Source organism: Silene latifolia, chromosome 11, assembly GCF_048544455.1.
Source record: "Silene latifolia isolate original U9 population chromosome 11, ASM4854445v1, whole genome shotgun sequence".
NCBI classification, from domain to species: domain Eukaryota; kingdom Viridiplantae; phylum Streptophyta; class Magnoliopsida; order Caryophyllales; family Caryophyllaceae; genus Silene; species Silene latifolia.
This window is the reverse complement of record NC_133536.1, coordinates 14944059-15016147: the sequence shown is the minus strand read 5'-3', so window position 1 is coordinate 15016147 and position 72089 is coordinate 14944059. Positions and strand designations below refer to the sequence as shown.

General features: G+C 41.0%; 3 protein-coding genes and 1 pseudogene across 5 annotated transcripts in view; 1 reads left to right on the top strand and 3 right to left on the bottom strand.

Annotated features, from left to right (window-relative positions):
- LOC141611161 (inositol oxygenase 1-like) overlaps positions 1-2963 on the top strand; it is a 4416-nt gene extending 1453 nt beyond the window's left edge. The window contains exons 2-8 of the mRNA XM_074429615.1: positions 1-122; positions 611-692; positions 915-1119; positions 1630-1742; positions 1872-2064; positions 2281-2441; positions 2655-2963. The exon at positions 1-122 is cut by the window's left edge and continues 44 nt beyond it. Coding sequence (XP_074285716.1) covers positions 1-122; positions 611-692; positions 915-1119; positions 1630-1742; positions 1872-2064; positions 2281-2441; positions 2655-2681 — 903 coding nt within the window. The 3' untranslated portion in view covers positions 2682-2963. The remainder of the gene's footprint in view (positions 123-610; positions 693-914; positions 1120-1629; positions 1743-1871; positions 2065-2280; positions 2442-2654) is intronic.
- A 13470-nt stretch (positions 2964-16433) lies between these two features.
- LOC141611159 (pentatricopeptide repeat-containing protein At3g49710-like) lies at positions 16434-19685 on the bottom strand. Of its 2 annotated transcripts, none has more exons than XM_074429613.1 (2): positions 17306-19685; positions 16434-17030 (listed from the first exon to the last, which is right to left on the bottom strand). In XM_074429613.1, exon 1 carries the CDS (start codon positions 19502-19504, stop codon positions 17348-17350), a length of 2157 nt encoding a protein of 718 aa, XP_074285714.1. In that variant the 5' UTR covers positions 19505-19685; the 3' UTR covers positions 16434-17030; positions 17306-17347. The 2 variants fall into 2 exon arrangements, with proteins under 2 accessions (XP_074285714.1, XP_074285712.1); XM_074429611.1 differs by having other exon boundaries at positions 16434-16941.
- Positions 19686-23563: 3878 nt separating this feature from the next.
- Positions 23564-54708, bottom strand: LOC141611160 (pentatricopeptide repeat-containing protein At3g49710-like). 2 transcript variants are annotated; one of them, XR_012528535.1, is made up of 3 exons: positions 52274-54708; positions 51505-51624; positions 23564-24017 (listed from the first exon to the last, which is right to left on the bottom strand). XR_012528535.1 is itself a non-coding variant. In XM_074429614.1 (2 exons), exon 1 carries the CDS (start codon positions 54461-54463, stop codon positions 52307-52309), a length of 2157 nt encoding a protein of 718 aa, XP_074285715.1. In that variant the 5' UTR covers positions 54464-54708; the 3' UTR covers positions 51031-51624; positions 52274-52306. The 2 variants fall into 2 exon arrangements, 1 of the variants encoding a protein (XP_074285715.1); XM_074429614.1 differs by lacking the exon at positions 23564-24017 and having other exon boundaries at positions 51031-51624.
- Positions 54709-58821: 4113 nt separating this feature from the next.
- LOC141611158 (pentatricopeptide repeat-containing protein At3g49710-like) lies at positions 58822-61908 on the bottom strand (annotated as a pseudogene).
- Between the last annotated feature and the right edge of the window lie 10181 nt (positions 61909-72089).

The window sequence follows — 72089 nt, the reverse complement described above, 5'->3', positions numbered from 1 at the left end:
AATGGGCTGGAAAAGGGAGTGGCTGTGGATGAGAAAAAATTGACACTGGGTGTTGGGCTTATGGTCCATCAGCCCAACTTCTTTATGGTACCCCAAATCAACTCTTTTGGCCTAACCTTTAGGTTGTTTTTCTTTCCCTTCCTTTGCCAATTTTGGTTGCACCACTAACCACTTCGATTTTAATTAAATTTTTAATGCTTATAAAATAACATTAACGTGGCCAATTGTTAAAAGCCGTCTTCTATATAACCGACAATAAAAAATGTCCCTAAAACTACGGTCCAAATTTAATATTATCTTTTAAAAAGTAGTCTCTCTAAATGACTTTGAACTAGGGATGTTAACAGGTCGATCTAATCGAATCGGGATCCATGGAAAGATATGACACGAGTGCACGACCAATCTTTTAAAAAGAGTTTGCATTACTATAAGTTAATATTTTATTTTATTTTGGTACGAATTACTATAAGTTAATGATATGTCTAATATGTGATACTCATGGCTTGAATTTAAATCTAATTGCACTTTATGAAAAAATTGATGATCAAAATGAACATGTACAATTAACTTTTTAGGTATGCTATGGTTTAACTTACATTTCACTAAACAGGGATTATGAAGCTAAAGGTGATAGGCAGCCAGGTGTGGAAAATGTGTACAAAATGAGTCATATTTACCAGTGTGTTGACTTTGTAAGTTCTTACATTTAATTCTTCTCATCCCCAATTTCTTCTTTTAATACGACAATATCTGTCTTAAGCTTAAAACAGGTTAAATATGGTAGATAAGACAAAATGAGCATGTTTGATCCGTTTTTTATCTTAAGATGGATCTTGCGGTCTTCTTAAGAGAAACTTACTGTTGATTAATCGAGATATTTTAATACTTAATTTGACTAATTGGTTGTATTATAGGTGAGAAAAATGAGAGAAGAGTACTCAAAATTGAACAGGGTAGAAATGAGCATATGGGAATGTTGTGAGTTACTAAATGAGGTGGTAGATGAAAGTGATCCTGACTTAGATGAGCCACAAATTCAGCATTTGTTGCAAACTGCTGAAGCCATTAGGAAGGACTATCCTAACGAAGATTGGCTTCATTTGACTGGCCTCATTCATGGTACGTATCGACTCCATCTTATACATTCTCGTGTACGGCGTACTCGTGGTGGATCTAAGGAGGTCGAGTTAGAAATACCGAGTAAATTAGTTAAAATGAGAGAATGTTTATGATTTGTTGGTTTAAAGTTCGATTCTTATCCCCTAATTATTTTTTTCCAGATCTGTCTTTACATAGTAGTTAGCACGCGCTATTTTATTTTGGACATGTTATTTTATTTCATTCATGGTATGTATCGACTCCATGTTATACATTTTTGTGGTGGATCTAAAGAGGACAGGTTAGAAATACCGAGTAAATTAATTAAAATTCGAGAATTCTTATCATTTGTTGGTTTAAAGTTCGATTCTTATTCCGTAATTATTTTTTATCGACATCTGTTTTTATATAACACGCGCTATTTTATGTTAGACATGTTAGTTTGGACCTTTTTGTAGGGACGCGAGTGCCACTATCTTACTTTGTACTATTATTTATGATTATTGCTTATTATTTGTGTGATTGTGTTAGATCTTGGGAAGGTCCTTCTACTTCCTAGCTTCGGTGAGCTTCCTCAATGGGCAGTTGTTGGCGATGTTAACCCCGTTGGTTGTGCTTTTGACGAGTCAATCGTTCACCACAAGGTATCGACCTCTAGAAGCTTGATGCCGATTTCAACTCAATATCTTAAATAGAAAATGAAGAAATGTTCTAAAGACCGACGATCATTCTAGATTACATATTGATCGAATTTGCTTGGTGAATTGTTACAGTATTTTGCACTAAACCAAGATTACAACAACCCGGCATACAACACAAAGTACGGCATGTACTCTGAAGGATGTGGACTCGAGAATGTGTTGATGTCATTCGGCCATGATGACTACATGTACATTGTTGCTAAGGAAAATAAGACCACCCTGCCTTCCGCTGCCCTTTTCATTATTCGCTACCATTCCTTCTACGGTAACCACTGTTCTCTGCCCCATATGTTTTTTTACGCCTACCCTTTTATCAGACGGTCCTAGAGCAACTGACCTGAGCAAATTGACAGAACTGCTCTATACAATGATTGCAGTTTTACATTCTCGGTTTTGTACTCCATGGCATTCAGTTTCTAATCCTAATTAGTAAATCACGGTGTTACTAAGTGATTATGTTTTTCTTTGTTGGTTGGTTCAGCAATGCACAGAGCAGGGGCATACAAGCACTTGATGAATGATGAGGATAAAGAAAATTTGAAGTGGCTACATATCTTCAACAAGTATGACTTGTACAGCAAGAGTAAGGTCAGAGTCGATGTTGAGAAAGTCAAACCTTACTATCTTTCCCTCATCAATAAGGTAATGTACCATTCTCGTACTTGTATAAGGTCGCCCTACATGGGTTTGTGTTGAAACTTTGAACGAATATTTTTAAAGTCGCTCCCATGTCAGAGTAAAGAGAGCTCTGTCGATATTGAACACACCTGTAGTCGTGCTAAATGCTTCTTTTCGCCCTTTAGTTATTACGAGTACTTAATTTTAGCTAACACGATCATAATTGTGTTGATGCAGTACTTCCCAGAGAAGCTTAAGTGGTGAAGCAAGTAATGCAACAGAAATGGATGGATGAATTCATGAATAAAGGAGCTAATTTCCTTTAAAGTTCTGTTATAGTCGTAATATCTTTCCTGTAATTTCGACATAGTAATAAGTTCGTAAAGGCCGGTGAAGCATTATCTTAAGACTACTACATAAAGGTGCTGTGGAGGTCTGTCAAGTATTATATGTTGTTGGGTGTAATTGTACCACTACTCTTTTGCTTGTACCAACTTTTATTTGCTGGGTTGTCAATTGTCTAAGAAAGTCAAGTTCCAGGTGCAACATCTTTTTGATAATAATGCTACCTATCTATTGTAGATAGGTTGGGTTGTCAATTGTCATAGCGCAGTTGTACTCGCAAAACTATTCAGGGTCGTAAAATTATCAAATGGAACACGGTCATACGATAAAACCATGAAACCATCTAACTAAAAGAAACAAAACAAGGGGGAAACGGAGAAAAATTAAAACAAATGAGGTTATTAACCTCCAACGATAAAGCTAAAATACGACATGACTACGACTGGGATTGGGACTGGGACGTCGATAGCTAATTGACAAATAACCTAGCTCATCTATATACCAATAACTTGACAAAATGATAAATTTATTTCACAAACAATAAAAACCTTAAAAAACATGACCTCAGACTCGGACTCGATTGCCCCGTCTACAGCATTAGACGGATAGTGTCAAGAAACCATCTCAACCAAAAGCTTAAGCTAATGGTTGAAGTTCCTTGATTCGTTTTATATTCTAACACTCCCCCTCACACGAAGGCCCTTTTTTTCTTTTTGGGCTTGAAGTGTGGGTGCAGGCGGGATTCCCTGGCCTGTGAGATTCGAGCCCGTGACCTTTTGGTCACCAGGCTCTGATACCATGTCAAGAAACCATCTCAACCAAAAGCTTAAGCTAATGGTTGAAGTTCCTTGATTCGTTTTATATTCTAACAGATAGTGTCCGTCTACAATGAGACAGATTGAATTCTATAAATACCGCACAGAAATTGTTGGAAATGATGGCTGTAAAAGCCAAGTTGCTTTCTCCAACTTTCCATTTGGTATCCCACATCGGTGGATTAGTTTGGTCTCCATGTGTTTATATTGGCTTTTGTCTATCACTATCCAATTGTGTGGACCAAGGAGGCTTTTGTTGGGAGTATTGGGCCTGTGGGTTTGGGTCCAAACACACGCGCGCGCGCCGGCCCGGCCCGGCTCGTGTTTGGGTTTGGGTAGAGCACCTGCGGTGCGGGCCAAAGGCCCCCTTTTAATCTTTTTTGGGCTTGTGTGTCGGGGTTGTCCACATTCGATTATCTTGGAATTTGTAATGATCGTCAATTAAGGTCATTAGTGGAGCGATTAAAGAGCTATTAATGCTCCACTAATCACGTTTGACTGCTGCGTTTGTGGAGCAGTTTTTGGCTCCACTGTTGATCTATTTTCGCTATAAATAGATCAACACGCTTCTCCAGAATACACACAACAATACTCTCCTCTCTTCTTTCTCCTCTTCTCTACTTATAATTTCTGGGTAATGATTATTATTTCCGTTCCAAGTCTCACGATTCCGAGTGGGCGTTCGAGTGGAGCGTAGTGTTATCCTTGGGGAACTACGGCACTAGCCGATCGCCACCACCACATCGGGAATATAGTTTTCAAGGCGGTGGCTCCATTACCACGGCACTACGATTCGGGTTATATCTCTTCTGTTTTTTCGCTTTTCATTCATTGTTCTTTGCGTTTTTCTCCAACAATTTGAAAACTATATATTTGTTGTTGTTAATTCTTTGTAACAATGTCGTCTGCATTTTTAGCAAAAACCCTTCCGATTTGACTAAACTTGAGAAATTAGACGGTCATAACTATAAGCGTTGGTCACAGAATCGTTGATGTTCTTGAACAACGGAAATTGATTATGTGTTGTTTAGTGACCCGCCTTTGCTCCGTTAAAGAGGAGGTCATTCATCGAGACCGTAGAGAAACCCCCCCTCCGCTAAATCGTTGTTAAGTCAAACGAAGAGGATATTAAGAAATTTGATAAGGACAATAAACTTGTTAGATGCCAGCTTCTAAACAACATGACCGACACCCTCTTTGACCTATTTATGGTTCATAAGTCCTCCAAACTGATATGGGAGTCCTTAGAGGCCAAGTATGGGGCTGATGATGCGGGGAAAAAGAAATATGTTGTGGGTAAGTGGCTGGAATTTCAGATGGCTGACGGGAAACCCATCATGGAACAAGTTCATGTCTACGAGAACCTTTGTGCTGATGTTGTTAATGAGGGTATGAAATTAGATGACTTTTTCGTGGCTAATGTTCTGTTAGAAAAGTTCCCTCCCTCCTGGTCTGACTATAGGAACCACCTTAAGCATAAGAAAAAGGACATGTCTCTCCAAGAACTAGTAGGACACATGAGGACCGAAGAGGCAAATCGCCTTAAAGACAAACCTGCTAGTCAACCTGCTAAAACTTCTGTTACTGCTGTTAATGCTAATCTGGTTGAGTCTGGTGGTCCGTCTTATACTAAGAAGTTCAAGGGTAAGGGTAAGGCCAAGGTTGGTCAGGGTAAGAACCAAGGTCAGGCTAAGAAGAATGGTCCAGGGAAGCATACCAAACCAGTTGCTAAGATTCAGAAACCAAAGGGTCCCATTGTTTGCTACGTCTCGTGGAAAAGCGGTCACAAAGCCTACAAAGGTAATGAAAAGAAAAAAGCTCGAAGCTAATGTTGCTTGTCATCCTTGCGACGATGTCATTGCTGCTTTGTGGTTGTGGAAGCTAATCGGTGGGCAATGTTCTTTGAATGGGTCTTGATACTTTGGTGCTTCTAGACACCTCTGGCGATAAGGGGTTATTTTCTTGAGTTCGAGGAAGTAGGCGATGGGGAATGTGTCTACATGGGTAATTCTTCATCTGCAATCATCAAAGGCAAAGGCAAGATCTTTCTCAAACTCACCTCGGGGAAAACACTTGCTCTCACCAATGTTTTATTTGTACCCTCATTGCGTCGAAACCTCGTGTCTGGTGCCTTATTGAACAAAGCTGGTTTGAAACTTGTTTTTGAGGCTGACAAGGTTGTAATGTCGCGTAATGGGGAATTTGTGGGCAAGGGTTATCTTTCTGGGGGTCTTTTTGTATTGAACACTGATTCAGTTTTTAATAATAATGCATCTACTTCTGCTTATATTGCTGAGTCTATTGATGTTTGGCATGGTAGATTAGGTCATGTGAATGTTGACTATATTAAAAAACTTAGAACTATGAGTTTAATTCCAAGTCTGACGAGTCAAGAATTCTCTAAATGTGCTAGCTGTGTTGAGGCTAAATTCACAAAGAAACCTAGTAAACCTGTCACAACTAGGAATACGAGTCTTCTTGAGTTAATTCACACCGACCTAGCTGACTTCAAAAATGTGGCAAGTAGAGGTGGAAAGAATTATTATGTCACATTTATAGACGACTGTTCAAGGTACACCGTGTCTATCTGCTTAAGACTAAAGATGAAGCAGAACAATCGTTTATAAACTTTAAAAATGAAGTCGAAAATCAACTCGACAGAAAAATTAAAAGGGTAAGGTCTGATAGGGGTGGTGAGTATAAATCCAGTTATCTAGCTGACTTTTGTGCCGCTAACGGTTTAATACATGAGACTACTCCACCTTACTTACCTCAGTCTAACGGTGTAGCTGAACGAAAAAATAGAACTTTAAAAGAGATGATGAATGCTATGCTTTTAAGTTCTGGCCTATCTGACGATATGTGGGGGGAAGCAATTCTATCGGCTTGTCACATTCTTAACCGTGTACCTCATAAGAAACTTGACAAGACACCCTATGAAATTTGGAAGGGCTATCCTCCTAACCTGAGTTACCTTAAGGTATGGGGGTGTTTGGCTAAAGTGGGTTTACCAGATTTTAGGAGACCTACCGTTGGACCAAAGACCTATGATTGTGTTTTTATAGGTTATGCTCAAAATAGTTCTGCTTGTAGATTCATGTCCTTAAGTGACCGTTCTATATCTGAAGCTAGAGATGCTGTGTTTTTTGAGCATGTTTTTCCATTACAGAAGAATGTTGATTCACCTCCTAGTTTACCTGTTACATCTGTTGATATCTCTTCACATGCTAGTAGTAGCTCTTCTATTGATCATGTTGTTGAACCTAGAAGGAGTAAGAGACCTAGATGTCCAAAGAACTTTGGAGCTGATTTTGTTTCAACTTTGCTGTCTGAACATGGATACACTGTTTGTGCTAGTGATGAATTTGTTTCAGCTTTTTTAATAGAAGATGACCCAAAAACGTATAGTGAGGCAATGAAATCAATTGATGCTAATTTTTGGAAAGATGCTATTAAAAGTGAACTTGACTCTATTGTGTCAAATCAGACTTGGGAGTTGACTGATTTACCTAAAGGTAGTAAACCCATTACAAGTAAATGGATCTTTAAAAAGAAAATGAGACCTGGCGGTACAATAGAGAGGTTCAAAGCTAGACTTGTAGTTAGAGGCTTTACACAAAAGAAGGGTATTGATTATTTTGATACTTACTCTCCTGTGACCAAAATTTCGACTATTAGGACTCTTGTCGCCTTAGCTGCTATTCATAACCTTGTTATACATCAGATGGATGTTAAAACTGCCTTTTTGAATGGTGAACTAAGGGAAGAGATCTATATGTCTCAACCTGAAGGTTTTGTGATTGAGGGTCAAGAGAGTAAAGTGTGTAAACTGAACAAGTCTCTTTATGGACTGAAACAAGCACCTAAACAGTGGTATGAGAAATTTAACAACACTTTGATAAGTAATGGCTATGTGGTTAACAATTCGATTCTGTGTTTATTCAAAAGTAATAGAATCTGATTGTGTGCTTATATGCCTTTATGTTGATGACATGTTAATACTTGGTAATAATTTAGAGGTGATAATTAGAACCAAAGAATTCCTGTCATCACAATTTGAGATGAAGGACTTAGGAGAAGCTGATGTTATCCTAGGAGTTAAGGTCATCCGAAACCCCAATGGAATCTGTCTAAGTCAATCTCATTATGTTGAAAAAGTGTTGAGAAATTTTAATCGCTTTGATGATGTGCTGCTAGAACACCCTATGATCCTAGTGTAGCATTGTGTAAAAACTTGGGCAAGAGTGTTTCCCAAGAAGAGTATGCTAAAATCCTAGGTAGTGTGATGTTTTTAATGAACTGTACTCGACCGGATATTGCTTATGCGAGTTAGTAGATCGAGTCGTTATACACATAACCCTACAATGAACACTGGAATGCTCTTCGTCGTTTACTAAAATACCTAAAAGGAACAGTTGACTTATGTTTGCATTATAGTAAATTTCCTCTTTGTGTTAGAGGGATATTGTGATGCGAACTCGGGTTGCAGGGTAACGATGAGATCTGTTCTACTAGTGGTTATGTATTTACCATGGGTGGAGGTGCTATATCGTGGAAGTCTTCTAAACAGACTTGTATTGCACGCTCTACCATGGAATCGGAGTTCATAGCTCTTGAGTTGGCGGGGACAAGAGGTGAATGGTTGAAAAACCTTTTAGCTGATATACCAGTGTGGGGCGGACGGCTAACACCGGTCTCCTTGCACTGTGACTCGCAGGCTGCTATTGGTGTTGCAAAGAATAGTGTCTACAATTCGAAAAAGAGACATATTCGAATAAGGCACGCTGCAGTTAGACAACTCCAAGACAATGGAGTGATTGCTTTGGACTATGTGAAGTCCGAAAACAATCTTGCTGATCCCTTTACTAAAGAGCTGGCTAGGAGACTAGTCGTTGATACGTCGAGGGGAATGGGGCTTAAGTCCTTAGGTCAAGAGTGAGACTTGACTAGGTCTAAAGCTTCTATTCCTATGGCGTTGTATGATTCATAGCCTTTATGGTGGTGCTTTTGAGACGCACTTGATGGATCATACACCAGGTTGGTCTTGGGACCTTAATGACTCATGTGAGAAGTGCTATTGAGAAGCACTTGAGTCACCTACGTAGGTGTAACGATCATTAGACTATGAGAAGTCTTCTGAACACATCTATTAGTACCGAGGTAAACGCATAACTCTAAAAGAGCGCGTTGCACTTTCGCGGAACGATCTTAATTCTGAAGGTATGATATGTGTTGTGGGGGTATCGAGGAAGCTCGGCTAGGAATTCAAATCGCAAGATATTCTCTCGCTGTAAGTAAGTTGTTTCCTCATTTCACTAAAGTGTCAATTCAAATCGTAAGATATTGATACCTAAGTATCCAATCCTTCCTTTACCCAGGAATTTCTTCTCTTTGCTTTTCCTCGCCATCTGTGGGGGATTGTTGGAAATGATGGCTGTAAAAGCCAAGTTGCTTTCTCCAACTTTCCATTTGGTATCCCACATCGGTGGATTAGTTTGGTCTCCATGTGTTTATATTGGTTTTTGTCTATCACTATCCAATTGTGTGGACCAAGGAGGCTTTTGTTGGGAGTATTGGGCCTGTGGGTTTGGGTCCAAACACACGCGCGCGCGCCGGCCCGGCCCGGCTCGTGTTTGGGTTTGGGTAGAGCACCTGCGGTGCGGGCCAAAGGCCCCCTTTTAATCTTTTTTTGGGCTTGTGTGTCGTGGGCTGTCCACATTCAGTGTACTGGAATTTGTAACAGTCAGTCAATTAAGGCTGTTAGTGGAGCGATTAAAGAGCTGTTAATGCTCCACTAATCACGTTTGACTGCTGCGTTTGTGGAGCAGTTTTTGGCTCCACTGTTGATCTATTTTCGCTATAAATAGATCAACACGCTTCTCCAGAATACACACAACAATACTCTCCTCTCTTCTTTCTCCTCTTCTCTACTTATAATTTCTGGGTAATGATTATTATTTCCGTTCCAAGTCTCACAGTTCCGAGTGGGCGTTACTGAGTGGAGACTGTAGTGTTATCCTTGGGGAACTACCGGCACTAGCTGATCGCCACCACGGTCGTACCGGAATATAGTTTTCAAGGCAGTGGCTCCATTACCACGGCACTACGATTCGGGTTATATCTCTTCTGTTTTTTCGCTTTTTCATTGTTGCTGCGTTTTTTCTCCAACAGAAATACCCATGGACCAGAATAACTCGTCTCAAAGTGCGCCATATCGGAAATTATCCAAGTCGAATGATGTAAGAAGTAATCAATCCGAGTGATCGGTGATCCAGTAATAAGACGAACTTCTACAAGTCAAAGGTATTACAAGTTACAACACACTAACACAGAAGTAAATTGCGGAATAGGATAACGATAACATGCTATTCAAGTCGACGACTGTGAAGTATGCTTGACTTTGTTATTAATAAACAAAAGAATTGAAAGTTGAACATACGAACATAGTTGAATACTCGTATAAAGTATATGACGAAGTATTTTTATGGTGAATTGACCCGATAATAATAATAATAATAATAATAATTCGATGTTGATCTGTGTGTGAACGTATTATAGTACTGTCCTTAGGGTACAGTCGCACTTAAAAGAAATTTCGGCTACGCAACTTTGATTCCGTACCTTCCTCTTCCTAATTACAGTAGTAGTGATAAAAGTTTTGACTAAGGACAATCTTATGACACGGTCATCTCGCTATTAGAGATTATTTTAGTTGTCGATAAGATATTTCATTACTTTTAATAAACACAAAAACAAACAATAAAAATCCTTTGACAAACGATAAGCTTTTGCTATACTAGACTACTACGAGTAGTTCATTATTGTTGTTCATTTTTTCCTGTATTTTATTTATTATTTTGTACGGAATATAATTTATTTTTACTATGTATTCTAATGAAGATTACTGATTTCATTTAATTCAAATAGTTGTCTCAGCTTAGATCTGAGTTTAATAATGTTTATAAACAAATGAAATAATAAGGAAATTGCGTTTGGTTGATGGAAGTACAAATTTTGGTAATGTCAACCAAACATTATCGGAATTATTCCGTCTAAGTTAGAAGTAATCAATCCAAATGCGGAGTGATCGGTGATCCAGTACAATTAGTCTTGCTGAAAACGGGTCGGAGCAAGTGACGAATAGTGCCACTCACAAAACGAATAGGGGGACAAGGTGGGGGCACCCCCATGTGCTTCCCTCTCTCCTCTATTTGGTTCATTTGTGAAGGAAAATGGTATCCGTCACTCCAAAGTGGACAAATGGAATACACTCTGGAGCTCGGTATGTTCTCGTATTAAGTTTTGTGTCAGACGGTTTTTGTATAAGTCATGTTTTTTTAAGATTGTCTTATAATTGTATATATAAAGGTCATAAAATGATCGGTATGATATATAAGGAGGCCTTAATTTTCCGAATATTGAGAATTTATAATAAATTACTCCGTATAAGACAATTTCATATAAGAATTTGCTTTACTCTACGTAATTTTCTCAGAAAGTTAAGATAATTACGTTTGTTTAATGTTAATGACATTATATATATATATAGGATACTAGTTCCGGCTACATCGGTCTTCTTTGCCTCTGCTCTGCCCGCCATTGCCTTCGGCGAGCTACTAAACAAAAAAACAGGTTTTGCTCCCATCCTAATTACTAATGACACATAACATGATTAATTATTAAGTCTTCTGAAATACCGTCTCGCATTAATAACTAACATAATATTTGAACGAATTGACGAAATAGGTGGAAATTTAAGTTCAGTGCAAACATTAGCATCAACAGCAATATGTGGGATGATACATTCAGTAATAGGTGGACAGCCACTTTTAATACAAGGTGTTGCAGAACCAACTGTTCTTATGTATACTTTCTTCTACAAGTTTGCTTTACAAAGACATGATTTAGGCCATCCTCTTTTCTTGGCTTGGACATCCTGGTACGTACTTGACCCGTTTTATTACTATTGTCGCGTTTGATATGATGACTCAATTTTTCATTATGAGTCATTCGATAGCAATTATGTTACATGTGTTTTTCATTACACACGCGCAATGTTGTATCTTTCCGACCCCATATGGCTAGACCTGTACTCGGGCAGGGCTGGCCAGGGGCGGGGCGGGCTCTTCTGGTCAGACTCGGGCCAACCAGAGGAGGGCGGGCTTGGCCGGGCCGGGACATGCTTGACCCGGGCCTGGGCTAGAAGCCGGCCGGATTGGCGAGCCTAAAATAAATTTTATTTTTTTTCCTGAAATAGACGGGCCAGGGCGGGCGGGCTGTGAAAATGGGAGTCGGGCCAGACGGGCCGAGCGGGCCGTGTAGGGTGGCGGGCTGGGGTGGGTTGGGCCGGGCTGGCCCGTGCTGTTGGCCAGCTCTGCATATGGCCATATACGTTTTGGACTTTTGGTTGAGATGGTCTCATGACATAAAGGTCACGAGTTCAAATCTTTGGAACCTCCAAAAAATCTCGTCTGTTTTTACTTCTCATGGAGTTAAAAATTGGCAGGGTATGCGTATGGACAGCGCTTTTACTAATGGTATCGGCCATTTTCAATGCTTGTGCGATCATTGACCGGTTTACAAGGATGGCAGAGGAGCTTATTGAAATCTTAATTGCACTTCTTTTCATCCAAGAATCCATCAAGGTACTCGTCTACTCGACTTTGCTAGTTAAATAATGTCGACTGTTAAAACTGTGTATCGATTCTAAGACAAAAAATTTATCATTTAAGGGAATTGTGAGCGAGTTTCAAGTTCCGAAAGGCAAGGATTCAAACTACAAGGAGTATCAATTCGAATGGCTTTACTCAAATGGACTACTCGCGATCATATTTTCTTCGGTCTTTCTCTACACCGCCTTTCAGACTAGAAAGGCTCGGTCCTGGTGGTGCGGCACAGGTTAGCTACCATTGATCAACATCATTTCTTCTTCCATTTATAGGCTGAAGTTGTAATCATAGAGATTTACGTAATTAATTTAATTTCGTGCAGGTCGTATTAGAAATTTCATAGCAGAATTCGGAGTTCCTTTAATGGTAATTGTATGGACTGCAATATCATATGCTGTTCCTGGTAGAGTTCCTTCTGGAGTTCCTAGAAGATTATTTAGTCCACAACCTTGGGATTCCGATTCGCTACACCCTTGGACTATTACTAAGGTATCTACATTCTTCTCCCAACTACTGAATTTTTTGACATGCTCAAGAATTTGCCAAATTTTGATGCTGACGGTGTTTGAACCCAAGTCATGAGTATCACCGCTCATGACTTTACCAACTAAGCTAGTTGACTTCTGCTGACAACCTGGTTTGTTGCTATAATGATATTTCAGAAAATGGCGGATGTGCCTCCGTTATACATACTAGGAGCCTTCATTCCAGGTCTAATGTTAGCAGGACTCTTCTTTTTCGAGCATAATGTTGCTTCGAAAATGGCTCAACAGAAGGACTTTAATCTTATGACACGGTCATCTCGCTATTAGAGATTATTTTAGTTGTCGATAAGATATTTCATTACTTTTAATAAACACAAAAACAAACAATAAAAATCCTTTGACAAACGATAAGCTTTTGCTATACTAGACTACTACGAGTAGTTCATTATTGTTGTTCATTTTTTCCTGTATTTTATTTATTATTTTGTACGGAATATAATTTATTTTTACTATGTATTCTAATGAAGATTACTGATTTCATTTAATTCAAATAGTTGTCTCAGCTTAGATCTGAGTTTAATAATGTTTATAAACAAATGAAATAATAAGGAAATTGCGTTTGGTTGATGGAAGTACAAATTTTGGTAATGTCAACCAAACATTATCGGAATTATTCCGTCTAAGTTAGAAGTAATCAATCTAAATGCGGAGTGATCGGTGATCCAGTACAATTAGTCTTGCTGAAAACGGGTCGGAGCAAGTGACGGATAATGCCACTCACAAAACGAATAGGGGGACAAGGTGGGGGCACCCCCATGTGCTTCCCTCTCTCCTCTATTTGGTTCATTTGTGAAGGAAAATGGTATCCGTCACTCCAAAGTGACGGATACGTGCCGTCACAAATGAGATTTTGTGGATCCAGTAATAAGGCAGACTTGTTCTATCAAAGGTATTAGAACACAGAAGAGGATAACGATAACATGTTAGTCAAGTCAACGAGATCGTAATTTACATGTATCATCTGTCAAGTATGCTTGACTTGTTAATAAACAACTGAAACATGGTTGAATATGAGGTATATGACGCCAGTGACGGAGTACTCCGTATATTTTATGGTGCATCTCATTGACCCGATAATAATTCGATGTTGAATTGTTGATCAGTATGTGAACGTATTATAGATTTATAGTACTGTCCTTACAGAGTTACAGTACAGTCGTCGCACATAAAAGAAATTTCGTCTACGCAACTTTGATTCCGTACCCTCCTCTTCATCATACTTCTATTTTGTACTGATACAGGTTTCGACTAAGGACAATATTATGGTGTTATAGGGTGGTATGTGGTCTCATCCCAACATCTTATTAGTGGCGCCACTGATGGAGCCAAGATTTGAACTTAGGGGTGAAAAATTTTAAGGGGGACGAACGACTAATTTTCATAAGGTACACTTGAATTTTTTTTGAGAAATTTAACTAAAAACTTCAAAAATAACATCTGGCAGGGGGTCGACCGCCCATGCTAGCCCCCTAGCTCCACCACTGAATTTGGCGCTATCTCATTTTCCTTTAATAAATGGATGAACACGGTATATATCAGACTGCCTAACTGTTGGTAGGGAATAATACTTCTATTATTATGAAGATGATTTATCTCATTTAATTCAAATAGTTATCTTAATTAGCCAAGAGATTAATAATATATTTATAAACAAATAAAATAAGGAAATTGAGTTAATTTCATGGAAGTAAAAATTTTGTAATGTCAACCAGAATTATTCCATGTATGTAAGAATCAAATTCGTGTAAAAGTTGACTAAACAATAAGTAAGAGAAATTAAATGTAAAAATAAACATCTTATAATATAAAATAATCAATTTTTATTTTAAAAAAACCATATATAAATCAATAATACTTTAAATATAAAAACTGTGGTAATGAAGTCAAGGTAGTACACCTGTAGTATAGAACATTTTCCCTTATAAAAGCATCACTCAAGCATGGGAAAGAGTAAACCATTAACAACCTAGCAAATACAAACACTAGCAATATTAAGTTCAAAAATGGCAACCAAGTCCATGAAAGCTACCATAATGGTGATGCTTATGATCACCATTGCTATAGCGATTTTCGACATCGTGCCCTGTGAAGCCGGTCGATATAAACGAAATAAGCCTCCACCACCTCCTCGTAGTACACTCTTATTCAAGCTTGCTTAATCTTACGTATTCTATAACTTTTGGCTATGTTAATATGGTATGCAATGTAAAAATCAAATTTAAAAGTAACCAATTAATTTTGTGTTGTATATATGTTTGTTTACAGGACCTAATGTTTGTCCAGCTTGTGTGTGCTGCAACCCGGCCCCACCGGGTGTTTGTTGCGGTTGTTGTGCTGTTCCTGTGCCGGAACCGCCTCTAAGTGAGTATGTGTTGAAACCTCAAGACCACCATGCCCCATAATAAAAAAGTACCGATGTAATGTAATAAATGTGTGCTCGCTAAGATTATGCAATGTACTATGGAACCGGAAGTAATGGAACGATATTTTTATTTTGCACATTGTTTCTTTCCCTTAATTATTTTTTAAGAACAAGAGTTTAGCTCAAGTGTTAAGCTAAAATAATTAAATTTAAATTAACTATATTTAACTTAACTCGACATACTTGTACAGTTGTACTTAATTAAACTTAACTTAAAAGCACCTAAAGGAGAATTTTATGTCTTTCTGGTAATGAAATAAATCGTCCTTATCATCGTAAACTAGTAATGGCACTTGCCGCCCATTCACAAGGACTCGATTCCGTTTCAAACATTAATTTAATAACAACTTTAACTTGATTTAACTAAACTCAACTTAATGAATTTGACCCGGCCTTGCCTGAATTGAACTAATGTAAAAGTAAATTTAAAAGAACATAGCCTAACTGCCTAAGTCCTTGCAAAATAAAGACACTAAGAATTCGAGTTCATAAATGATCATAGTTACCATTCGAGTTCATAAGTGATCATAGTTACCATTGGATAACACTTATAGTATATGATTTTCGATACACAATACTTATATAATGAAACCATATCGTATTTTTTTACTCGATCATATCACTAGGAAGTATCATGTCACATTTTCACTATTGTTTTTGTTTAGTCAAAGACTCAAACTCATGACAAGGGGTGCGTCACTTAATTTGCTAGATTAAACGTAGTTTTCATGCATATAATTAAAAAGAAAGTCTTCCTTATCGTTTAGAAATGATAACTTGACCATGATGTAAAGTCAACAATCCTCTCGTTCAACAATTGCTACTTGCATAAGAGTACAATTGATCGTATGTTCGAATACAATATACCGTACATCTTACGTGCTAATACAATATACATACGACGACTTTAGCATATAACTTCGACTATAAAAGTAAGAGATTATAGTTGTGTTTTTATCATCCATAACATTAATAATATACCCCATCATATAGTTTACACTTTGAAAAAAATAAAACTAAACAACCTGATTTCTTCGGGAAAAATGGCCATTAAACATGTTAGAGTTTCCTTAATGATCTCACTAATGATCATTTGTGTGGTTATATCATCTTCGTCTTTATGCGAAGCGAGGCCCCCTGGTATGTGTATTACTCTGTAAACGTTTTTGTTATATTGCGCGGTTGCGCCCCTCTAATTTTGATGATCGATCAATAACAACTTTAACAAACATTTTTGCATGATTTATACTATGGAGTATACAACTTTTTAAAAATATATTCGGTGTACTAAACAAACTTTATCGTCCATCAATATTATATCCTGATTTAAATATTGTCTCCAAAAGTTAATCTCACAACAAAATTGAGACTTTGGTGAACCATTATCAACTTTAATCCCAATTTTTCCAAACATATGTAAAAACACAAAAAAATCGGATAATAAAAATATAAAATGGGATGGAGGCTCTTTGTTGATATTGTCCAACCCATATAATTATATTGTCAATGGACTTGTAATATGGACTAACCCTCTTTCAAGTGGATGCGATTTGACCCGTTTTAATGGATTTAACATTTACTTGTCTGTCTATGAACATAATGCAGCACCAGTACCTGATTGTCCACAGTGTGAGTGTTGCACTCCTGCACCCCCAGATTCCTGCTGCAGTTGCTGTTCTGGTTCCAGCGCTCAACTTGTCAAACCTCAAGATCAGCATACTCCATAGCCTATAGGATTATAGGAAGAGTGGAAGACTGATGAAATTCACTATCATATTAATATGATCAATCTGAAGTGATCTGAGCTTGAAAATAAACTGCAAGAAAAAAAATGTAATTTCATTCCTGAATAAGCTATGTAAAACAGTTGGATTTTATGCCAATTTATTGTCCTGTAATAATTGGTTATCTCTACGAATTGCTATATACTCCGTATTAGTCTTCAATAATATTGCCAGATTTGCCACATCAAATATTGTATGATTGCAATGAAAACAGCCATTCAAGTGTCGAACTGGACGAGATTATATAATGAATTATCATGGTTCTTGGCTTAAAATGAAATATCCAAGTATTGCTGTAGATACGGTACCTGACAGGCTGACATCAATATGAAGAGTCCGAGTAACATAGGCTACCAATAATCCCCACATGAACATGTTCCATCCTTGAAGCAATGAAATCTACGGGTGTCTCTGACAGTGATTTCTCTGTTTGTGACAGCAGAAATAAGTTTAATGGCATTGTGACAATCTCCACATATCCTTAGATTCTTCCCAACAAGTATAGGTTCCCCCTTTTTCGTCGATAATAACCCAAATGCAACTGCAAGTTTCTCACTATGATGAACAACACTCCTTTCCTTGTCTCTTTCTCCTCCAACATCTTTCATTGTAGACCATCGCACATCAGGCACATAACCAACATCTTTTATCTTCACTAATACCTCATCTAAGTACTCATATACTTCCTTAATCATAGGGTGTGAAGCATCTTCAGCAACGAAGGTATGAACCCTTTTGTTTATCTCAATCCAACTACACCCTGGTTTCTTTCTAAGCTTTCTATCGTGCATCAGCTTCCTAACCTGTGCAACCTCCTCCCATCTTCCGGCATCAGAATAAATATTTGCAAGCATGACGTAAGGAGCAGGATTTGTAGGCTCAATCTGAAGAAATTGATTAGCAGCCTTGACAGCTAAATCAATATTACTATGTTTTCTACACGCGCCAAGCAAAGAGGCCCAACCAATTTTACCGGGGTTAAATGGCATAGACTCAATAAGCTGCTCTGCTTCACGCAGTTTACCAGCTCGACTCAGCATGTCAATCATGCAAGCATAGTGTTCAGGTTCAGGATCAATACCGAAATCACGTTTCATTGAGTCAAAATACTTTTGGCCTTCCTCAACTTTTCCTGTGTGAGCACAAGCTGAAAGAACAGAAATCAAGGTTATATTACTAGGCGTTAGACCTTTTGCGAGCATGCAGTTAAAAAGATGCAATGCTTCATTTCCGGCACCATGCTGAGAATAACCGTCGATCAAGGCATTCAGAGAGACTACATTATGCTCAGGCATCCTATCAAATAACCTTCTAGCATCATGAAGATTTCCGCTTTTAGCATACATTGATACGAGGGCATTGTTGACCGCAATCCTATTTGATGGGATATCAGACTTTAGAGACAAACAGTGAACTTGCTTTCCATGTGAAGGAGAGGGGGAGTTTGAACACGCGCTAATCACACAGACAAAGGTGCAATCATCTGGCTGATGCCCAATTCGCAGCATAGCTCGAAAGCAAGTAAGCGTCTCCTCAGATAATTCCTGAAACTGAGAATACCCAGAGATCATTGTGTTCCAAAGAACCAAATCAGGCTCTGGAATTTCCTGAAATATTTTCCTACAATCAAACATGTCACTACCACATTTCGAATACAAATCTATCAACCCACTCCCGACATGAGGATTTGCGTTAAACCCAATCTTGATTAGCTGACCATGAAACTGGAGGCCGCCAACTCGATCTTCCAAGCTCGTAAATGCTGTCAAGACACTAGCCAACGTATACATGTCAACATACAAACCCCGCTTAACCATTTCCTTAAACAATTCAACCGCTTTCAATCCTTCCCTATGTTGCCCATGCGCAACAATCATAGCATTCCAAGAAACCTCGTCTTCCCTCCCATTCATCTCACGAAACACCCTCTTCGCCTCCTCCAAGAACCCATTTTTACTATAATAACTCACAAGCGAATTATTCACCGACGTATAACAATCATACCCGCCTCTAACACCCAAACAATGCAACTGCCTAATCAACAAAACATCATCATTCGACCCCGTAATCATGGAAGACATACTAAACCCATCCATCCCAATACCCACCTCCCTCATCCTCCCAAACAACCTAAATGCAGGCCGTGTCTCGCCTCGCTCCGCATAAGCAGCAATGAGGGTATTATAAGACACCAAGTCCGGTTCAGGCATTTCATCAAACAGTTGGTGGGCAATCATAATTCGACCGTGTTTCACATACGCTGCAATAATGGCATTGTAGGAGAACACATTTGGGTAAAGGGTCGCTTCGAAAGCGTGTCGAGCGGCAGTTAGATTGCGGCATTTGGAGTAGAGGATGATGAAGTGATTGGAAATGTAAGTTAATTGAGGAATTATGGATTTTACGTAGAGTGCATGGAGACGTTTTCCTGTAATTAGGTTTTTTTGGGTAATGCATGATTTTAGAAGGTGGGTGAAATGGTGTAGATTCCATGATGTTTGGTTCATTTAGATTATGGAACGATTAACCATAATCTAAGAGCAACGAAAAATAACGGTATAAACAATGGCCAAATATCTTTGATAGAGTAAGAGCAACGGCTTTGTATACCGGCCTACCGGGAGTCCGTGACGATTCTAGGAATTTGAGGTAGGGGCGGGGAAAATGAACTATCACGCATATGACATACACTATGACATTAGGTTAGTGCCTTAGTGGAGTATCCAGGATTTGACCTCCGAACGCGAACTCAAATTAAAAAAAATAAACTTTTCTAGCCTAAAAACTTAGGAGTAATTAATTATGGGACGTGCTAAATCCCGCATATCATTTTACTCAATCCCGCACTTAATTCCGCCTTATTCCAAGATTACCTCTCACACCTGTTTGCTAAATCCCGCAAACCCGTTTGCTAAATCCCGCACACCTGTTTACTAAATCATGTACACCTGTTTGCTAAATCCTACACATTTTACCCTAATTTTCCATATTTGCCCTTTGAAAAAAAATGAATAACAAAGGCTCTGTTTGGTAAAACTAATCGAAAAGGAAGTAAAACCGAAAAGGTAGTGAATGAAAACCTGAAAAGCCTAATCAAACCTGAAAAGGTAACTGATTAGGTAGCTGAAAATTAGGAGCTGATAAGGTAGCTGATTATATAAAAAAAGTGTTTGGCAAACTGACTGAAAAGGTAACTGGTTTTGATGAAATGACGTAAAAAATATGATAATTATTTAAGGGTTTTTTTGTCAGAAATTACCTTTTATTTAGGGTCATTTGTGAACAACTACCTTTCATTTTATTTTTGGCTTTCAACTACCTTTCATTTTTTCATTTTGCGAAAGACTACCAAAAATCCACTTCCGGCGAAAAAAAGTCAACTTTCCGGCGTTGACTTACCATTTCATGTTGAATCTTACTCTTTATTTCATAACCCTAATAATTGATGATAAAGATTTGATTAAACCCAACATTAATCACCCCAATTTGTCTATCTCTTACCCGAATCAAAGTCCTAATCGCCGAAACAAAAGCATCATTGATATTAATCTTAACATGGTAAGTAATTCTTCAACAATAAATAATGATCTATTATGGCCTTGTTCGCAAAATTAACTCCTAGTGTTAACTATTCGAAAATAATTATGGATTCACTCTTAGGATCACTTGTGTGCTACTATCTCATTAGTTTTCATATATCCATCATCTTATCATAAAGAGAGAAAGAAGGTACTTTAATATGACTTAGATGAACAATAGGTTGATTAATCATGAGTAGTCAAGGTTGTTAAAATGTAAGGGTGAAGGTGAAAGTGGTAGTAAAGGTGACGATGGAGATGGTGATTGAGCTGGTTGAATAATGGTTATGCGTTGATATTGCTTTGAACAAACTTTTGATAAGGTGTTGGGCAGGAGAGGAGCTTTTTCGGATTTTGTTGGGTGAACAAAGGGAGAAATATGGGTTATATGTGTGAAAAAGGGAGAAAAGAGCAAGTCAACGCCGGAAAGTTGACTTTTTTTTTCGCCGGAATTGGATTTTTGGTAGTCTTTCGCAAAATGAAGAAATGAAAGGTAGTTGAAAGCCAAAAATAAAATGAAAGGTAGTTGTTCACAAATGACCCTAAATAAAAGGTAGTTTCTGACAAAAAACCCTTATTTAAGAGTATAAATTTAAGGGGTAAAAACGGAAAATTAAATCAAAACAGGTACCTGAAATCTCAAATGCTACCCTAGGTAGCATTTCATTTCAGGTAGCTTATTTGGTTAAATAAGATACTTGCCAAACGCGTATAAAAAAATAAAGTACCTGAAATTTTGGTCAAATAAGCTATTTTGACCAAATCAGGTACCTGAAATGTCTTGCCAAACGGAGCCAAAGACTACTAAAGAATAAAAAGGACTTCTCTCTCTTAACCTAATTGTTCCGGGTGTTATTTCCAGAGCAGATTTGTGTACCACGTAAGCTTGATGAAGTGATGTCTTTCCTTGCCTTGACTCTTCCTTTCGGTCTCTCCTGAAACGATGAACAAACTGAGGGCTCGGCTTTGTACCGAGCGTACTCACTCCGACGCTCAAGTCAGTGAACTTAAAGGGATTAAGTTGTGTGTTACTTGACAAAGTATATTGTAGAGAGATAAGAGAGTTTATACCAGATGAATAGTGAGTTTTAGGTTAGATTGTGGATCATTTTCTCAATGAGAGAAGTGGAGTATTTATAGACTTTCACCTTTTGTCACGTAGTGGCCAAGTGGCAAAGCAGGTGGAAAGACTGTCTTACCCTCGGCCGAGGGACCCATGGTAGGCCGGCGGGCCCTGTTGACTCCATGCCGAGGGGTCTTGGATATGAGTACGCGGTTTTGTGTCCCGGCTGGCTAGTTTGCCTGGCCGAGACCCAAGTGACAGGCCGACAGGCTGAGTCGGTTAGGCCGTCTAAGCCGTTGACTTGCTGTGGATATCTTTGACCTTGCTCAATATGTTGACTCGGTCAGCGGGTGCAGAATATGCCCCATCACTAATCAATCCCTTCATCGTTCGACTTTTATGGATTGTAATTTGCACATATCAAATGTAATTTCGTCGTTTTATCAATAATTATTAAGACCCCGTCTTTTAGTCGATTTAGTTGATGTTTACGTTATTAAAAAATAGGGTTTTTCTAGCAATTAGGGTTTGGGACGGGCTGGTTGTTGAAGGGTGGTTGGGGCGACGTCGGGCGGAAGTAGGGTGGTTAGAGAAGTCGGTGTCGAGTGATGGTCGAAAGGCGGTGGCTGTAGGTTGTAACGTCGGCGTCGAGTGATGGTTGAAGGTTGGCTTTGGCGAGGGGGTTGTCGAACTAGTGGGTAAGGGGATGTCTTATATTGTACCATGTTATTGCTGTTTTTTTTTATAAGAATGAATGTGCATTTAGGCAACAGTGATGTAGTTTTAGATTGTACATGATTTTTCAGAACAGAATGAAGTTTGGATAAAAATTTAAGATCAGGTCATGGCCAACCAATGCATAATTATACAGACAGCTTTAAACTTGTCCGTCACAATTTACTCCGTATCCTATCTTCAAACAAACAGCACAATTGGAACCTTAAGGCTTGAGGGGTTTGGCAACACCATAGATATATGACCCTTACATTTCACTCTTAGTTTCATCACGGTTACTTTGATGTTTCAAAAGAGACTGCCTATGAAGGGAAAGCATGATCGGATATACATTTGACTATCTATCAGTAAGGTATACATTTAATTACCAGTTTCCAACACCAAATCCTCCATTACTGACTGTGACTGGATCACTCATTATACTAATTACTCATGTCCTCGACATCAACCCGTGATAAGAGATGGTCATCATTGTGATTACTACTACACAATGACAAAATTTGATGTTGAGAGTAAATAAGTTGAATCGTATTAGAGTATAGACCCTACAAACTTGATTGCACCCAAAAATGTTGGACATATCTAATAATACATCCATTTCATATAGCATTTGACCTATGCATGCATTTCTTATTGTTTTTTCTCCCTGTTATCGAACTTCTGTTTTGTTTGCCTGTTTAGACGGTCTTGGGTTCGTTTTCTTGTGAACCAGTTACTCCATTTCATCCATATTGATCGAACTCAGATTGTTTGTACTCAATTGAAACCGTTGATACATTGGATAAAAAAGTGTTGCACGAGGTCGTCGCGTGGATGGTCGGCTCCGGGATGGTCGACTGCGCTGGCGAATCGGTATGGTCGGCTGCGGTGAGAGTGATGTCGGCGCGACGACATGGGTGTGAAGGGATGGTACCGGTGAATAATATTTGGTGGCAAACATGGATTGATACATGGAAACATGGGGTGGTCGGCGGCGCAGGGACGGGCGGTGAGGAAGGAGGGTGCCGGTGATTGGTGAATACTTTTTGAGGTTTTTTAATTTATGTTGTTTCTCTCTCTTGTTTCTCCTTTGATGGGGGAGAAATGAGAGGGGTAGTCTTGGAATAAGGCGGAATTAAGTGCGGGATTGAGTAAAATGATGTGCGGGATTTAGCACGTCCCAAAATATATGGCTTTAAGTTTAACACGATGTGAATTAATACAACATAGAATTAAAAATTAAGTTTTAGCAAATATTACATGCTGACATGCATCACTCTTCGTTTGAGCCTAATGTAAAACATAGATATAAGATGATTAACGAATGTTGCCAAGGGTGTCATTAGTGTAAACCAGGTGATTGTTCGTACCAATCACTCCCATTCTTGTTAGTTGTTATGTTCTCATCAGCTCGTCGAATTCGACCATCCATTAGTTTTCGGCGTGTATTTCTTAGTGGTGGCTCTTGAGCAGTTGGATCAACTGGTAATGTAGAATTGACATCTCTAAGTGTTTGTACGTTTGGGTCATTAACGTACATCATGTTATTGTCCTTACCAATAACTGCTCCCGGCCTTGTTATGCTCTCCTCCACTTGTCGAATTTGATCATCGATTAGTTGACGATACATGTTTCCTAATTGTTGTTCTTCAAATTCAAGACCAGCTGACCATAGAAAGTCAACAATATTAGTTTTTTTTTAGTAATATGTAACTAAAGATATGAATAAATGAAAATTAAACAAGCATTGATATACATGTATAAAGTAAACGTAAAGAATTTAATAGAAGTATGTAACGCAGGAAATAGATACTATTGACCTGGACAGAGGGAGTGTAAATTATTTTTTGTAAAAGTATGTTAATCAAAGGTAAACAAATGATGACGAAAGAAATATAAATTGTACCTTTACCTAAAACTCAACTTGTAAATTTAGCTTTACAAAACAATAGTAAAAAAAAATGTTACCCATATTGACGGGCCTGGATTCACCTCGAGTCTCTTGTTGAACATTCTCGATGTTGTTTGTCGAGTAATTATATTGGTAATCATAATTATATTTATAATTATATGTATAAGTATAATCATAAGTATAATCATAAGTATAATCATAAGTATAATCATAGCTATAATCAAAATTAATTTCATAATCATCATTAGACTCTGAGGTATGATGAATAGAGCTACTTGATGACCCTTGTTGACGTTGAGAATTGGCCTCTTTCATGGTGATTGAAGGAGGATTATATAGAATGTGATGAGAAAATTGTGCTAGTTCTTAAACTCAAAAGCTTGGTCATTATATAAGAATATGAGATGTGATGAGAAAATGTGCATGGCCGCAACTTCTCAAATTGGCTTTTCTTTAATACTTGAGGTTCCAAGTCTACGCTTTTTAGAGTGGCCTCCATGAGTCCATGTTATGTTCACGGCAACAAGACCAGTATAATATACCGAGGAAAAAGTCCAATCGTATACAATCAAATGAAACAGTAGGTAGTAGATATCGAGTAATATTTTTATAAATGTGGTCTAAAGTCTAAACCAATGATCGATCATTACAGGCAAGACCAGGTGATACGATTCTGATGGCACAACTAATTAATTTTTAATTAGTGCAATGATAGAGATCGAATACGGGTTCGAATTACTGGTAGCTGATGTAATTTATTATTTTCTACTCCCTCCATACCACACCAATGGTAACATTGAGACTTTTCACACTTGTCGAGACACGTTTTACAATGTGAATATCTTTCGTTATACATTAGTAAAAATTATAAAAATTTGATATTTTTATAGCTGTTCCGGGTGTAATTCCAGAGCAGATATTTGATACCACTCGTAGCTAGTAGAATGATGTCCTTGCTTGAGTTCTCCTTGCGGTCTCCTGAAACGATGAACAAACTGAGGGCTCGGCTTTGGCCGAGCGTACTCACTCCGACGCTCAAGTCAGTAAACTTAGAGAGAAGTTGTCGTAACTTGGCTAAGAGTGTATTGTAGAGAGATAAGGAAGATATTACCAGATGAATAGTGGTTATTAGGTTCATTTGTGGATCCTTTCCTCAATGAAGGTTGAGGAGTATTTATAGGCATTCACCTTTTGTCACGTAGTGGCCAAGTGGCCAAGTGGCTATCAGGTGGAAAGACCGTTGTACCCTCGGCCGATGGACCTGTGGCAGGCTCGCCGAGGGTCTTGGATATGAGTACGCGGATATGTGCCCCGGCTGGCAGGTTGTCAGGCCGAGACCTAGGTGACAGGCCGATGGATTGCATCGGCTAAACTGCCTAAGTCGTTGACTTTGCTGTGGATACCCTTGACCTTGCTCAATATGTTGACTTGGTCAGCGGTGCAGAATATGCCCCATCAATTTGCCCCCAGCGTAGTCTATGCCGTGGTATGGGCTCCGATGTATGTTGAGCGTATATTCTGCGTAAGTATTTTTGCAAAATTTTTGGTGTCGGCTTCTTCTGAAGCATCGGCGTGGTTCTTGTTAGGCCGTACCATATCCCCCCTCCACATGGATGCGTAAAGGGTATCCGATGTGGGAAATAATGTGACACTGGCCGAGACCATGGCTGAGAGTGCCGGTTATTTTTGATTGCCCCGGCCGTGCTTCCCGGCTTGGTCGATCATGTGGCCGCGGAGAGCGAGTACCTAGGAATTTCTTTGAGGGAGATGAACAGGCGAAGAGATGTGAACGGGTGTGTTGAATACGCTTGGTCACTGTAGCATTGATTGACATTTAACTGTTGCAACGATTGACATTCCGTGGTTGCATGTCCGACACGTGTCTGTTCGCTGATTGGTTGACGCTTCATGGGCTGTGCCCTGATTGGTCCTTCTTTATGGGCTTTTCCCTATAAATAGGGCAGTTATTTCGTGATTTTGGCCATTACTTTCATTTCCTCAAATTTTCTAAAATTTTCTCCCGAAATCTTCATCTCTTTAAACTTTCAAGGGCTCTTTTCTTCCAATCTTCGGTTTTCGATCCGGCGAGCGTTTTTCTTCGAGGTAAACAAACAAATTTTCTTTTATCTTGCTAGTAATTTGTTGTGAACATGTCTTCTGCTGATGCTGGACCTAGTAAACCTGCGTCGGGGGGCCCTAGGTCCCCTTCTCCTGAAGTTGATCCTCAAATTCTGGAGGAATGGGAGGATTCTGATTCTTTTGGTGATCTTGGTGATGATGCGGAAAGGTCTCGTCCTAGCGAGGGGAGGCAGTACGTCATGGACCACGGCTATGTCTGTAAGGTCCGCCTTGACCGTGCTTGGTCCCACAAGCTTGCTAGTTGTTCTGGTGAGAAACTTTTCGAGGGCCATTTTTTCTTTGGTAGGGGATACAAAATTGTCATCCCTAAGGAGGGTCAGGCCGTCTGTTGTCCTCCACCGGGCTGCACCGGTGTGTATATGCGGCATTTGGAGTACGGGCTCCGGTTCCCTCTGAATGGGTACGTTATGGCCATAATAAGAGCCATGAACGTTGTCGTTGCCCAATTGCATCCGTTGGCTATGAGAACCATAATCGGTTTTGTCTGGCTCTGCCTCTTCAAGGGAGAGGCTCCAACGGTGAATTTATTCCGCCGGCTTCATTATCTCAAACCATCAATCTCTGGCCGCGTCGGATGGTATAGTGTGCAGATGGAGCAGGGTTATGTCTCTGTCGACAAACTTTCCTCTTGCAAGGACTGGCAAGGTCGGTGGGTGTACGTTAAGGTGCCGGATGACTATCCGCTGCCCCGCTCCTTCCAGCACCGAGTTAATTTGCGGTGTGAGACTAAGGCGGAGCATGACAGATGGGTCTCCCGGAAGCATCTTAAGATGGATGCCAGCAAGGTCCTTCTTACGGAGGATGAGAAGCTGGCGATGAGGCTTTTTGAGGTGGACAAGAGTGGGGTGTCAAAAAGATGGATTCCCCCGACGCAGATCATTCTTCAGGATGAGCCGCTCTGTTATGTCGGTCTCATACCGGCCCTGGCACAGAGTGAGTGGGGTCGGTGTGAGGCCTATCACCGTTCTCAATGTTCTTGTTTCTCGAACTGCGATTTACTTCCTCTACTTAACTCTTGCTTTGTTTCTTTCGCAGACCACTTTGGACCGGACCTGTCTGAGGATATCCTCCGGAGAATGGGGCTGCACAAAGACAAAACCGTTGCTAACTTGCATCCCAAGGCTCTAGCCAATGACCGCAGGACGTCGCCGAATGATCTTATGGAGCAGCGGCTGAAGAGCTTGAGCAGGGAGGAGGCCCAGGCGAAGGTTGTTAGCGGTGTAGTGCGTCGAACGCGGAAAACAGTACCTTCGGCGGCGACCGCGTCGACACCGGCTCCAACTCCTATCCCTCCTCCTAAGAAGGAGACGGTGGAGATTGTTGATATTCTTGATGGGGACTCCGATGAGGAGGAATCTTCCCTCATCCGTAAGAGGAAAGGGACGACCTCTCTCTTTGGCAAGGAAAAGTCTCCTCTCCGGCCAAGAAGGCCAAGCATGGTACCTATCTAGCTTGTGGCTTAAATTTAGCCGTGCCATTAGGTGCTTCGATGACGGGGTTTTTGATAAGTCCATACACGTTGATACGATGTCTTTATTAAATTTTTGCGAGACCAACGGCGATCGGCTTTTGCTCTCGTTGGGCGGCGGTGGGGGTCCTCTGCGCGGGTTGGTGACCAAGGCGTCACCGTCAACCCTTCATCCCGAAGGCTTCCCCCTCCCGGCCCCGCAGGCCGGTGGTCAAATTGTTACCACCGTCCCTTCATCCCGAAGGCTTAGTCTCCCGACTTATAAAGGAAGGCACGAAGCTAATTAGGGAGGCGGCAAGGTGGAACGTGGTTACCGGTGCTCGTCTCATGGAGCGAGGGAGAAGGCCGTGGCTCGAGCATTTCTGAGCGTAATGCCACTAAGCGGTGGTGCGTCGGCGAAGCTGGATCTCCTCAAAGAGCGGAAGCTTAGGGGAGATCGAGAAGGCGCTCTTGGGCCGAGAGAGAACTCGGGGAGGGCCGAAAAGGAGGTCCTTCTTTGAGAGAGCCAAGGCGAGGCTGCGGCACCGAGAAGGCTGCGAAGGCTTGGAGAAGTGTAACCTTGTTCGGGGGCGTGCCGGCCTCTATCTCCAGCAGAGGAACGAGTCCAAGGGCTGTTTAAGGCCCAAAGGCGGAGGTGATTCGGGGCAAAGAGGCCATCATCAAGCAGAAGGAGGCGGACATTGAGATGCTCCAAACCGTCATGCTCCCAATCGTGCTTATTTCGAATTAGGGACTGGCCGAAGGAAGGATTTGCTAGGGAAGTGATCGGGGAGCTTTTCCTCTTGATGGTTCCTTTCCGTGGGACAGATATGACGAGCTGTTTGATGATAAGCTTGCGGCTAAGGAGAAAGCCATGGCGGAGAAGGCCCAGGAGGCGGTGAGGGCGAAGATTGAGAAGGAGGCGACCGCGGAGAGAGCGCTCTTCGAGAAGGCTAAAGGCGGCCAAGGAGGAAGCGATAGAATGAGGGGGCGGCGATGACGCCGAGGCCAAAGCCGAGGTCGCTAGGAAAGCTATTTGGGTTGCCCATTGAAGAGGATGCGGCTACCAGCTGCGATGGTGAGCGGCGACTTGGGCATAGGGAGGCGGGCGGTCGTCACCAGGCTCACCCGGCGTCTCAGATAGCTTCGGCTCCTCACTAATACCGTGGGCTGCTTGATGAGAACAAGTTTATAGCAGATCTGCTTCAGCTGTTCGGGAGCCAATTGTTAAGCCCTTCCTCTCTGCCATCTTTTGGTGCTTTCAAATGATACTTGTAATTTTTGCTTTTCTTTCCTTGTATTTTGTACAACTTTGATAGGTTGTGTTTTGGTTTATCCCAATGGGGACGGCCGTTATCTCCATTCTTTTCGCCTGTAAACTGTTATTATTAATAAGAGTTCGTTTCTTTTGCCTTCGGCATGGCCGAGGTCTTTACCTTGTGTCTTTTGAGCGTCTCAACGGTATTTAGTGTTTCCACTTTGCCTCTGGCTTGGCCGAGGTCTTTTTTCGTTTTTTGTCTGAGTTGCCCTCTTACGTTATTAATTGAGCGTCTCTTTTTGTTTCCGCTTTGGCTTGGCCGAGGCAGTTTAGAGTGTGTATCTCAACTGTTTTTAACGTTTTTAAGGCATTTTGATTTGTTTATCAAGCCGGCGCGCGATCGTCGCGGTATACGTTTCGATGGAGGCGCCGCTCTCGTCGATCGACGAGAAGAGTCGGTGTCGGATAGCGTGTTACGCGGCGTCTACCACTTTAAGTGATCGCCAAGCGTCTACTATTTGGGGTGATCGCCACAAAGACTACATTTCTTCATGGAGACTACCGCTCTTGTCTATGACGGTGTGAGCCGGTGTGCGGATAGCGTGTTACGCGGCGTCTACCACTTTAAGTGATCGCTAGAAGCGTCTACTATTTGGGGTCGCACAACACTACATTTCTTCATGGAGACCACCGCTCTTGTCTATGATGCAGTGTGAGTGGTGTCCGGATAGCGTGTTCTGTGGCGTCTACCACTTTAAGTGGCTAAGCGTCTACTATTTGGGGTGGCGCCACAAAGACTACATTTTTTCATTGAGGTGCCGCTCTTGTCGAATCGCGGTATGAGTCGCGTCGGCTTCTTTCTTCATGACGACGCCGCTCTTGTCGAATCGCTTGAGTATGAGTCGGCGTCGGCTTCTTTCTTCATAACGACTGCCGCTCTTGTCGAATCGACAGTATGAGTCGGCGTCGGCTTCTTTCCTCATGACGACTACCGCTCTTGTCGAATCGACAGTATGAGTCGGCGTCGGCCTCTTTCTTCATAACGACTGCCGCTCTTGTCGAATCGACAGTATGAGTCGGCGTCGGCCTCTTTCTTCATAACGACTGCCGCTCTTGTCGAATCGACAGTATGAGTCGGCGTCGGCTTCTTTCTTCATAACGACTGCCGCTCTTGTCGAATCGACAGTATGAGTCGGCGTCGGCCTCTTTCTTCATAACGACTGCCGCTCTTGTCGAATCGACAGTATGAGTTGTGAAGAGTTAAGAACGATTAACACCTAAGAGGGGGAGGGGGTGAATTAGGTGTACCTTTTTTAAAATTTTATTCTTAACTTAGTTAATTAACTATTTTAAGCTAAGAATAAAGAAGTACAAGACTTGAGAAACTTAATTGAAGGTAAGTTCACAAGAAGATCTGCAGATTCTATGTCACGGTATAGGTGATGTGACCGAGAACTTGATTAGGTACATGCGAGAAATAGCAAAGTGGAAGAACGTAAAAGTAAATGAACAAACAAACGACATTTTAAAAAATTGGTTCAGCCTCTACTCCGAGGCCTACGTCCAACCGTTATTTTATTGCTTGTTTAGAAATTTACTCAAACTTACTAAACCCCTTACAATGAAAATAACTCGCCAACCTACTCCGGTTGCACTCAAACTTAAAGCTACTCCGCTTCAAGAGTTTATGGGTTCTATCTCAAGGTGTTACAGAATCTTGAATCTCAAGAGTTCACTTAAATGAACATGGAGATTACAATGAAGATCTAACACGAGAATCATGGAACAAACTCATCATGTCACAAAGATCAAATAACCGATACTTGGAGGTTTTGACTTTTTTCGAAAACAATTTTGAAGACTTAAAACCGGAAAAACGTTTTGCAAATGCTTGAAGAATAAAGCTTTTAATGCACAAATGATTTGCAAGGTTTTTACAATAAATGCTTTGGAAGTCTTAAGAAATAAATGTGACTAAGACACTCTATTTATAGTGGATTTAAGTCTTAGGTAAGTACACTTTGAAAGATTAAATCCAATATTAAAATGATAGCTTTGAGTGATGGTAAGTGTTAGACTTGTAGGTTTGGGGCTTAAGAAATCAGAAACTTAAGCTTCTACACTCAACATGTGACAATTTTCGAAATGGCAAAAGCCTTTCTTACTTTAGAAGTTTGACAAGTCTTCTTTGCCATTTTGGTAAAAGGTGTTTGCACAAATCTAGAGGCTTAGTCAAGTGGGCTTGTAACTCCAAAATTTCAGATTGTTTTCAAGTTTCTGAAAATTCAAATGTTTAAGATTTAAAGTTTGCAAAGTTTTGACACTTAAAAACATTTGGACGAAAACTCCTCCGTATGATAGTACAGAAACCACGATGCAGACAAACCGTTGCATGGTTTTGCTATTACTTGACTAAAATGAGAATGTTACACTTACTCTTACATATATCGACTATGGCTTTGGAAAGTATCATTGTCTTGACTTCCTTGATTGGCTTGATCATCTTGAATCATTGTTGAAAGTCCATTTGATTGCTTCATTCACTAATTGTTTCAACTAAGAGCAAATAATCAAATAACAAGGGGACTTGGCATCATCAATCTAATGTGTTCTAACAAATTCCCCCTTTGATGATGACAAGTCCAAACATGTGTGATATTCCCCCTTAGCCCATGGTTAGTCGGTCTTTGGTCAATTTCAACATAAACATAATTAATAAACATGATCAAGGTATTCGAAAGGTGCAACATGCTTGACCAAAGTAAAACATCTAATCATGGAAGCTAAGACATAATTAAGGTGAACGTTAGCCTAAGAGTTAGAAGATCACACATAGCATAATTTAAACTACTTCCCCCTCTTGACATCGTCAAAGGAGGAGAAAACATGTCCAAAAGGCAAGCAACACGATTAAAACACACGCAAATAGTTCAAGCAAGATAAAAACAAACAACCGAAGGTGCAAGAGAGTGTCTGAAAACGAAACAAAGAGCCAAAGTTCAAAAGGAGAGACGGGTTAAAGAGGCATGAGTTTAGGAGGCATTCTGAAAACGTTCAAGGAGATCTTCATTCATGGTGCGAAGATCACCAACTTCATCCCTCAACTTGCCCTGTTCTTTGACCAACCGGTTCACAATCCCAAGGAGCTCATCCAACTTGGCAAGGACCACACTCATTTCAACGGTAGAACCCACTGTAGAACCCGACTGATTTTTTCTTTCCAATTTGCCATTCTTGATCTCCAAATTCATCCGAGAAAGAAGGCCCGGTGTCATCTCATCACTTAATTTCTCAATAGCAGGGCTTCCCTTCATCACCAACCCTTCCCTCATAAAAATTATCGAGAGCCACATACCATAAGGAACTACGGCATTTTTGTCAAAGTTGCCGCTTTGGAACTCAGTGGACATCTCAAGTATTCGGTGAAACATAAGGCGAGGAAGGTTAATGGGTTTGTGCTTAACAATGTGATGAATGAGGAGCATGTCAAGAAGAGAGCATCTCCCACGGCTATTGTTGGAAGGGACAAGGTTACGAAAAACCAGGTTAAAGATGAACCGAATGGGTGCGGTTAGTTCAAAGGCATATATGTTGGTAGGGCCATCATCATCATGAGGTCGAAGAACCTTCATGACCTGGGTAGATGTAACCTCATCAATTTCACCCCAATCACGTTTTGGGAAAGAAGTAAGCCCGACATTACTGGATATCAAGATGAGTAGCAAGTTGGTCAATGGTTAGGACAAAGGGTTTACGATTGATAAAGGCCGAGAGAGTTCAGATTCAACATCCACTTTGACTGTTGCATAGAATTGGATGACTTCGGACAAATACATGGGACTATATTTGTCCAACAGATTCACCCAACCCTGTGCATACATGGCCTCTTTGAAGTATTTGAAAGCAAGAGATGTGTCATACCAGGATTTCTTATAGCGCCTTCCACTGTGGAAGCAACAAATCGAAAGATACCGTGAAATATCTTGAAGATCTCCTCAGGGAGATCAAGAGAATTAAGATGGTTGAAGATGTCATTCTTGAATGATTCGGCAAAGGGAGCAATGACAAGATCCATGCAAGTGTTGAGAGGAACTTTCTCCTCAATGATCTCATTTTCATCTATGCTCGGCAAATCCCGATGATAACGAGCCCTTTTGGTTGCTTTGGTTCTTGACCCGGATCCCCTTTTTCTTTGAGTAACCTTGGGTTTTGGAGGGGATGCCTCCGGGGTCACATCCTCGTCATCATCACCAAATATTTCAAGCATCTTTCTCTTGGACCGGGTTCGTGATGCAGGTTTTGAGAACAATGGGTCAAGCCCATCATCAAACACCATTGTGGTATCATCACGATCTTCAACATCAACAACTTCATAATCGATTTTTTCAGCATTGGAACCGATTTCCCTTTCAACAGTGGAGGCCTCCGTTGCATCACTCTCACTCCTCTTATCCTTCTCTAAAGTTTCACTCACCAAATCTTTCAATAGTACATCATCATCATTCTTTTCAACAACATCTTTCTCATCGTCACTCATCTCCTTCTTTTCATTTTCTTTTGATTTTTCCTCACTTTCCTTTTCTTTTTCCTCTAATTTTTCTTCACTTTCTTTTGATTTTTCCTCACTTTCCTTTTCTTTTTCCTCTAATTTTTCCTCACTTTCCTTTTCTTTTTCCTCTAATTTTTCTTCACTTTCTTTTTCTTTGTTTCCCACTTTTGATTTTTCTCCTTCAAGTTCCCCCTCTTTCATCTCACTTGATTGATTCCCCTTTTCACTTGTTTCGACAACATCACTAGATTTTTCAATATCTTCATTCTCTTTGGTTCCCTTAGAACCGGAGTCTTCTTCATCGGTGTCAATGTCCACCTCAGCATCTAATTGGAGAGAAATAGGAGGATTCCTACTTCTTCCTCCTCTGCCACGACCACCGCCCCTTTTGGCGGTTGTCTTCTTTCGTGCAACGGTTGGTTTGGCGATGTGCGAGGCGATCTCTTTTGGTTTGGCGGCGGTTTTGGGAGCCATCTTTTTGGCAATGAATTTTGGATTAAATGTATCTCTGAGTTGAAGGACTTCTTTTGAAAATCTTGGAGGCATTTTAAGAGAGTGGAAGGGGAAATGGTTTTGACGGTTTTGGGAAACCGAAAAAGGTGAGGGTGGTTGTTTATTTAGTGGGTAATAGGGTGTGTTTAGTGGAAACATGAAAGTAAATGAGGGGATGGTGTAGTTATTCTAGGTGAGGGACGGTTGAGTGTTGATAATGTGAGGCTAGGGTGTAGGCTTTTAAGTGATGGGACATAAAGTGGATTTTTGGAAGCTCAATGCAAAAACAACTCAAGTGCACTCATTAATTTGTCAATTTCATTTGGTCGACATTTGCATGTATTCTACCATGTTAACTAACATTTAATTTCATGTAAATCCTCCTTCTAATCAATCATTGGAAAACGTAATTTAATTTAGCGGTATGTCACCTAATAAACCAATTTCCGACCGAAGTCTTTCGAATTGTTCTCTTTCTAACGGTTTTGTAAGAATGTCCGCAATTTGATTTTCCGTTTTACAAAAGCTTAGACAAATATGACCTTTCTCAACTTGATCACGTAAAAAATGATGTCGTATGTCGATGTGTTTAGTTCGTGAGTGTTGTATAGGATTCTTTGATATATTAATTGCACTAGTGTTGTCACAAAAAATAGGGGTAGTCTCGAAAGTAAGGCCATAATCATGCAATTGTTGACGTACCCAAAGAATTTGTGCACAACATAGAGCGGCACTCACATATTCGCTTTCGGCCGTGGATAATGCAACGGTGTTTTGCTTCTTAGAAGCCCATGAAATGAGACACGGTCCTAGGAAGGTAGCAATGCCCGAAGTGCTTTTCCTATCCAATGTGTCACCGGCATAATCCGCATCCGAAAAACCTACAAGATCAAGTTCGTAGTGAGTTGGGTACCAAAGATATAGCCCTTGTGTTCCAATCAAATACCTAAAAATCCGTTTGACGGCTTTGAAATGAGATTCCTTAGGATTTGCTTGGAAACGGGCACAAGCACACACACTAAATTGTATGTCGGGTCGACTAGCGGTTAAGTAAAGTAAGGAACCGATCATACCTCGATATACCTTTTCACTAATGCTCTTACCGTTTTCATCTTTGTCAAGCTTGACTTTAGACACCATTGGTGTAGGCATAGGATTAGAATTAGTCAACCCAAACTTACTTAACATTTCCTTTAAGTACTTTTGTTGGTGAATCATAGTTCCATTCTCACCTTGTTTGATTTGAAGACCAAGAAAGAATCCAAGTTCTCCCATCATGCTCATTTCAAATTCCGAAGTCATCAAATCAGAAAAGTACTTATAAAGAACATTGTTAGTTGCACCAAAAATAATGTCATCGACATATACTTGCACAAGCAACGATTCATTTCCTTGTGACTTGATAAACAACGTTTTATCCACGGACCCACGTATGAAACCATTTTCCAAAGAAATTTTGAAAGCCTATCATACCAAGCCCTAGGAGCCTGTTTTAAACCATAGAGTGCTTTATCTAGTTTAAAAACGTGGTTGGGAAACTCGTTGTTTATAAAGCCTGGAGGTTGTTCAACAAACACTTCTTCATCAAGGTATCCATTTAAAAATGCGGTTTTGACATCCATTTGAAAAAGCTTTATACCATGAAAAGACGCAAAAGCTACAAGCATTCGTATGGCTTCAAGCCTAGCTACCGGTGCAAAGGTTTCATCGTAATCAATTCCTTCTTGTTGGTTAAAACCTTGCACCACTAGTCTAGCTTTATTCCTTACGATTTCTCCAACATCATCTAGCTTATTGCGAAAGACCCACCGTGTACCAATTACGATGACGTTGAGAGGGCCTAGGGACAAGATGCCATACCTTGTTCCTTTCAAATTGCTCCAATTCCTCTTGCATTGCAATCATCCAAAGCATTCATCGATCAAGGCTCTTTGTGACATGGTGCAGTTCGATTTTGAGATGAAGGCATTGTGTGCATGAGAAATTTTGAAGCGATGATCCGGTTTTATTCCGGAGGTTAGGTCCTTTGGTTAAGTTTGATAATGGATGTGAGCTTTGGTGTTTCCATTTCTTGGGAATAAGTGAGTTAGAAGATTCGGGTTGTTAAATGCATGTGATGGGGGATTTGTTGCATGAGAAATGTTTGAAGGAGGTGATTGTGGTTCGTTTATGATTAGGTTGGGCTGTTCTTCACCATCCTTGTTCCCCCTGGATGAGGTAGCATCATCTTGTGTAGGAGGACGATTAGTTCCCCCTAAATTTTGCGCATCCTCCTCATGCAACAAGTGGTTCCAATGTTGCTCGCCTTCTTCTACCACTTGATCCATTTCATGTCGTATCATACCAATCTCAAAATCATCATCATATTCATCATCCTCATCATCAACCTGTGTGTTTGACACAAAAAGACTAGATTCGTCAAATATTACATGAACGCTTTCTTCCATTTTCATGGTCCTTTTGTTATAAACTTTATAGGCCTTACTATGATCGGAATAACCAACAAAAACTCCTTCATCACTACGAGCATCAAATTTGCCAAGGTTGTCTTTTCTATTGTTGTGCACAAAGCATTTACTACCAAAGCATTTTAAGTGTGAAAGATTAGGTTTTCTACCTCGTAGTAGTTCATAGGGAGTTTTCTCAATGATTTTTCTAATCATGACACGGTTGTAAATATAACAAGATGTGTTTACGGCTTTGGCCCAAAAATTCTTAGGAACCTTAGAGCTAATGAGCATGGTCCTAGCCATATTTTCAAGAGTTCGATTCATTCGTTCCACAACCCCATTTTGTTGTGGGGTTCTTATGACCGAAAAGTTATGACTAACACCGTACTCATTACAATAAGACTCAAATGACGAGTTCTCAAATTCGGTTCCATGGTCGGATCTTAATGAGACAAGTTTATATCCAAATTTGTTTTGAACCTTTTTGACCCAAATTAGGAACTCATCAAATGTTTGATCTTTAGAACTTAAGAAAAGAAGCCAAACAAATCTTGTAAAGTCATCTACAATGACACAAATAAAGCGACTTCCACCTCTACTCACAACTCGCATGGGACCACATAAATCAATATGAATGAGTTCAAGAGGTAAGGAAGTGCTAACAACCTTTTTGGATTTAAAAGAGCATTTAACTTGTTTTCCTTTAACACAATCATCGCAAAGTGATTTAAATTCAAATTTAATGTTAGGAATGCCGTCAACTAGATCAAGTCTCTTAAGAGTGTTAAGTGTCTTAGCATTTACATGACCAAGTCGTTTGTGCCAAAGCCAAGGGTCGTTCTTTTGAACACTCATGCATGATAGTGATTGACCCGACAATGCATACAAGTTAGTCATATAGACGTCTTTAACACGTTTACCTTCAAGTATGAGTTCTCTAGTTTTACCATTGATGATTCTACATTCACTAGCAAGAAATTCAACAATATTACCTCGATCACAAAGTTGTGAAATGCTCAAGAGATTGTGTTTCAAACCTTTGACAAGCAACACTTTGTCCACGCATAATGACTTTGACTTACCAACCTTTCCAATACCAATGATTTCACCTTTCTTGTTGTCGCCAAAAGTCACCATGCCACCATCGTAGGCTTCTAGCGAGAGGAATTGGTTTTCATCTCCTGTCATGTGACGAGAGCATCCACTGTCTAAGTACCAATTTCACGCCCCTCACTAATGCCTATAAGAAATCAAACATTTAGTTTAGGAACCCAAACAAGTTTGGGCTCCTTCGATAATGGAAACCTTCTTGACTTCTTCTTTCTTTATCCACACTTGTTTAGCATTCTTAGTGTTTCTTTCTAAGTCACGGACTCTTTTGTCACAACCATTAAACTCATGACCTGTTTTGCCACAATAGTTACAAATGATGTACTCGGGAAGACAAAGATACTTTCTTCTTCTAAGTCGGTTTGACTTGGATCCTGGTTTCGAAAACAAAGTGTGTGCTCTTTGTTGCATTTGAAACCAAGTCCAAGCATTCTTTGCAAATTTTTCGTACTCTTGTGATTGTTTCAAGAGAAACTCCAAAACATTCTGACTTCCTTCCCATTTTAAGTAAAACATCTTAGCCTCATCTAGCTCTTTAGTTAATGTTTCAATTTTAGCAAGATGATTAAGATTCAATTTACCTAAATTGTCAAACGCTTGTTTTGCAAGTCTTGCTTCATCACTAAGTAACATCCCAATTTGTTCCAATTGTTTATTATCTCTTTGACATAATTTGAGGTCAACTAGAAGAGTGTCACGTTCCTTAGTTAAAGAAGACACTAATTTAGTGAGAGTATCTATTTCTTTTCTTGACTCGGATGCCACAAGTAAAAACCTCGTGGCATGAGTCCTGCATTCGACTTTCTTTAACATCTCATTTTGAGCAAGAAGGTCATCATTTAGTTTTTGAGCTCGTTCTAAGGCACATTTGACATGACTCGACTCATCATTTAACATTTAAAGCCAATCTTAACAAGATCATCTTTTTCGTTGTGACAAGTAGCTAAGTCAATCAAAAGTTGGTCACGTTCTTGTGTTAGTGACGACACATTTCCTTTAGAATCGATGCAACAAAGGTCAAGGATGATCATTGCCTTTGGTTTCATCAATTTTGTTGGCTAAAAACAAGTTTTGTTTTCGAAGTTTTTTTATTTCTTTTTCAAGACCCAACATGGAACTAGGTTGATCATTCTCATTTAGACTTTCTTTAAGGACTACATTTTCCTCAGCTATGTCCTCAATTTCGATTTGCATAGCTTCCAACTTATTAGTTTGGACACGACACTTATCTATGAATTGATCTAGGAGGAGACAAACTTTGTCTTTAGAGAAAGATCGAACCTTTTTCTTGAGCTTAATTACCTCATGGTCCGAATCGAGTCCGAATCACGGAGTGAGCCATAAGACACTTGATGTCTTCTTTCTTTGATGATTTGGAAGTATGTTTTGAGGAACTAGACGAGATGCTAAGTTTGGCGTCTAATTCATCCTCAAGGACATCGTCCTCTTGAGAATCAGACATGCCCCAAATAGCAGTCATTACCTTGTTTTTGTAATCACGTTTTGCAAAGTCACGTTTTCCTTAGATTTGATATCGTTCCACTTTGGGCATTCTTTGATTTGGTGACCTTTGTCACCACATTTAAAGCAACCAACAGTGGAGTTAGATCTTCTCTTAGGAAAACGGCGTTTACTAGAGTTGTTGCTATACCTTTGAGAGTTTCGACCATTGATCATGCCAACAATGTTTTTAGTGAACATTGCAAACTCATCATCTTCATCCTCCTCATCACTTGAGAGAGCATTAAGAGCGAGTCCTTTCCCTTTAGAGCTTTCACTAGAACGCTTCATGAGAGTTAACTCATGAGCCATAAGTGAGCCCATAAGTTCATCAAGGGTGAGCAATGAAAGGTCCTTAGCTTCCTCAATAGCCGTAACCTTCGGTTGCCACTTTTCAGTTAGGCTACGAAGGATTTTACGGACTAAATCCTCGGATTGAAAACTCCTACCTAAACTCTTAAGGTCATTGACAATACTAGAAAAACGTGAAGACAAACTATTAATTGACTCATCTCGGTCCATATTGAACATCTCATATTGTTGCATGAGAAGATCAATACGATATTTTTTGACTTGTGACGTTCCCTCATAAGCAAGGTTTAGGGTGTCCCAAATCTCTTTGCCGAGGCACATCCGGATATACGATTAATCTCTTGGTCACCGATTCCATATTGAAGAATGGACATGGCCTTAGAGTTTTTCTCGATTTTCTTATAGTCGGCCTCAACATACTTATCCTCACTTTTCAAGGAGCTAGTGCCATCAGCATTAGTCACTTCGATTTTGAGGGGACCCTTTTGAATGATTAACCAACATTCATAGTCCGCACTTTTGACATAGTGCTCCATGCGATGTTTCCACCAGGCATAGTTTTCTCCTTTGAAAATGGGATACTTAGTGTGTTTTGAATCGTCCATAACTATAGGATCAACTCTTTGGATTTAACCAATATCAAGAGCACAAGGCTCTGATACCAATTGAAGAGTTAAGAACGATTAACACCTAAGAGGGGAGGGGGTGAATTAGGTGTACCTTTTTTAAAATTTTATTCTTAACTTAGTTAATTAACTATTTTAAGCTAAGAATAAAGAAGTACAAGACTTGAGAAACTTAATTGAAGGTAAGTTCACAAGAAGATCTACGATTCTATGTCACGGTATAGGTGACTGTGACACGAACTTGATTAGGTACATGCGAGAAATAGCAAAGTGGAAGAACGTAAAAGTAAATGAACAAACAAACGACATTTTAAAAAATTGGTTGACCTCTACTCCGAGGCCTACGTCCAACCGTTATTTTATTGCTTGTTTAGAAATTTACTCAAACTTACTAAACCCCTTACAATGAAAATAACTCGCCAACCTACTCCGGTTGCACTCAAACTTAAAGCTACTCCGCTTCAAGAGTTTATGGGTTCTATCTCAAGGTGTTACAGAATCTTGAATCTCAAGAGTTCACTTAAATGAACATGGAGATTACAATGAAGATCTAACACGAGAATCATGGAACAAACTCATCATGTCACAAAGATCAATGATACTTGGAGGTTTTTGACTTTTTTTCGAAAACAATTTTGAAGACTTAAAACCGAGAAAAACGTTTTGCAAATGCTTGAAGAATAAAGCTTTTAATGCACAAATGATTTGCAAGGTTTTTACAATAAATGCTTTGGAAGTCTTAAGAAATAAATGTGACTAAGACACTCTATTTATAGTGGATTTAAGTCTTAGGTAAGTACACTTTGAAAGATTAAATCCAATATTAAAATGATAGCTTTGAGTGATGGTAAGTGTTAGACTTGTAGGTTTGGGGCTTAAGAAATCAGAAACTTAAGCTTCTACACTCAACATGTGACAATTTACCGAAATGGCAAAAAGCCTTTCTTACTTTAGAAGTTTGACAAGTCTTCTTTGCCATTTTGGTAAAAGGTGTTTGCACAAATCTAGAGGCTTAGTCAAGTGGGCTTGTAACTCCAAAATTTTGATTGTTTTCAAGTTTCGAAAATTCAAATGTTTAAGATTTAAAGTTTGCAAAGTTTTGACACTTAAAAACATTTGGACGAAAACTCCTCCGTATGATAGTACCAGAAACCACGGTACAGCGTACCGTTGCATGGTTTTGCTATTACTTGACTAAAATGAGAATGTTACACTTACTCTTACATATATCGACTATGGCTTTGGAAAGTATCATTGTCTTGACTTCCTTGATTGGCTTGATCATCTTGAATCATTGTTGAAAGTCCATTTGATTGCTTCATTCACTAATTGTTTCAACTAAGAGCAAATAATCAAATAACAAGGGGACTTGGCATCATCAATCTAATGTGTTCTAACAAGTTGGCGTCGGCTTCTTTCTTCATAACGACTGCCGCTCTTGTCGAATCGACAGTGTGAGTCGGCGTCGGCTTCTTGATGGCTAGTGACTGGAAAAAGAACGTTTTGTTGGGGGACTAGGTCGATTTTTACATTAGATATAAAAAATGCGTCGGGGTGCCCACAGCTATTTTCGACACCTTCGCCGCTACACAAGGTCTACTAGTTTCCTAACGTCTTTTCAGCAGCGCTCCTTCCCTGTCAGCCGTCAGTTGCGTCCATGAGGTCGCCCTCCCGTTTTGAGGATGAGCTCTTCCCCTTCTCCGATTGCTTTGCCACTTTGAGGGATTGCATGTTGCATCCTCTGGCAGATACCTGGACGTTGACCACCTCGTCCTTCTCGTTCTTGGAGACGAGCTTATGCGCTTCCCCCCGGTCCGAGACATACAAAAGTGTAAGAGCCCGGATGGACATTACTGCGTCGGCCTCGCTCAGAGTGACTCGGCCTACGAGAACGTTGTAGGCGGACGAGCCGTCAATGACTACGAACTCGGCTAAGACATTCTTAGCCGCATTCCCCTCGCCGAACATCACCGGTAATCTAATCGAACCCAGGGGTACCAGGCCAGCCCCGGAGAAGCTGTATAGTGGATTGGTGCAGGGGCTCAAGTCCTTGGTTCTTAGGCCGAGGCTGTGAAAGCACTCCCTGAACATGATGTTAGTGTAGGCGCCTGTGTCAATCAGACACCTCTTTACCAGGTGGTTGGATATGTCCAAGTTGACTACGGTGGGGTTGTGAGGGGCGATGACTCCTCGTAGTCCTTCCCTCCAATAGTCATATCGGGAATGCTGGAGGCGGGGGTCGCTGTGTTGGGCACAAAGTTAATGGCTTGATACAGCTCGTTTAGGTGCCGTTTGTGCCCATGAGCCGACCCACCGTTCTCATTTCCCCCGATGACCACATGGATCACTCCTATCCGTTGAAAAACGGATTTCTTATCAGAGCCGCTGGCGTCAGTCTTCTGGCCTTTGGCCACATACTTGTCGAGGCTTCCCTTAGGATTAGCTCTTCAATGACATTCTTGAGATGCTAGCGGTTGTCGGTGAGGTGGCGGTGCTACCGTGGTACTCAAGATCGCTCGAGTCACCGTCTCCTTTTGGCTTGGGAGGCCGTTCCCACTTCTGGCCCTCGCTTCTGCTTAGGGCGAAGACCTCGGCGGCCGATGCGACCAGAGGGGTTTTGTCATGGTAATGCCTTTGGTAAAACATTCCCGAACTCCCCCTGGCGCCCGTCGAGTCCTGTTTCTTGGCAGATCTATCAGACCGTGACCTGTTATTGTCACGGCGTTTCTCATCGGACCGTGGCCTGTTATTGTCACAGCGTCTCTCATCCGGGCTGTCATCCAGGCGGCCTTTCTTATCTGAGGGCTCGGCCTCGCTGGGGCCTACCCAGGTCTTGTGGTAATCTTCCACCTTGATGGCCTGGTCGGCCATCTTCCTCGTGGCGTCTAGGCCCAGGCCTCCGTGCTTGATGAGCTCGTCTTTTAAGTTCCCCTTTGGGAGGCCCTTCATTAGCGCGAAAGCCGCCAGTTCGGGGTTGATCTCCCGAATCTGCTGTACCCTCCCGTCGAACCTTTTCACATAGCTTCGTAGAGACTCGCCCTCCTCCTGTTTGATAGTCAGGAGGTCCGATGTCTCCACGGCCTTTCTCTTGTTGCAAGAGTACTGGGCTAAAAATGCGTCCTTTAGGTCGGCGAAACAGTATACCGAACCGTCGGGAAGCCCCTTGTACCAACTCTGAGCCATCCCATGCAGGGTCGTCGGGAAGACCCGGCACCAGACCTCATCGGGCTGCTCCCATACCGACATGTAAGACTCAAAGGCCTCGACGTGGTCGGTTGGGTCACTGTCTCCTTTATACGTGAACGCCGGCAACTTCAGCTTAGTTGGCACGGCGGTGTCAAGGACATAATCACTGAGTGGCTGCTTGACCACGTGTCGAATGACACGCGGCGACCGACTCCTCGCATTCCTGGTCCGGCTCCTCTCCTCGTAGCGAGGACTCCTTCTCCGACTTGGGCTTCTTCTCCGACTCTCCTGAGTCGGGCTTCTCTGGCTCCTCCGGGGTGTGCCTCGTCGGTGTTGCGGCGACGCTGTCCTTTCCCGAGTGCGAGAAGGACTTATGTTTACCACGACCACCTTGGGCTCCTCCGGCGTCTTGATAGGGTCGGCTTCTCCCAGCGCTCCGCTCAAGTTTCTCGGAGTCACGTTTTGGGCCCTGGTCTCCTGGACGGCCTCCGCCGCTCGTGTCGGCGTGCCTGTGTGAGCTGGTGTACTCCCAATTAGGTCCAGGAGTGTCTTCAGTTTTGCTACGTCAACCACCTGTCCCATGATGGTGACCTGGTTGGCGGGCGGCGGTGTGTCCGGTATTATCGGCATTCCGAATTTCGGTTGGACTACTCCGCCGGTGGAGGGTTGCACTACTCCAGAATGGTGAAATGTATCATCTTGGTGTAGTTCGGTTTCGTCATTTACGAATACCTCTTGTTGTTTTGACATCTTCCTAGCTCTTGGGGTGGGTTTCTTTTTGTGTTTTTGTTTTTGTTGTTTGGGAATGAATGTGACTAGCTTTTAGTGTCTTTCCCCACAGACGGCGCCAATTGTTCCGGGTGTAATTCCAGAGCAGATATTTGATACCACTCGTAGCTAGTAGAATGATGTCCTTGCTTGAGTTCTCCTTGCGGTCTCCTGAAACGATGAACAAACTGAGGGCTCGGCTTTGGCCGAGCGTACTCACTCCGACGCTCAAGTCAGTAAACTTAGAGAGAAGTTGTCGTAACTTGGCTAAGAGTGTATTGTAGAGAGATAAGGAAGATATTACCAGATGAATAGTGGTTATTAGGTTCATTTGTGGATCCTTTCCTCAATGAAGGTTGAGGAGTATTTATAGGCATTCACCTTTTGTCACGTAGTGGCCAAGTGGCCAAGTGGCTATCAGGTGGAAAGACCGTTGTACCCTCGGCCGATGGACCTGTGGCAGGCTCGCCGAGGGTCTTGGATATGAGTACGCGGATATGTGCCCCGGCTGGCAGGTTGTCAGGCCGAGACCTAGGTGACAGGCCGATGGATTGCATCGGCTAAACTGCCTAAGTCGTTGACTTTGCTGTGGATACCCTTGACCTTGCTCAATATGTTGACTTGGTCAGCGGTGCAGAATATGCCCCATCAATAGCATTCATGACGATAAATCAAACAAGATCTCACATGACTATATTTTGTCTTATAGATTAAGAATAATATCGAAGATTCCCTACAACCATGAATAGTGCCAAGATTCCCAATGTTACCATTGGTGTGGTATGGAGGGAGTATTTCATTTGGGAGTCTTTTATTGTTAGTAAGTTAGAGTTATTTAAGTTAAAGTTGTACGTTATTCTAATTCATTAAAAGTTTAATAAAAAAGAAAGGGTTTTTTGTCAGAAACTACCTTTTATTTAGGGTCGTTTGTGAACAACTACCTTTCATTTTATTTTTGGCTTTCAACTACCTTTCATTTCTTCATTTTGCGAAAGACTACCAAAAATCTACTTCCGACAAAAAAAAAGTCAACTTTCCGGCATTGACTTACCATTTCATGTTCAATCTAACTCTTTACTTCATAACCCTAATAATCGATGATAAAGATTGATTAAACCCGACATAATCACCTCAATTTGTCTATCTCATACCCGAATCAAAGTCCTAATCACCGAAACAAAATCATCATTGATATTAATCTTAACATGCTAAATAATTCTTCAATAATAATGCTATTATGGCCTTGTTGGCAAAATTAACTCCTAGTGTTAATTATTTGAAAATAATCATGGATTCACTAGTAAGATCACTTGTGTGCGACTATCTCATTAGTTTTCGTATACCCACCATCTTACTATGAAGAGAGAAAGAAGGTACTTTAATATAACTTAGATGGACAGTAGGTTGATGAATCGTGAGTAGTCTATAAGGTTGTTGAAATGTAAGGGTGAAGGTGAAAGTGGTAGTAAAGGCGATGACGGAGATGGAGATGGAGATGGAGATTGAGATGGTTGATGCGTTGATATTGCTTTGAACAAACTTTTGATAAGGTGTTGGGCATGGAGAAGAGCTATTTTGTTGGGTGAACAAAGGGAGAAATATGGGTTATATGTGTGAAAAAAGGGAGAAAAGAGCAAGTCAACGCCGGAAAGTTGACTTGTGTTCGCCGGAAGTGGTTTTTTGGTAGTCTTTCGCAAAATGAAGAAATAAAAGGTAGTTGAAAGCCAAAAATAAAATGAAAGGTAGTTGTTTACAAATGGTCCTAAATAAAAGGTAGTTTCTGACAAAAAACTAAAAAAGAAACCAGAAAACGATCAAAGGTATGATCAAAATTTAGATTTGAGAATGTATTTCAAATCTGTCTTAAGTTAAATAGGTCTTTAACTTAGACTACCATTGGACCAAGATCTCGGCGGATCTTTGACCAAAATATCCCATTGATTCGAAGTCTCGGCGCACTTAGTCAAATATCCCCACAGAATCAAACTTGTCCCTCGGTCTTACGAGTCACGAGTTCTATCCTTGCTACAAATATCATTCTTTTATTTAAATCGCTTTCGTATCATATGGTATCAGAGCTGCGGCTCTTGATTTCCCTAAATCTAGACGGTCCTAGGCGTGTCAAAGGCAAGTTGTTGGTTGAATTTCTGATTGCGATTGGAGTTCAAAGGTTAAACTTGGTCAGATAGTTCGAGGGTTAATTGGTTTGATTACTCATCTCGGGAGCAGGTTCTAGTAACTTGTTATTCGAGGGGTGACAACAACAAAAATTACTATTCACGTGTACTGTTCATCTGAGGAAAAAAAACATGGCAGGAGTGTTCTGGTGTGAAAGCAACTATGAAAAGAAGGTTAAGTTTGATCCAACATTACCTCCTATTTTTTATGATTATAATGATGAGGAAGTTGTTGAACTTAATGCTTTAGTTATTCTCGTGCAAGGAGGGTGGAGGGGTGGAAGGCACGAGTGGAGACTGCACAAGAGGGTTATAAATGATTACTATGGTTGCAAATTTATGAAGATTGAAGATGATGAGCTAAAAAGGCCAGAAATTAATGGTGTGCACACATAACTTCAGGTTCTTCTTCATCAATTTTGCATCTGAATTTGCTAGGATTGTATTCGATCCGGGGGATTCAAGGGTTCTAAGAATCGGGGCGATTCTTTTGAAGAAAGAGAGAATGACATGGCACAGCTAATTAATTTTTTAATTAGTGTAGTGATAGGGATTTCACACGGGTTCGAATTAGTGGTAGACTGGTAGCTGATGCAATTAGGAGTAGTTAGGACAGAATAAAACTAATCAAAAGATTAGATTTCATTAGTTAGATTATTATCCCTTAGTTGTCAAATTGATTTATTGTTTTCTATTTCATTTAGGAGTATTTTATTGTTAGCAAGTTAAGAGCATCCACAACAACAACAAAATTGTTGTTTTTTGTGGGTCCAACCTATCCACCTCATTTTATCATAAAATGATATTTTTCCCAAAAACTTTATACAACAACAATTAGCAAATTTCATGTCACTTGGATCAATAAGACAATAAAAGACAATAAAAGACAATCATTCTCTCATTGTGAGCACCTACAACCAATGTTGTCAGGATCAGGATCCTACTTTGGATCGAAGAGGGGTGGTAGGATCGGATCGCATGATCGAATGGTAGGATCGAATCGTAGCTTGCAACTTCTTAAAATTGCAAGCAAGTCATTTTTGCCAACCATTGGAGATGCTCGGCAAACAAATAATTCTGATGGAGGGAGAAAGGGCCAAAGAAAATTAATATACGCTAGCTTCACACTTGCAATAACATCAGTTTCCCGGCGTTTTCTTGATATCGTAGGGTATGAATCTCAAAACCCACCCTTGAATATGAGAAACTTACCTTATAGATTTAAGGTATGAGTATAAAATCCTTATTTTTGTCAAATAAACCCTTATACCTGTATTAGGTGAACCAAACACGTAATTTTCCCGGCATATAAAAAATAAAAAATAAAAAGTCTTCCTTATCGTTTAGAAATGGTATAGCTTGACCATGATGTCAAGTCAACAATTCTCATTCAAAAATTGCTACTTGCACAAAGTACAATTTATCTTATGTGCTAATAATACAATATGCATACGACGACTTATCTTCTTCATCTTTATGTGAGGCAAGGCCCCCTAGTATGTGCATTACTTATATTTCCGATCCTAATAATATTGGCAAATTTAAGTAACATAATTTAGCATAATTTACATATGATATCTACATAGTTTAAGGCTCCGTTTGGCACGACATTTCAGGTAGCTTATTTGACCAAAGTAGCTTATTTAACCAAAATTTCAGCTACCAGATTTTTTTGCAAGTGTTTGGCAAGTAGCTTATTTGGTGAAATAAGGTACCTGAAATGAAATGCTACCTCATGTAGCATTTGAGAAATCAGGTACCTGAAATGACTTATTTTCCATTTTGTACCCCTTTATTCTATAATATTAAGGCTCTGTTTGGTAAAACTAGCTGAAAAGGTAGCTGAAACCTGAAAAGGTACCTGAAAACTGAAAAGCTAACTGAAACCTGAAAAGGTAGCTGATAAGGTAGCTGAAAATTAAGAACTGATAAGGTAACTGATTATATGAAAAAAGTGTTTGGCAAACTAACTGAAAAGGTAGCTTATTTGGATGAAATGACGAAAAAGGATATAATAACTATTTAATATTATAGATTGAAGGGGCAAAAAGGGGATATAAATTAGAATCAGGTATCTGAAATCCCAAATGCTACTCTAGGTAGCATTTCATTTCAGGTAGCTTTTTTGGACAAATAAGTTACTTGCCAAACACTTGCAAAAATATAAGCTACCTAAAATTTTGGTCAAATAAACTACTTTGACCAAATAAGGTACCTGAAATGCTCTGCCAAACAAAGCCTAAATAATTTTCATATCCATTTACGTCATTTTACCAAAATCAGCTACCTTTTCAGCTAGTTTGTCAAACACATTTTTATATAATCAGTTACCTTATCAGCTCCTAATTTTCAGCTACCTTATCAGTTACCTTTTCAGGTTTCAGTTAGCTTTTCAGTTTTCAGCTAGCTTTTCAGGTAGTTTTACCAAACAGAACCTAAAAGTTGAGTTTTTTTAAGCTTTTTGATTGGTCGAGAGATTTAAGGAAAACACGCATTTGTTTTGTTAGTGGTGGGCCTCATTTAAAAAAATAAATTAATTAATTTCAGTTCTTTTCTTTTACACGTTTAGTTTTACAAATTTATATGTTTATTCACTATAAGTTTTACAAAACACTATACCAAGGTTCATTATTATATTAATAAAATTGTCATTCAAATCTACCTTATGCGCTCCCGCACTTTAAATTTTAAGAAATTACTTTACAATTACTCAACAAAAAATCTACTTTTAATTTTGTACAAATTTAAGTCAACAAATAAAATTAACTTGCAAAAGAAAAATTAATTTTTGAATAGAAATAATATAATGTGATTTTCAGATCATGTACTGTATAATATATATTTTACAATTTTTTAATTAATGTATTTTTTATATCTAGTGTATTTATGAACGTGATGTTAACTCTTTTCACATTTCGTGGTAAAATTCATTATTAAAAATACCCGTGCATTTTTTTGCACGGGTTTAAAACTAGTAATATTTTAAAAATAATAATAAGGATATGAAAATAATTTGTATGAAAACTTATCCGAATATTACGATCTAAGGTGTATTGTTTTGGATTTGGATCCTCTCCATTTCCTTTCTCTCCATTTCCTCTCACAATCTATTTTAATAATAATTACCCCTTTTACTTCTATTTTTCCTTTACTTTTATGCGTAAATTGAGAACCGTTAGATGTTGTCAAGATGCGATCCGGACCATTAATAGGAACTTGCCTCTCCATTTCTTTTTAGGAAATGGAGAGAAATTGGGCTCTATTGTTTTATATACATTGATTAGACTCGGATCGGATAACAAAGTTGGGATAGTCATAACTCTTACTTGAGTTTCGGCCAATTTTGTTTTTCTAATTTAGTTATATATTTGCCTATTTGGTCTTGATTGTCAAATATTTATGGCTTTGATCACGGTTTTCTAGCTCGATACCTATGGAAAGATATAGGCTCTGTTTGGTAAATGGCATATTGGTTAAATTTTAGCAAATTGGAGAGGTTTAGCATGTTTGACTTGCGAATATGCTATTTAGAGCGTTTGGTTAATGGCATATTGAAATAGCATATTGGGGTCCAATATGCTATTTTGCAATATGCTGCTCCTACCAGCATATTAGGTTAGCGGATTAGAAAGAAAAAAATTGTCTTATTTACCCCTTTAAAAAATACTAACCTTCCTTTTATATATTTGAGCTCAAGCTCAGATGAGCTTCGAATAGGCTCATAAATTTGAGCGTGAGCTCAAAATCGGCTCGGATTTTACGAGCTTAAAAATTTAAAGCTTGGAATAAGTTTGAGCTCAAATCGAGCTCGGTTAGTTCATTATTATCCTTACTTTCTTTGACTTTTAAATCAAATTTAAAATAAACATATTTTAAGATCAATGAAAATATAAAATAGTTAGCAAATATAATAAATAGATAATCATAAATGCTAAAACAACAATTTATTAAGAACAAAAACAATTGTAAAATGCCAAAATTAAAAAATAAAAATAAAGGAAAATTCCATTGGTACCCCTCTAGTATGAGTTAATCCCACTTATACCCCTACTTTTCAGGAAAGCCCACTTGTACCCTCCAATTTCCTAATTATTCTCACATATACCCCTTAAGTATAGTAAATAATGAATATTGAGGATGAAGTGTAGTAAGAGGGTAAAAGATGAACGTTGAAGATGAAGTGGAGGCATATAAAAATGATTTTGGAGGGAAAAGCGATGTTTGTTGGAAAGAAAACAAGTATTTCAATTAAAGTATCATATTGTTTACATAGCCCTTAACATCGTACGTAAGGGTACTTAATACTTCTTCCCCGCTTCATAATGACAAGCGAGAATTCACTTAACATCTTAGTTGTTAGTGCTTAGTTTCCTTAAAAGTAAGGGTACAAGTGAAACTAGTCTATACTTGAGGGGTATAAGTGAGAATAACTAGTAAATTGAAGAATATAAGTGGGCTTTCCTGAAAAGTAGGGGTATAAGTGGAATTAACCCATAGCAGAGGGGTACAAGTGGAATTTCCCAAAAATAAAATAAAACAAGCCTAAACAAGCTTATGATCCAAGCTCATCGGCTCGTATTTGGTCAACCTCGGCTTGAAATCGGTCTCGGAATCAGTTTTGACCGATTTTTGACCGATTTCGAGTCGTGCTTTCACCGAGGTGATTTCGAGGGCTCTACAAGTCGACTCAGATCATTGACAGCCCTAAATGCAACTATCCTTCAACAATTATTTATACAATATAATTTTTAAAAGAATTAACTATGGAATCAACATCCTTTGATCCCAATACAATAGTTAAGTTTAACAAATATAAAGGCCATGGAGGAGTATTATAATACGACCATTATACTGATTTTACTGTTACGGTTGAGAATGTCACAAGTATAATCGGACCTAGTCCTTGGTATGGTAAATTTAAACTTTACTTTTATTTGTTAGCTGGATATGGATTGTTTATTGGATTATGCCTCTTTGTTTGTTCTCTATTGCACCCTTTTTGTAACTGGTGGCGGATAGTCGGACAGAGTCCTTCCCTGGGTTTTAAGATGAGTGTGTTGAAAACCTCATCCCATACAAATATCACGTTACTGTCTACACATTAGTTCTTATCGCCAATTGATTTAAAATTCGGCCTTGTGATATGGATTGTCTCTTCTCTCTCGTCCAAATAGGTATATGACCCGTAGTCCCGTATCTATTTTTGTAAATTTAACATTTACTTACCTATTTATTACCATAATGCAGCACCAGAACGCCTGTGTCCAGATTGCGAGTGTTGCACCCCTGCACCGCCAGGTTCCTGCTGCAAGTGTTGTTCTGGTTCCAACGCTCAATTTGTCAAACCTGAAATGATTAAATCGTTTATCGTATTTCTATAGTCGTGGCCTGAGCTTGAACATAGTGTGAAAAAAAAAATGATTTAAATGATTTCTCATATTTCTATGGTCAATCTATGTATTCTTGGATAGTTACAAGAGATTATAAGAAACTAATCTCTTATTGTCATATACTCATATATATGTAAAATAATTGGTTGTTTTTCCAGTTTAATTATCATGTAATACTTGGTTATCGCCAGGCAAACTTTATACTGTCGTCAATAATATTGTCACGGCTATTCCAGGTGTTCATTGAAGTATCAAACCCATGAATGCTAAACTGCCCATTGTGCAGTGGACTCTGAGTCAACGAAAGCAACGGTTATGCAACTAAGTTTTGTGGTAATGTCCTCATACTTGCAACGATTAAAAAATAGACCAGCTTCCAACTCGTCTCACATTGCTATGGTTAAAACAATGCGAAATTGGCTACAGTGTTGCAGTAAAAACAGCCATACAAGTGGTTCTGCTTTAGAAGTAAGGCAAAAGAGAAGGCAATTATCAGAGAAATTGCTCAGACTCGGATAGATTTGTTCATGAGTCAGATTTGACAATGTCGATTTTGGCTTAAAACATAAAAGCAAGTGTCCAATGCTAGATGTAGATATGCATACCTGAGATTATATGAAGCCTCAAAATAGCATACGCTACCAATAATCCCCACATGAACATGTTCCATCCTTGAATAAATGAAATCTACGAGTGTCTCTGACGGTGATCTCCCTGCTTGTGACAGCAGAAATAAGCTTAATGGCGTTGTGACAATCTCCACATATCCTCAGATTCTTCCCAACAAGTATAGGTTCCCCCTTTTTCGTCGATAGCAGCCCAAATGCAACTGCAAGTTTCTCACTATGATGAACACCACTCCTCTCCTTGTCTCTTTCGCCTCCAACATCTTTCATTGTAGACCATCGCACATCAGGCACATAACCAACATCTTTTATCTTCACTAATACCTCATCTAAGTACTCATATACTTCCTTAATCATAGGGTGTGAAGCATCTTCAGCAACGAAGGTATGAACCCTTTTGTTTATCTCAATCCAACTACACCCTGGTTTCTTTCTAAGCTTTCTATCGTGCATCAGCTTCCTAACCTGTGCAACCTCCTCCCATCTTCCGGCATCAGAATAAATATTTGCAAGCATGACGTAAGGAGCGGGATTTGTAGGCTCAATCTGAAGAAATTGATTAGCAGCCTTGATAGCTAAATCAAAATTACCGTGTTTTCTACATGCGCCAAGCAAGGCAGCCCAACCAGTTTTACCGGGGTTAAACGGCATAGACTCGATAAGCTGCTCTGCTTCACGCAGTTTACCAGCTCGACTCAGCATGTCAATCATGCAGGAATAGTGTTCAGGTTCAGGATCAATACCATAATTACATTTCATTGTGTCAAAATACTTTTGGCCTTCCTCAACTTTTCCTGTGTGAGCACAAGCTGAAAGCACAGAAATCAAGGTTATATTACTAGGCGTTAGACCTTGTTTAAGCATGCAATTAAAAAGATGCAATGCTTCATTTCCGGCACCATGCTGAGAATAACCATCGATCAAGGCATTCAGAGAGACTACATTATGCTCAGGCATCCAATCAAACAACTTTCTAGCATCATGAAGATTTCCGCTTTTAGCATACATTGATACGAGGGCATTGTTGACCGCTATCCTATTAGACGGAATATCAGACTTTAGAGACAAAGAGTGAACTTGCTTCCCATGTGAAGGAGAGGGGGAGTTTGAACATGCACTAATCACACAAACAAAGCTGCAATCATCTGGCCGATGCCCAATTCGCAGCATATCTCGGAAGCAAGTTAGTGCCTCCTCTGATAATTCATCAAATTGAGAATATCCAGAGATCATGGTGTTCCAAAGAACCAAATCAGGCCCCGGAATCTCCTCAAATATTTTTCGACAGTCAAACATGTCACCACCACATTTTGAATACAAATCAATCAACCCACTCCCAACATGAGGGTTCGTGTTAAACCCTATCTTGATTAGCTGACCATGAAACTGGAGGCCACCAACTCGATCCTCCAAGCTCGTAAACGCAGTCAAGACACTAGCCAAAGTATACATGTCAACATACAAACCCCGCTTAACCATTTCCTTGAACAATTCAACCGCTTTTAATCCTTCCCTATGTTGCCCATACGCAACAATCATAGCATTCCAAGAAACCTCATCTTCCCTCCCATTCATTCCACAAAACACCCTCTTCGCCTCCTCCAAGAACCCATTTTTACTATAATAACTCACAAGCGAATTATTCACCGACGTATAACAATCATACCCACCTCTAACACCCAAACAGTGCAACTGCCTAATCAACAAAACATCATCATTCGACCCCGTAATCATTGACGACATACTAAACCCATCCATCCCAATACCCACCTCCCTCATCCTCCCAAACAGCCCAAAAGCAGGCCGCGTCTCACCTCTTTCCGCATACGCAGCAATTAGAGTATTATACGATACCAAGTCCGGTTCAGACATTTCATCAAACAGTTGGTGGGCAATCATAATTCGACCGTGTTTCACATACGCGGCAATAATGGCATTGTAGGAGAACACATTTGGGTAAAGGGTCGCTCCGAATGCGTTTCGAGCGGCGGTTAGATTGCGGCATTTGGAGTAGAGGATGATGAAGTGATTGGAAATGTAAGTTAATTGAGGAATAATGGATTTTACGTAGAGTGCATGGAGACGTTTCCCTGTAATTAGGTTTTTTTGGGTAATGCATGATTTTAGAAGGTGGGTGAAATGGTGTAGATTCCATGAAGTTTGGTTCATTTAGATTATGGAACGATTAACCATAATCTAAGAGCAACGAAAAATAACGGTATAAACAATGGCCAAATATCTTTGATAGAGTAAGAGCAACGGCTTTGTATACCGGTCTACCGGGAGTCCGTGACGATTCTAGGAACTTGAGCGAAAAGGCTACGGTTACACTCAGTGTATAGAATCTACTATACACTGCGAGTAATATTATGACACATGGCAATTGTGGAGGTATGAAATAGAATCTTTTTCAATTTTCATTTATTCTATTTTGGAAACAAAATTTAGAAAATCAAATTTTAATTTTTTTTTCCCAAATTATTATTAGTATATTTTTATACCATTATTTTTTAAAATAATATTCTCATTCTTTCCTCTTTTACTGAATTTTTTCCTTAACAAAAAAGTGTTGTACCGCTGGCTGCGTTTACGACCCATGTCGTCATCCGCTAGTAACCAAATTGAATCATTGGATCATTGACCGCTATTAGAGCAAAGCAAATGGAGCAAATAATGTTATTACTATATTCGACGTTATTAGTTCATATGTAATCAAATGAAATCGATTCATTGATGTTATTATAAGTTTAAAAGAAGTAAACGACCCGTATGATTGTTCAGTAAGTTTTTTTTTTTTTTTTTTAATATTATCTTTAATTATGGTAAATATATACTGTAATTATTAAACAAATATTAAAACTAATATACTCCTAATTTTTTTTCCTCCAATGGTGGAAAATTTTCCCTTAAATATCTCCCATATTCCTTCCATGATTAATATTTGATTCCTACATGTGCCGAAATTTGATTGGTGGTGTATAGTAGATTCTATACGCCAAGTGTAACCGTAACATTTTCCGAATTTGAGGTAGGGGTGCGGAAAATGATCCAACTTGTTGAATCAAACGACACCTAAATTACTGCCTTAGTGGAATATCAAGAATTCTTTTGGGCCATTCCCACTACATTTTGGAATTTCTGTTACCTATCTGTGCCATATTTTGAAGTTTTGCTGATAACTTGTCATTTATACTCCTGCTCCGAGGATGACGTATTGCCCGTCTTCGTTCATGTTGATAACTTTCACTTTGGTGCTAATTTTACTTCATTTTTCTGAATTCAAATTAATCAACGAAATAATCAAGTTCATAAGCTTAACTTTTTAATTTTTTTAAAATTTAAATGTTAAGAAATATATCGAGTTTTTTTGAAGGTTTTGTTACCATATATGATGCGTCAACAAATTCCTTACACAACTCAAGAACAGATTATTACTTGATGTACAAATTAGTTCAACAAGAAACTCAAGTTGGTTAAAACCCAAAAAATCCATAGTAATAACCGAAGTAAGCTAGGGAAGCTAGGGCAGAGCAAAAAATCCGATTATCCAAACTGATCCGATATCCGATCCGTATCCGATCCGAATGTTTGGATATCCGATCCGAAAGTTAAGTTTGGTTTGGATATCTGATCCGAAATGTTTGGTTTTGGTTTGGATATGGATATTAGAATTAAAACATTTGGATATCCGATCCGATCCGAAACTATAGTTTTCTGGTATAATTTCGAGAAAATAAAATTTTATTTGATACAACAACTTAATTAATGTTTAAAATATTAGAGAAATATCTAGGTGGTACTTAAATTTTATGTCGAGAACATTGGAATAAGAATACTAAAGAAAATCATCATGTAAGAGTGTAAGACTATGAATATAATCGTGTTTCAAACGTAATTTTAAAGTAAATTCAAAAGTATGGATATCCGATGGATATCCGCATCCGATCCGATTATTTTGGATACCCGAACATTGGATATCCGAAACATTTGGTTTGGATATTGGATATCTAATTTCAGGATTTTTAATATGGATATCCGATCCGAACTAGCACTTTGGATCAAATACTCGATCCGTACTCTGCCCTAATGGAAGCAGATTTCTTCAAATATATGTACAGTTGCACTTGCAGTGAAATATTATTCATGTTTGAGGTTTGATTGAACAACAATGTGTCAATGTCCGTGTTATCATTTAAAGAAGTTATATCTAGTCTCTAGTGTGTACAACGATATCATAGCTCTCGAAGTTCATACCATTTGACTACTAAAGTCAAATAGCGACAATAGAAAATAAGATAGAGTGGGTATTCTTCTACTGGATTGATAAAGAAAATTCTGAAACCTTGGTCAATGTAATTATGACAGGGAGTGCTGATGTGTCGAAAAAACTGTAGGAATTCATCATCACTGGAATCAATTTCCGGCTGATCACTTGAAGAACTAGTGTCAACGGCAATGACCTGAACTCATGGTATTCCTGTATCGCTCAGAGCAGCCTGCACAAACACCCGAGTTTAATCAGCAAGCAGATGCTCCATTAAGCTCTAATACCTAACTAGATGTAACAATAGTGTTGGGATTAGTTTCAGGTGACAGCTGCATTGGATTCGGTACATCGTATGATAATTCAAGTTCTTAACCTACCATGCATCTAAATAGTGAAAACTTAAGGTCTCAGAATGAGGAAAAGACAGAGAGACTGACAAAAAAAAGAGTTAGTTATCGACTTACATCACTGAAAGAGTGGGATAGGAGGATAGCGGTTTGAGAAACAGAACAAATTTTGGAATTAAATCACCTAAAGCCTTTTATAATTATAACCATTCCTACACAAGCCCTTAAAACATGGCTGAACTGATAAAAGGTTTCGTCTGACAAAAGAGAGGTAAAATGTAAGAAACTGAAATGCCAAAATCTGACAGAAGGTGGCAGAATCCAGTGCATCAGTAGAAAGGCAACCTAAGGCAAACAAATAATTGTGACAGAGGGAAGGAGGGCCAAAGAAAAGTAATATACGCTAGCTTCATACTTGCAATAATATCAGTTTCCCGGCGTTATCTTGATATCGTAGGGTATGAATCTCAAAATCCACCCTTCCTTGGATATGAGCAACTTACCTTATAGGTTTAAGGTATGAGTATGAAACCCTTATTTTTGTCAAATAAACCCTCATACCAGTATTAGGTGAACCAAACACGTAGTTTCTTGGGCATATAAAAAATAAAAAGTCTTCCTTATCGTTTAGAAATGGTATAGCTTGACCATGATGTCAAGTCAACAATTCTTATACAAAAATTGCTAGTTGCACAAAGACCAAAGTACAATTGATCTTATGTGCTAATAAATTATGCATACGACGACTTTAGCATCTAAATTTCGACTATAAATGTTAATATTAATAGTAGTATAACATAGTACTTCACTCTTTGACAAAAAAAATTTAAGAAGCCTAATTTCTTCTACAAAAATGGCAATTAAACGTATTAGAGTTCACCTAATGATCTCACTAATGATCATTTTTGTGGTTTTATCCTCTTCATCATTATGCGAGGCGAGGCCCACCGGTATGTGAATTACTTATATTTCCGATCCTAATAATATTGTTTTCATCTAATCAATCTTGATGGCTTGTTAATGGCAAACATCCTATTGTACATGCTCTTAGCCTCCTGCAAGGTTATTTATAACCACTTTGATAGATTTCATTTTACTCTTTTCCAAGATAACATTTACTACAGCTATTTGTTACTTTCATTTGTTAATCCTTATTACTCCATTTTTTTTTTTATCAATCTGTATTATTTAGAGTAATCTTCAATTATTACGAATATATTGTCCTCCAACCTTTTTGATTTTTTGTTATTTTGTTACCAAATTTTGTTTTTCTAAATTGTCTACTTACTATATTGATAGTATAAGAGTAACACATGAATGTTCACATTATAACATTTGCCTTTTAAAAATACTATTAAATGAAAAAAAATATTTGAAAGCATATATAATAACATAAATATGGTTGTATAGGGCCTCTTTCAAATTCTCGCACAGGGCCCCCGAAATCTCAGAGACGGCCCTGTACAATAGTTAAGTTTAACATTATACAGGCCATGGAGGAGTATTATATACGACCATTATACTGATTTTACTGTTACGGCTGAGAATGTCACAGGTATAATCGGACCGAGTCCTTGGTATGGTGAATTTAAACTTTACTTTCATTTGTTAGCTGGATACGGATTGTTTATTGGATTATGTTCTCTATTGCACCCTTTTTGTACCTGGTGGTGGATAATCGGACAGAGTCCTTCCCTGGGTTTGTAAGATGAGAGTGTTGAGAACCTCATCTCATACAAATATCACGTTACTGTCTACACATTCATTCTAAACGCCAATTGATTATAAAATAAAATACTATTTGGCCTTGTGATATGGATTGTCTCTCCTTTCTCATCCAAATAGGTTTAACCCGTAGTCCCGTATCCATTTTCATAGATTTAACATTTACTTATCGATCTATCTATTACCATAATGCAGCACCAGTACCTGATTGTCCACAGTGTGAGTGTTGCACTGCTGCACCGCCCGGTTCCTGCTGCAAGTGTTGTTCTGGTTCCAGCGCTCCACTTTTCAAACCTGAAGATAGCCATATGCCATAGTTCATAAAAAAAAATGATTTAAATGATTTATCATATTTCTATGGTCAATCTAAGTGTCCTGAGCTTGAAAATAGTGTGCAAAAAAATAAATTGAAACTGTATTCTTGAATAAGTTACAAGAGATTATGAGAAACTAATCTCTTATTGTCATATATATGTAAAATAATTGGGTATATTTCCAATTTAATTATCATGTAATAATTGGTTATCGCCAGGCAAACTTTATACTGTCATCAATAATATTGTCACAGCTATTCCAGGTGTTCATTGAAGTATCGAACCCATGAATGATAAACTGCTCATTGTGCAGTGGACTCTGAGTCGACAAAAGCAACTGTTATGCTACTAAGTTTTGTGGTAATGTCCTCATATTTGCAACGATAAAAAAATAGATCAGCTTCCAACTCGTCCATGAAAAACCACATTGCTGTGGTTAAAACAATGCAAAATTGGCTACAGTGTTGCAGTGGAAACAGCCATAATACAAGTGGTTCTGCTTTAGAAGTAAGCTAAAAGAGAAGGCAATTGTCACTTGTCAGATACATTGCCCAGACTCGGCTAGATTTGTTCATGAGTCAGATTTGACATTGTCGATTTTGGCTTAAAACATAAAAGCAAGTGTCCAATGCTAGCTGTATATATGCATACCTGAGATTATATGAAGCGTCAGAATAACATAAGCTACCAAAAATCCCCACACGAACATGTTCCATCCTTGAAGAAATGAAATCTACGAGTGTCTCTGACAGTGATCTCCCTGCTCGTGACAGCAGAAATAAGCTTAATGGCATTGTGACAATCTCCACATATCCTCAAATTCTTCCCAACAAGTATAGGTTCCCCCTTTTTCGTCGATAGCAGCCCAAATGCAACTGCAAGTTTCTCACTATGATGAACACCACTCCTCTCCTTGTCTCTTTCGCCTCCAACATCTTTCACTGTAGACCATCGCACATCAGGCACATAACCAACACCTTTTATCTTCACTAATACCTCATCTAAGTACTCGTATATTTCCTTGATCATTGGGTGTGAAACATCTTCAGCAACGAAGGTATGAACCCTTTTGTTTATCTCAATCCAACTACACCCTGGTTTCTTTCTAAGCTTTCTACCGTGCATCAGCTTCCTAACCTGTGCAACCTCTTCCCATCTTCCGGCATCAGAATAAATATTTGCAAGCATGACGTAAGGAGCAGGATTTGTAGGCTCAATCTGAAGAAATTGATTAGCAGCCTTGATAGCTAAATCAATATTACCATGTTTTCTACACGCGCCAAGCAAAGAGGCCCAACCAATTTTACCGGGGTTAAATGGCATAGACTCAATAAGCTGCTCTGCTTCACGCAGTTTACCAGCTCGACTCAGCATGTCAATCATGCAAGAATAGTGTTCAGGTTCAGGATCAATACCGAAATTACATTTCATTGTGTCAAAATACTTTTGGCCTTCCTCAACTTTTCCTGTGTGAGCACAAGCTGAAAGCACGGAAATAAAGGTTATATTACTAGGTGTTAGACCTTTTTCGAGCATGCAGTTAAAAAGATGCAATGCTTCATTTCCGGCACAATGCTGAGAATAACCGTCGATCAAGGCATTCAGAGAGACTACATTATGCTCAGGCATCCTATCAAATAACTTTCTAGCATCATGAAGATTTCCGCTTTTAGCATACATTGATACGAGGGCATTGTTGACCGCAATCCTATTTGATGGGATATCAGACTTTAGAGACAAACAGTGAACTTGCTTTCCATGTGAAGGAGAGGGGGAGTTTGAACACGCGCTAATCACACAGACAAAGGTGCAATCATCTGGCTGATGCCCAATTCGCAGCATATCTCTGAAGCAAGTAAGCGCCTCTTCTGATAATTCTTCAAATTGAGAATACCCAGAGATCATGGTGTTCCAAAGAACCAAATCAGGCCCTGGAATCTCCTCAAATATTTTCCTACAATCAAACATATCACCGCCACATTTCGAATACAAATCAATCAACCCACTCCCAACATGAGGATTCGCGTTAAACCCTATCTTGATTAGCTGACCATGAAACTGGTGGCCACCAACTTGATCTTACAAACCCCGCTTAACCATTTCCTTAAACAATTCAACCGCTTTCAATCCTTCCCTATGTTGGCCATACGCAACAATCATAGCATTCCAAGAAACCTCTTCGCCTCCTCCAAGAATCCATTTTTACTATAATAACTCACAAGCGAATTATTCACCGACGTATAACAATCATACCCGCCTCTAACACCCAAACAATGCAACTGCCTAATCAACAAAACATCATCATTCGACCCCGTAATCATGGAAGACATACTAAACCCATCCATCCCAATACCCACCTCCCTCATCCTCCCAAACAACCTAAATGCAGGCCGTGTCTCGCCTCGCTCCGCATAAGCAGCAATGAGGGTATTATAAGACACCAAGTCCGGTTCAGGCATTTCATCAAACAGTTGGTGGGCAATCATAATTCGACCGTGTTTCACATACGCTGCAATAATGGCATTGTAGGAGAACACATTTGGGTAAAGGGTCGCTTCGAAAGCGTGTCGAGCGGCAGTTAGATTGCGGCATTTGGAGTAGAGGATGATGAAGTGATTGGAAATGTAAGTTAATTGAGGAATTATGGATTTTACGTAGAGTGCATGGAGACGTTTTCCTGTAATTAGGTTTTTTTTGGGTAATGCATGATTTTAGAAGGTGGGTGAAATGGTGTAGATTCCATGAAGTTTGGTTCATTTAGATTATGGAACGATTAACCATAATCTAAGAGCAACGAAAAATAACGGTATAAACAATGGTCATTTATCTTTGATAGAGTAAGAGCAACGGCTTTGTATACTGGCCTACCAGGAGTCCGTGACGATTCTAAGAATTTGAGGTAGGGGTGGGGAAAATGAACTATCACGCATATGACATACACTATGACATTAGGTTAGTGCCTTAGTGGACTAGTGGAGTATCCAGGATTCCGACCTCCGAACGCGAACTCAAATTAAAAAAAAATAAACTTTTCTAGCCTAAAAACTTAGGAGTAATTAATTATGGGACGTACTAAATTCCGCATATCATTTTACTCAATCCCGCACTTAATTCCGCCTTATTTCAAGACTACCCCTCACATCTGTTTGCTAAATCCCGCACACCTGTTTGCTAAATCCCGCACACCTGTTTGCTAAATCCTACACATTTTACCCTAATTTTCCATATTTGCCCTTTGAAAAAAAAAATGAATAACAAAGACTACTAAAGAATAAAAAGGACTTCTCTCTCTTAACCTAATCAATCCCTTCATCGTTCGACTTTTATGGATTGTAATTTGCACATATCAAATGTAATTTTGTCGTTTTATCAATAATTATTAAGACCCCGTCTCTTAGTCGATTTAGTTGATGTTTTCGTTATTAAAAAATAGGGTTTTTCTAGCAATTAGGGTTTGGGACGGGCTGGTTGTTGAAGGGTGGTTGGCGACGTCGGGCGGAAGTAGGGTGGTTAGAGAAGTCGGCGTCGAGTGATGGTCGAAAGGCGGTGGCTGTAGGTTGTAACGTCGGCGTCGAGTGATGGTTGAAGGTTGGCTTTGGGGAGGGGGTTGTCGAACTGGTGGGTAAGGGGATGTCTTATATTGTACCATGTTATTGCTGTTTTTTTTATAAGAATGAATGTGCATTTAGGCAACAGTGATGTAGTTTTAGATTGTACATGATTTTTCAGAACAGAATGAAGTTTGGATAAAAATTTAAGATCAGGTCATGGCCAACCAATGCGTAATTATACAGACAGCTTAAAACTTGTCCGTCACAATTTACTCCGTATCCTATCTTCAAACAAACAGCACAATTGGAACCTTAAGGCTTGAGGGGTTTGGCAACACCATAGATATATGACCCTTACATTTCACTCTTAGTTTCATCACGGTTACGTTGATGTTTCAAAAGAGACTGCCTATGAAAGGGAAGCATGATCAGATATACATTTAACTATCTATCAGTAAGGTATACATTTAATTACCAGTTTCCAACACCAAATCCTCCATTACTGACTGTGATTGGATCACTCATTATACTAATTACTCATGTCCTCGACATCAACCCGTGATAAGAGATGGTCATCATTGTGATTACTACTACACAATGACAAAATTTGATGTTGAGAGTAAATAAGTTGAATCGTATTAGAGTATAGACCCTACAAACTTGATTGCACCCAAAAATGTTGGACATATCTCATAATACATCCATTTCATATAGCATTTGACCTATGCATGCATTTCTTATTGTTTTTTCTCCCTGTTATCGAACTTCTGTTTTTTTGCCTGTTTAGACGGTCTTGGGTTCGTTTTCTTGTGAACCAGTTACTCCATTTCATCCCTATTGATCGAACTCAGATTGTTCGTACTCAACTGAAACCGTTGATACATTTATTAGTGATTATATATTATGTTTATATTATCTTGTATATCTTTTGATATAATTGACTTAGTTAGAAATATTAGGAGATATTGTAGCCTTGTAATTAGCTAACCACATTGTATTAGTTTCCTATTGTTCCGGGTGTAATTCCAGAGCAGTTATACGTTACCACCCGTGCTTGTAGAATGACGTCTTTAGTTGAATCCTCCTTGCGGTCTCCTGAAACGATGAACAAACTGAGGGCTCGGCCTTGGACCGAGCGAACTCACTCCGACGCTCAAGTCAGTAAACTTAGAGAGAAGTTGTTGTTACTTGGCGAAGTATATATTGTAGAGAGAGAAGGAAGATATTACCAGATGAATAGTGATTCTTAGGTTAAATTGTGGATCTCCTCCTCAATGAGAGTTGAGGAGTATTTATAGACTTTCACCTTTTGTCACGTAGTGGCCAAGTGGCTAGCAGGTGGAAAGACTGATCTACCCCTCGGCCGAGGGACCCATGGCTGGCCGGCGGGCCCTGTTGACTCGCCGCCGAGGGGTCTTGGATATGAGTTCGCGGATATGTGCCCTTTGTGGCAAGTCACCGTGGTCGGGACATAGGTGACAGCCGACTGTGTTGCGTCGGTTAGTTTGTCTAAGTCGTTGACTTCTTTGTGGATATCTTTGACCTTGCTCAATATGTTGACTGGTCAGCGGGTGCAGAATATGCCCCATCAATTTGCCCCCAGCGTAGTCTATGCCGTGGTATGGGCTCCGATGTATGTTGAGCGTATATTCTGCTTTGGACAAAAATTTTCTGTCCCGGCCTCTCCTACCTCGGCGTGGCTCTGCTTAGGCCGTACCATATCCCCCCTCCACATGGTTGTGTAATGGACATCCGATGTGGAAAAGAAAGTGGTGCTGGCCGGGACCGAGGTTGTGAGCGCCGTGTGTTTTGATTGCCCAGCACCGGTCCGACAAGCTTGGTTGATCATGTGGCCGGCGGAGAACAGATACTTAGGAATTTGTTGAGGAAGATGAATAGGCAGAGAGATTTGGAGGGGCGTGTTGAAGACGCTTGGTCACTGTTGCATTGATTGACGTTCAACTGTTGCAACGATTGACATTCCGTGGCTGCATGTCTGACACGTGTCTGTTTGCTGATTGTTTGGCGTTTCATGGGTCGTGCCCCGATTGGTCCTTCTTTATGGGCCTTCCCCTATAAATAGGGCGAGTTAATCCCTGAAATTGGGCACCAATTTCATTTTCTCAAAAATTTTCTTCTTTCTAGCCCTCTTTGACGAAACTTCTCTCTAGCTTTCAGAATCATTACTCCGGCGTAGCATTTTTCTTCAAGGTAAACAATCAAATTTTCTCTTTTTAACTCGTAAGTTTTGTTGTAACATGTCTTCTGCTGGTGCCGGACCTAGTAAGCTGCGCGGGGTTCCCGTCGCGTCTTGATGAGGAGGAGATACTAAACGCCATCCCGATAAGGTTTGGGGGCCCTAGGTCTCCGTCTCCCGAAGTCGATCCAAAAGCTCCGGAGGGTGGGGAGGATGATGGTGTTGATGATGACTGTGAGGAAAGGATTCCTTCGGTGAAGAGAGGCCGCATATCCTAGATCACGGCGAGGCGTGCATGATCGGTCCGACCGTGCCTGGACCAATAAATTCGCCAGTTGTTCCGGTGGAACTCTTTTCGAGGGTCATTTCTACTTCGGTGAGGGGTACAAAATTGTTATCCCTGGGGAGGGTCAGGCGGTCTGTTGCCCTCCTCCGGGTCATATCGGCGTATATATCAGGCATCTGGAGTATGGCCTCCGGTTTCCTTTGAATAAATACGTCACGGCCATCATCAAAGCTATGAACGTCGCCGTGGCTCAACTGCATCCGTTGGCCATTAGGACGATAGTTGGCTTCGTGTGGCTCTGTCTTTTCAAGGGGAGGTACCTACGATTAACTTATTCCGCCGGCTTCATCATCTTCGGGCATCGACCCCCGGTAAGGTGGGGTGGTACAGCGTGCAGATGGAGCCGGGCGTCCTCTCTGTTGATAAGCTTTCTTCCTGCAAAGACTGGAAGGGGCGGTGGGTGTATGTCGAAGTGCCGGATGACTATCCGCTGCCCCGGTCCTTCCAGCACCAAGTCAACTTACGGTGCGAGAGTAAGAGGGAGCGTGAAAAATGGGTCTCCCAGAGTAAGCTCAAGATGGATGCCAGCAGGGTTCCTCTTGGTGCGGACGAGGAGCGGGCGATCTGTTTGTTTGATCCGAGAAGGGATGGGTGCCCCCGACTCGGATTATTCTTCGGGATGAGCCGCTTTGCGCGTCGGCCTCATGCGGCCCTCAACCAGGGTGAGTAGGGTCGGTGTGAGGCCCATCTTTGCCTCTTACGCTCCTGTTTTTAGAGCTTTGTTTTACTTCTTTTATGTAACTCTTTGTCGGTTTCTTGCGGTCCGGTTTGGCCAGGATCTGTCTGAGAGGACCTTGAAGAGGTTGGGGCTTGATAAGGACGGGAACGTCGTTGAGCGGCACCCTCAGGCCGACGCGCGTGATCGTAGACTGGCTCCCAACGAACTTATGGATAAGCAAACAAGGCACCGGATCCGGCGGCGGCTCAAGCACGGGTTCTCGGAGGCGTGCCGAAGAGAAAACCAAAGGCAGCGTCCAGGTTGGCAACGGCGTCAATCCCAACTCCTTCTTCGACCCCAACGGCCCAGAAGGAACATGTGGAGGTCATCGATGTCTCCGAGGAGGTGGTGACCGTTGCGAAGGGCCCTCCTCCTCCGAAGAAGGGAAGAGAGCCACCGCCGGCTTCTACGTCGCCGGGGAAAAGAAAGATTCACCCGGTCCTCCGTCTAAGAGGGCCCGGACTGGTACGGACCTAACCCGTGGTTCGACTTAGCCGGTTCGTTATGCATTCCCGATGAGACTCTACGATGTGTCAATGAATGTTGACGTGGATGCTACTGTGTAAATTTTTTGTAGATCCGCCGTCGGCAGCCGCCGTTCTTCTTGCGAGCGGCAATTAGAGAAGCGACTGAGAAGGCGGGTGATAGGAATGTCACCGTTGACTCCGTACTCCAGAAGGTTCCCCCCGCCGAGCTTGTGGCGAAGGGTACAAGAATATCCAAGAGGTGGCGAAGTGGACTCAACGGGGCGGCCTACCTTATGGAGCAAGAACAGGCCATGGCCGGGCCGGGCCACCGATCCAACGGCTTAAGCTTGATCTCTCCGCCGCAAAGGGAGAAGCCGGGAAGGCTAAGCTTGACCTCCTAGCTGCTCGGAAGCGTGCGGAGGAAGCTGAGAAGCAGCTACTGGCCGAGAGGGCCAAAGTTGAGGCCGCTGATGCCACCTCTGCTCAGTTGCTGGAGGAGCGGGACAGGTATAAGGGTGGCTACGACGCCGTTGTTGCCAAAAGGGAAGAATGGAGGGAGATGTATGAGGCTCAGTCGGAGGCACTCGCGGACACTAGGGTCGTTTCTTGCCCAAAGGGAGAAAGATATTGAGGTGCTTCAAACTAGGATCCTCCCCGACCGTGCGCTCATTCGGGATCGGTCGAGGAAGCGACCGGGAGGCAATCAAGAGGCTCATTCCTCGAAGACTCCTTCCCGTGGGAAAAATTTGAACAACTTCTGGATGAGATGGCCGATGCCGCGGAAAAAGCGGTTGCGGAAAAGGAGGAGGCGGCGAAGGCGGCTCAGATAGCCGAGGCCAAGGCGGCCTATGATGCAAAGGTGAAGGAGGCCGAAGAGGAGGCTGAAAGGCTGAAGGCATGTGGAGATGACAAGCTTTCCTCTGGGCCGGCCACCGAAGTTGACGCTGCTGCTGCCGATGGTGGGCAAGATCAGCGTAGGGAGACGGGCGGTCGTCACCGGACTCACCCGGCGTCTCGGATAGCTTTAGTCGTTCGGGGCCAACCATCGAGCCTTTCCTCCCTGCCATCTTTTGGCGCTTCAAATGTCACGTCTGTAACCTTTTGTTTTTCTTTTCCTTGTTTTTGTAAAACTTTGGTAGGTTGCGTTTTGGCTTATTCCTATGGGGACGGCCGTCGTCTGCATTCTTCTCGTTTGTAATCTGTTATCATTAATGAAAGTTTGCTTGCTTTGCCTTTGGCTTGGCCGAGGTCTTTTCTTGTCTTCTTGCGTTATTAATTGAGCGCTTTTTCATTTTTACCTTCGGCTTAGCCGAGGCAGCTAGAATGCGTATCTCAACTGCGTTTAACGTCTTTTTCTTGAACATGTTAGCGTGTTGGTCGCTTCCTCTTTCACTCTCGGTCTGGCCGAGGCGTCGGATTTGCGCTTCCCAACCGCCGTTGTGAACATGTTAGCGTATCGACCGTTGTGTCCCCTGCCAGGCCATCGGCGGACCGAGGCGACTAGGGGTTACGAAGCGACAGCGCACGTTAGCGTATCGATCGTTGTGTCCCCTGCCAGGCCTTCGGTTGGCCGAGGCGACTAGGGTTTACGACGCGACAGCGTAAGTTAGCGTATCGATCGTTGTGTCCCCTGCCAGGCCTTCGGTTGGCCGAGGCGACTAGGGGTTACGACGCGACAGCGTTCTTTGGCGTATCGACCGTTGTGTCCCCTGCCAGGCCTTCGGCGGGCCGAGGCGGCTAGGGGTTACGGCGCGACAGCATTCTTTGGCGTATCGACCATTGTGTCCCCTGCCAGGCCTTCGGCGGGCCGAGGTGACTAGGGGTAACGGCGCGACAGCATTCTTGGGGTGACTGCCCGACTTGGGCCGTGGCGTCTACCTCGATATGACCGCGGAGGGGATAAACACTTTGATGGAAAAATTGGGTGATTCTTCATTAGATGTAAACATGCGTTGGGGTGCCAACAATTATTTTGGACACCTCCGCCGCTACACAAAGTATTTCCTGAGATTGTCAGTGTTCCAATGGCTCATCAGAGGCACACCCTCCATGTCGGTCAGCCGGTATGTACCCGGCCTCATTTCTTCAACCACTTTGTAGGGACCCTCCCAGTTGGCCGTTAGTTTACCATGAATGTTTCCCTTGTTGGTGGCGACCGACTTTCTTAGGACTAGATCCCCTACTTTCAAGTCCCTTCTGTGGACTCTTCGGTTGTAAGCTCTTCTCATTCGGTTTTGGTATAGCGCCAAGTTGAGGCGTGCTGTATCTCGGCTTTCTTCAACCAGGTCTAGGGAGGTTCTTAAGCCTTCCTCATTTTCAACCGGGTTAAAGGTGGCCGTTCTGAATGTCGGCACCGTTGCTTCAATTGGCAGGACTGCTTCGAACCCGTAGACTAAGTGGAACGGACTGTACCCCGTTGCTTCTTTCTCCGTGGTTCGCAGGGACCACAGGACGCCGGGTAGTTCATCGGCCCATCTTCCCTTTAGGTCTTCAACTGTCTTCTTCAAACCGTTGAGGATTGTTTTATTAGCCGCCTCCGCCTGTCCGTTGCTCTGTGGGTGACAGACGGAGGAGTATGCAAATTTGATACCGAGTTCTTCCGGCCCGGCTCATTATTGTGTCACTCCAAAACTCTCGGCCGTGGTCGAATACCATGACTTGGGGTAACCCAAAACGAGTTATGACATTTTCCCATATTACCTTTCTTACGGCTGCCGTCGTCTTTGCAGGTTCCGTGCTACCTTCAACCCATTTGGTGAAGTAGTCAACGGCGACAATCAAGAACTTTCTTCCGCCGGATGCCGTTGGAAATGGCCCTAGTAGATCCATCCCCCACTGTGCGAAAGGAAGGGGATTAAGTACCGGCTGCAGGTCTCGGGATGGCGCATGTATCACCGGAGCATGCATTTGACAGTTGTTGCATTTTTTGGTCTTGGCTCTGGAATCCGCGAGCATGGTGGGCAGTAGCCGGCTCGGAGAGCTTTGTGGGCTAGTGTTCTTGCCCCATGTGATGACCGCAGATGCCTTCGTGAATCTCTGTCAAGATAGCTCCGCGTCGGCCGGACCGACGCACTTTAAGAGTGGCCTCGTCACGGACCTCCGGTACAATTCCCCTTCAAACACCAAGTACCTTCTTTGCGATCCTCTTTATTTTCTCGCGAGAGACTGCGGTCCTCCGGTAGTTCACTTGTCAATTTGTATTTCATTATCGGAGTCATCCACGTTGTCTCGGTCTCTATGTTACCCACCATGCCGACGGCCTCAGTAATGCTCTTGGCATTCCTGATGTCCACCAGCACGGTTCGGCTGACATTCTTGATGGTTGAACTGGCGAGTTTTGAGAGAGCGTCGGCTCGGTTGTTCTCGGACCTGGGAATGCATTGTATCTGAAAAGATTTCAACTTTGAGGTGTCAGCTTTTACCCTTTCCAGGTATCTTACCATTCCGTCGTCTCGAGTCTCGTACTCTCCTCTGATTTGATTAGCCACCAAAAGTGAATCTGTTTTCAAAATGATGTGCTCCGCCCCTGCGGCCCTAGCTAGCTCGACTCCGGTTATCACCGCCTCGTATTCGGATTCGTTGTTTGAGGCCGAGAAGGTAAATTTCAAGGCGTACTCGAACTCGTCCCCGTTTGGGTTGATGATAAGTATGCCGGCTCTTGAGCTGTTCGTCGTGGAGGACCCGTCGGTGTATACCTCCCATACTCCGGGGTTTTGCTCTTCTTGGTATGTGCATTCGGCCAGGAAATCTGCCAGTGCCTGTCCCTTTATCGAGGGCCTCGGCTTGTACTGAATGCCGAAGCCGGATAGCTCTACTGCCCATTTGATGAGCCTGCCGGATTGCTCAAATTTTTCCAATGCTTTCTCCAACGGCTGGTCGGTTAGGACCGTCACGGGATGTGCGTCGAAGTAGGGTTTCAGTTTCCTTGCAGCGACGACGCAAAGAAAGGCGCTTTTTCAATCAGCGGGTAATTTCTCTCGGCGGGCAACAATGTATGGCTGACAAAGTAGATTGGGTGCTGTTGCTTGTCCTCTTCTCTGACGATCACGGCACTGACCGTGGCCGAGGTAACTGCTATGTACAGATATAGTGTTTCCCCCAGCATCGGCCTGGACAGGGTTGGGAGAGTCTGAAGATGAGCTTTCAGTTGTTTGAAAGCTGTGCTCTGCTCCTCCCCCCAGCCGAAGTCTTTATTCCCCTTCAACACCTTGAAGAATGGGGTGCTCTTGTCGGCTGACCGAGAGATGAAACGGGCTAGGGCCGCCATCCTCCCGGTCAGCATCATGACCTCCTTTCGATTCTTCGGCTCCGGCAGGTCTAGGATCGCCTGGACTTTGTCTGGATTGGCGTCAATTCCCCTGACACTGATAAGTACGCCGAGGAACTTACCTGCCCGGACACCGAAGTTGCATTTCATTGGGTTGAGCTTCATCTTGTACTTCCTTAGTGAACAAAATGTCTCGTGTAAATCGGCTAAGTGCTCATTTGTCGGACTTGCTTTTTACAATAGCATCGTCGACGTAAGCCTCAATGTTTCGCCTTTTTTATTTTGGAACACTTTGTCCACCAGTCTTGTGTAAGTTGCACCGGCGTTCTTTAAACCAAACGGCATCATTTTGTACATGTATGTGCCGTTAGCAGTGATGAATGCGCATTTAGGCATGTCTTCCTCGGCCATGAACACCTGATGATACCCTGAGAAGGCGTCCAGCAGGCTCAACATAGTGTAACCCGCCGTCGCGTCGATTAAACTATCTATTCGAGGCAGGGGATAGCAATCTTTGGGACATGCTTTATTAAGATTGGTAAAATCCACGCACATCCTCCATGCCCCCGATGATTTCCTCACCATTACAACATTAGCTAACCACTCAGGATAGGTACAAGGCATGATAAAGCCCGCCGCCGTAATTTATCTACCTCGGCTTTTATGGCCTCATCCTTCTCGGCTGAGGAGTTCCTCATCCTTTGCTTGACAGGGCGAGCGGTGGGGAGTACGTTCAGCTTGTGAACAATCACCTCCCAGCTCACGCCTGGCATCTCGGCCGCTGAGTAGGCGAAGACGTCTTTGTTCTTTCTCAGCAGATCTAGGAGTGCGGCTCTGAATTTTGGCTCCAGGTTAACACCGATAGTTACGGTGCGGCCTGGGTCAATCTCTACCTCTTCGGTCTCCGCTCCTTCGACCATGCCGACGGTGGTATCCATGCGCTCGCCCTCCCGTTGCAAGGATGGGCTCTTCCCCTTCTCTGACTTCTTCGCCACTTTGAAGGATTGCATGTTGCACCCTCTGGCGGACACTTGGACATTGACCACTTCGTCCTTTTCGTTCTTTGAAACGAGCTTATGCGCTTCCCCCCGGTCCGAGACATACATCAATGTCAGAGCCCGGATGGACATTTCGCATCGGCCTCGCTCAGGGTGACTCGGCCTATGAGAACGTTTTAGGCGGACGAGCCGTCAATGACCACGAACTCAGACATAACGTTCTTGGCCGCACTTCCCTCGCCGAACCTCACCGGCAGCCTGATTGACCCAAGGGGTCCAGTGCCGCCCTAAAAGCCGTACAACGGGTTGGTGCGGGGGCTCAAGTCTTCAACCTTCGACCGAGGTTGAGAAAGCATTATTTGTACATAATGTTTGTGTAGGCGCTGTGTCAATCGGGCACCTCTTCACCAGGTGGTTGGCTATGTCCAAGTGGACTACGAGTGGGTCGTTGTGAGGGGCGATGACTCCCTCGTAGTCCTTCTTCCCAATAGTTATATCGGGGATCTTTGGAAGTGGGAGTCGTTGTGTTGGGCACAAAGTTGATGGCCCGATACGACTCGTTCAGTGCCGTTTGTGACCATGAGCGGACCCACCGTTC

What these genes read in the sequence shown, in the direction of transcription:
- LOC141611159 (XM_074429613.1), bottom strand. Translation starts at nt 19,504, where the DNA reads ATGAACCAAACATCATGGAATCTACACCATTTCACCCACCTTCTAAAA.
- LOC141611160 (XM_074429614.1), bottom strand. Translation starts at nt 54,463, where the DNA reads ATGAACCAAACTTCATGGAATCTACACCATTTCACCCACCTTCTAAAA.